Here is a 72,089-nt window from a genome sequence, read left to right as displayed (position 1 = left end):
GGACTGAATACCTCATTACATCATTTCTATTCTCCTCCTTTCAGCTCAAGCTTCCTAATCACATACCAACTTTGATATGACTACCCTGCTGTTTATTCTTTACTTCAGTTTCCTGTCTCTGTTTCCAGACTTCAGACAAATGCTTGCTAGCATTTTACATTAGAATCTATATAGTCAAAACAAGGAATGGTTAGTTACCCTATAGCATCTGGTTCTAGGAAGTATGTGGTCTGTGGCTGCCTTCCTTTCCAATAGTTCTGAGTCCAGTCTGCTTGAATTTCTTGTTGACGAAGGAACTGACAGGTTGTTGAGGCTGCTGCATCTTTTGCCACTGTCTTTGTTGGTTCTGGCTGAGCCTGTGTCAAAAGGCTCTCACAATGGACAAGTGCACTGTTCAGAGAAAATCCAGTCTTGAGTATATGAGGCATTTTCATACCTAAAGTGAAGAACACATTTCAAAAAACACAGCTACAGTAGGGTGAGTAAACATTTTTCTCACTGTTTGTCAAATTTAAGTAATTATTCATTATCCACCAACACACAGCTTTCTTAATCATGATATTTAGTCTTATTTATGTTCTCCAGTGTTAAATGACATGCAAGTATGCTCTGTCAAGAGATGAAGGAGGGATAAAAATGTCTGCACAACATTAGTGGGAAGAAAGTTAAACCTTTAGAAATGAACTCCTCTTCAATTTCTTATGTTTTATGTGAAATACACTTTCAGTTTTGAGTTACTGTGCAGGACAAAATTTGTTTGGGGGAAGCAGAGTGTAGTGTTTTGCTTTTTGGTGTATTTAGTTACATAAAAACCAATATATATACATGCTGCATTTTTCAGAATTTTTGTGTCTATCAAATTAGAGCTAATCTTAATAATGCTTGTTCACATTGTACAAACAGAAATGCTCACACTGTCTTGCAATTTCATCTAAATAGGAATACATAGATTTTTGCTTTCTTTTTGGTTCCTCTTACCTGTATAATACATGGATGTGATTCTGATAATTAAACACTGTTCTTAAAATATTGATGCTTCCTAGTACTAATTGAAACAGCCGAATATTACAAATGTCTTGTTTTTAGAACGTAAAAGGAAAATGCTTCTTTTCGATTTTCTTTGTAGGCAATTAACCAGAGGCTTACCCCAACCCAGAAATTTACACCAAAAGACTTAATTGCTGCAATGAAAGCCCTAAACGTGGAACTTGGATTAATTATTGATTTAACATATACCACACGATACTATGAAGTTAAGGTAACAAAAGTCTAATAAAAATGTAAAATAGTTACTGCAACTTCGGTTTTAAAGTGTATTGCACATTTGCTTACCTTGAATTGGAATAGACAAGCCATCTAGACTAATCTTATGTCTCCAATAGAAAATTAATGTTTTATCACAGAGAAAATAGCTCATTCTCACAGCTAGTTGCATTTATCCATTATGGTAACTCAGTAGCAGATGAAGACTTCAATTCCAGGCACTGCACAAAAAGTGCGGAAGAGTTACACCCTGGGTCCTGAAGATACTCTCATTTATTCATAGGTGGTTCTTTTTACTGATCCTCAGTGGAATCCACTAAGAAGGTGTACATTTTTAAACTACTTTATCAACTTTGAAGTTTTTACCTGTGTGGTTCAAACAACTGTGATTAATCAGCCTCCTGTTGAAAAGCAGAATAAATGGCAGCATTATAACAGAATGCAGATCTTTGAATGCACATGGGCTCTAGGCATTGAGGGAGTGAAGGTGTGATGAATGTACATGATTTTGGGTAGGAGGGACAAATACTGCTAATAATTGTAAAATGGATTAGAATAGAATGCCAAGAATCTGCTCCCTTAGTTAATGTGCAGCCTTCTTAGCAGGGATAAATAAATCTTAGGTAGGAACTGTTCCTTGTCTGAGATGGTCTTTAATGTAGAAATGTTACTGGTAGTTTCTGAGAGTGTATTTCTATACAATTGTGTCAAGATTGTTTTCAGTTTCTATTCATGATTTGAGCAACTGGTTTACATTGTCATTAAGTTAGATACTCCATAAAGTTTCTCATTGTTGCAAGACTTCAGTAATTTTTACCATTTTTTTTTCTTTTGTTGTTAGGATTTACCTAAAAGTGTGCAGTATAAGAAACTTTATACTGTTGGACTTGAAGTCCCTGATAATGCTACTATCCTACAGTTCAAAAAGTGGGTCAGAAAATTCCTTTGGGAAAATGCAGGAAATGGTAAATATCAGCATCCTGTGCTGTAAAAAAAACTCACCACAATTTTATTTCAGTACTAACTGTGTCATTTACTAATTTCAGTACTCAGTAAAATTTATGACACCAAGGATCTCAGGCTTTCTACAGCACTTTCCACTTTATTATCATAATAAGATCCATTATGCAAACTACTACATGTCCTTTTATTCTATCAAAACATGATGTTTTTCAAAAATGAACGGTAACTTAAATGCTCTGGTGTTACATTTGTGTTATGTGTCAAAGTAACTGCAGCAAGGCCTTCCTCTGTCTGACCCAAATGGTTTACCATCAGCTGAGTGTTGTAGCTGCCAGCCCATGATGGGTGTTTTAAATAGCACTGGGTCTCTGATGGCACTGGGCCCTGGTATGTGTGAGCAGCTTCAGTCCATTTGGTCTGATGTAGTGTTATTTTGACTTGAGTCCATTATTGCCCTTAGATCTGAACTGTTCTTGAAAATCTGATTACAGACCCAGTGTCAGTGTTTCGACAGTGTGGCTGTGCTGCTGTTTCAGTGTCTATGCAACAGGACAGTTCTTGCTGAGATTGGATAAGGTGGTTTTTGTGAAAATAAATTAGTGTGTATTTTGCCACAGTGTGTTTGTAGCTTTAAACTCCTCACTTCTTTTGGTAGTTATTCTTTGTAGGCAGATTTTACCTGTTTCTTTATCCAATAGTAGTGGACCATTCTTTCAGGCCTTTTCATGATATTTACTGTGGTTTGTTTGGCATTCTCTTTGAGAAAGTAGAGATATTAACTGCACAAGTGCATACAGTTTTTATTGCAAAGCGTAACCAGGGTCTTGCTGTGGGCGATCAGCTGTTCTGTGAAAAAGTTCTGACCTAAATTTCAGGATGAAACCCTGAATTAGAACTACTGGGAAAATGAAAAAGTATAAGAAAAAGCTTTTGTCACTGCTCAGGAAGTTAGTTTGTACATTGTTCCTTTGCTCTTTTTTGGCTTAAGGAAATTACATGGTTATTGCTAGTTTTCTTTTGGTTTGGACCTAGTGGTTTTTGTGTGACAAAGAATAGTGTGTATCTGAATCTGATCTCGAGAGAATCAGTTCTTAATTTGTTACTGCAGTTACAGCTCATAAGGGCATTTTGGCAGAGCTTACGTAACTTCTGACTTCTGAGAATTTTACTGCTCGTAATATGGCCTCTGTTTTAGTAAAATAGCTCAGGATTCTTTTTACAAATACTTTTTGAGAAGGTGGGGCTTTTATAGTTTGAGTTTTTAGGACATCAACTTGTAATGAACTTATGTGGCAATTTGACTGTCGTGATCTGTGGCAAACACATTTTGTCTCAGTTATGTCATTCAGAAGTTTATCAATGTCCTGTTTCAAAGACCATCTGTCAGTACTGCCTCTGCCAAAACTTTGTTCTGATGATGATGATGATAATTTTTCCTCTAAAATCTAGCCTAAAACTCTTACTCAGTTACACATTTATTCTTACACCAGCTTTGCCCTTTAAGTATTGCTATTCTCTGTCCCTGCTATTATATTCAGTATCTCAGATTTGGTTTTACAGACTAAGACAAGCTTCCTTCTTTTATGACCATCATACTAGCCCTTTTTACATATATTGAATTTGTTTTTCTTTACATTTCAATATGAATATAAATAGTCTGGATGGGGTTTTACCAGTGCCTTGCATGATCATATTAGAGTTTTCCTATTTCTGTTGGGAGTCTCTCATTTGAAACACCCTAGCAATTGTAAGTTATTCTGCTTTTTTGACTTCGACCAATTAGTATAATCTTTTTTTTTAAAGAGAAGATTTCTGTAGAGATTACTGGTCCTTTTTTTATCCATGTATTTTATACTCCTAAGCATTTCATACTTTTAGGTGCATTATGTGTAAGTTAAATTCCTCAGTTCTACATTTTCTTGTTGAAATTTGCTTTCAAACCTATATTTTATTCTTTTTCTCCTGTTACTGCAGTGGCTGAGGCTAGGTGCTTTACCTGCCATCACTTTTTCTTTTTTTCTACATTCTGCAGAGTCAGTCTCAGCTGTCACAGGTTTGGAAGTAGCGACCTAACAGCTGCTAGAGATCCAGCATGGAGAGAACATGTGTCCTGTCTGGATGCATCTCTTGTTTTACAGTAGAATTTGTAAATACCAAGCATTATTTATCATTACTTTGCTAGAAAAGCAGAGATTTTCTTTTGTATTGTGCTAGCTTTCTATTAATTTCACTTTCTGAACTATTAAAGACTCTTTCCTTTTTTGATAGAAAAGCTCATTGGCGTGCACTGTACTAATGGAATTAATAGAACTGGCTACCTTATATGTAGGTAAGGCTGTATGAAAGCAGAAATCATTTTCACAAAAAATAACATCCTTACATTACTCTGTATTCCTGTTGAGACAATAACAGCCATATCTTTCTTCAGGTATCTTATAGACGTTGAAGGCTGGGATCCAGAGGCAGCAATTCAGGGTAGGTATATAGTTTGAACTAATGCACATGTCAGGTTGTACTTCACAATTACTGAAAACTCACAAATACTACAATTCTATTTTAATATCTTTTCAGTAATTTCATGTGCTGGCTTGTATAGAAGATTTTATATCTGACCATTCTATTACAGGCAGGACTTGAGCAATAGCAAATGGACAGCAAAGGAAGAGTATGTTTTAGCTGCTAAATTTTATTTTTTTTTTTAACTTGAAAGAGTTTTCAGTCATAGTTTGCTACCACTACTAGTTTCAGGGATTTTTTTAAAGATGCTGCAATGATGCCAGCTTGCTGAAATATTTAATACCAAGTTAGAATTGTTTCAAATTCAGCATCTTATGGGGAACAGAAACTTGCCTTTCACATTTTCATGGCTCAGTTTGACCCCGTTTCAGTAGACTGTGTGATTTTTTTTCTTCAGCTTTTGGTGATGCCAGAGGTCATCGCATGGATGGCCTTGTGTACCTCACAGATCTCAGGACACAGCCGATGCGAAGGTAAACAAAAGCTTTTAGTCGTATGCTTAGGATCTTCCAGTATGTCTCCTGGCATTTTTAAAAGCTCACTTCCAGTCCTAAGCCAAAATTAATTCCCTCTTCAACCTTTAATATGAAACTATACATAGATGTAAAATACATGTGTACTTGTTTGTGTATTCTCAGATGAGTAACATGAAGTGCAGTGTACTCTGTTCATCTTTTGAATGTATATGGTTCAAAAGATCTTTTTTAATCTGACAACTACTACTGAACATTGTTGTGCTTTTATCATACTGTGACAAATGTATTGAGTCTGTAAGTCTATATTCTCTCAGAAGCTGTAAGGAGCCACTGCAAAGATGTCTTCGAAAGCTCTGTGATCTGCCCGCTGTTGTTGGCACTGTAGAACAAGATACTAAAAAAAAAAAATAGTAGAACAGTTTTAAGAATAAAAAAATACAGGAAAGTGGAACATTGTTCTCAACCCCTTTCTTCATAGTAGTTGTATTTCTGATGTTTAAGAATGTTAGGCTTATCATCTTCTCCTAAGAACAGCCAACCTTTATGTCTTCCTAAGGCATTTGTGCCAATGATGCTTTGTGGCAGTAAATAGATTTTAAAATTAATACCTGAGTAATTTGTTTCTTTTTAGATTAATTGAAGGTACTTTGTTTTACTCCTATCATTGTTTCATAGTCTGTGCAGGATTAAGTTGGACTCATGTCAGATTTTTAAAATAAATTTACAAGATTAGTATTTTCTAAGCTGTCTGTAAGTTTTACTTAACATAAAATTTGTCATTCAGAACTGAAGAATTTTATGGGAGTGGGTTTTTACTCTGTCAGTAGTGTGCTTTAAAAAAGGAAGCTTATAAGAGATTTTTTTTTTTTTCTCTCTTAGTAACCTTGGAATGGATGTATGGGATGCAGATGAGGACATTATCCCACCGCCACATGCAATGGAAGGATCTGTAGAGCGGTTCCCAAATGAAGATTTTCAGGGGTAATAGGCTGAAGAATAGAATTCAAAACAAAACAAAAAACGAAACAACCAAAAAAAAATATATATATATATATAAAAAATAAGTAAATAACAAAAAAAAGAACCAAACAAAGCCACAAGGGAAAATAATTCTTATTGAAAATACCATAGATACCCAAAAGAGATTTTATTAATATAGCCTACTCATGTAAAATGTATTTACAGAATTTGACAAAACAGCAACAAGATAAGGGTAAGAACAGGAATGTATGAAACTGTAAGTAATTAGTTCACTTAGGAAAATTCAGTTTTACTTTGCCTGTCCTTCTTCATTATTCTATAATAATGTGCAGTTAATTTTGAGTCTCTGCTTTTGCCTGTTTAACAAGTATTATAGAATTACAATTGAATGTTTGTTACAGCTTCTGCTTTTACACTGAAGGTTTTATTATCATACATACAGTTTGGACTGTTAGTAATTTTGATATCTTCATATTTGCTATGTTTTTCATGCAAATTCTTGGTTAAAAAGGAATTGTTTTCATTAATGACTTGTAGCATATTTAAGTATGATATTCAATACTTCTTAACAGGTCTGGGAAAAGATTAAGAATTTATGATGACCACTCTCACAATGATTTGCAAGGACAGATGCAGTTGCGAGATTTTGACTTCATTAATAAGGGGCCTGGACAAAGACGAAGAGCGTTTCATGACCATCAAACTCAGGATGAATTACGAGCATCAGTGCAGATGAGAAATTGGGACTACAACAGGGGACCAGAACAAAGACAAAGAGCCTTTACTGATCACCAGATTTATGATGATTATCAAGAAAACACACAGCTGAAGGACCTAGACTTCAGTAACAAGGGGCATGGACAGAGTTTGAGACCTTTTCATGGACACCAGTTTCGTGAAGATTTGCAAGCAGACAGACAGTCTTTCGACTTCAACAGAGGCCGGGAACAAAGGCAGAGATCTTTTCCTGACCATCCATCTCATAATGATTTGCAGGAAGAGAGACAGTCAAAGGATTTTGATTTTGGTGGCAGAGGCTGTGGCCAGAGGCAAAAACTGTTCCATGACCGCCAATCTCAAGATGAATTTCAGACTCAAATGCAGTTAAAAGAATTGGATTCTGCCAGTAGAGGTCCTGGTCAAAGACTAAGATCCTTCCATGACTATGAGTCACATGATGACTTGCAGACACAGATGCAATTGGGAGATTTTGAATTTGTTAAGAGGGGTCGTAGGCAGAGGTTGAGACCTTTTAATGATCACCAGCCTCGCAATGACTTAAAAACAGAGATGCAGCTGAAAGATTATGATAATAAAGGTCCTGGACAAAGGTGCAGACCTTTTCATGACCCTCAGCCTTATGATGGCTTACAGGAACAGACTCAATCAAAAGATTTTGATTATGGTAGTAAAGGGCACGGACAAAGGCCAAGACCTTTTCATGATCATCCAGGTCACAACGACTTGCCACGTGAATGGTGTTCAGACAGGTAAAGCATCCTTGAGCTGTAAGAACAGAATTGGAGAATAAAAGTATAAACCTCAGCAGTTTCAACTTAAATTTCAAATTTTAGGTATTTTTTAAAATACATTATTTTAAAATCAATTAATCATCCTTTTAATATATAAACAATCAGTTCATTAACTTTTCTCGTTTTGACTTAAGGAAGGGTTTGATGTAAACTGGAGTGTTGCCGCTTCTAAAGCCAGGGTTTCCTTAATTAGAAGGTTGTGCTTCTTTAAAATTTGTGTTTCCTTTACCTTTTAATCAGCTTGAAACAAAACTCTTGTCCCACTTTGTTTTGTACATAACTTATACTTAAAAAAAAGTCGTCTGGACAGAAGAGGATATGAAATTGTATTCATGCCCTCAGCCAAACACAGATAAACAGGAATACTAGAAGGAAGTTTGATTTGTCTTTGTTTATTCCATGAGTTAATAATTTGTTAGAAATCTGCTTCAGAACTTGCATTATATTCTCACAAATAAATATATCACTTACTAGTAAACCTGTTGGGTTCTGATGTATTTCAAAATACTTCTAATATTGCAAAATGTATTTCAGATATATTGGACTAGTTAAGTTTGCTTTAATTTGTTCCAGAGGATGTTATTACAGTGAAGCAAATGATTGTGAGGTATTAAATTAATAGTTATTACAGTTTTTATTAAAATTTTAAGTAATCTTTATAGAAGATATATTTCATTTATTATTCATTTATATTTCATAGAAGAAATATTTCATTTTATGTTTATTTTTTTTGAAATCTTACAACTGTTGGAAGTCTTCCTAACATGCAATTCTTTTCATTATTTGCAGAAGTCAGTCCTTTCCTTCCCATGAAAATGTACCAGAACCTCATTTCTCCTCATCTCCTTCACTTCACAGAGATTACGGGTCTGATAATGATGACTTTACCAGAAATTACAGGTAAATATCAGGTATCATGTATCGTTTTCTGACTTATTAGTATTATTCCCCCTGTTTCCCAGCTAAAAAATACATATTAACTGCATAGTGTAAAAATCTGTGTTAATATTTTTGCTTAAAAGCAGTTTAACCCATTGGATCTGAGCACTGAGCAAATAATGTGACTAATTTGTGGTCCATTGATACTGAGTTTTGAGTGTGATTTTTGTGTGAATCCCAGACATAATCATTGACATGACAAGCACAGTTCAAGCTAAGGAGCTACAACATATGAAAATCAAGTATTGGTAAGCAGAAAAGCAAAACACAGATGCTGTATTTAAGTCCTAAGCACTGTGTACAACAAGCTTAGGAGTTTTCTGTGCGAGATGGTCAGACACTGGATTGGGTTGTCCAGAGCCACTGTCTCACATTCTTCAAGAATGGACATAGTCCTTGTACAAACTCATCTAATGAGACTTAGTTTGAGGTGACCCTAGGTACTTCTGGAGATCCTTTCCAATCCAAGTGAATCTATAGTTCAGCAAGGGAGAAGATTTTAAAATTTTAAAGATTGTTTTGAATTGGCTTATATTCCACTTACTTTACCAAGTAAGGAAGGTATTTGAGAGTAAAGAGAATTGAAACATATATATATATATGTTATATATAAATGTATATACATGTTTATATATGTTATATATAAATGTATATACATTTTTAGGTCATTTTATATGTATTTTATAGGAGAGTGAGTCTTCTATTGCAGAAGAATTAATAATTAAAATATTTTCCTAAATATATTATTGTCTGTTGAGACTATGTAATAGACAGCTATTGTTACATACTCTACACAAAAATGAAAACATGAACTTAGGAAAGATATCTGTAGGTAAAGATATCTTCAATAAACAGGTAATCTTCAATAAACAGGTAATTTTAATTGTAAACACCACTTGAAACAAAACTTCCTCTAGTGGAATTACTTACTGTAAAGAGCTGTAATTTTAATCACTAGAATTGGAAAATTAAGAGAAACAAGTTTGCAGTATCCATAGAGAGGATTTTAATTACAGGGGGTAAAAACAAGATTGAGGGTTGGAATTGTTCTTTCAATGTTGAACGCAGTTAATTTCTAGTGGTGGCCATCAACAATAAATCAACCGGTTTATTTCTAGGAATTTCACTGTTCATATTTGTTCTTGCAGTAATCGACTACATTGTCCTGAAGACAATAGAAGAGTGCATCCCTCAGAGGAATTTAATAGAGGAAAAAACAGATTTGCGCCATACTCTTCACGAACAATGCATCCATCTTCATCCATACACCAAGAGGAAAGTTCAATAGACTATGAAAGAAAGCCTTTTCAGGGTGAAACTACAAGAAGCATGGAACAAAGTAAAAGATTACCAGTTGTAACAGTTGATTACAATTACGGTCTGCCACTAGATTGTGGACCTGAAGAGGAAGAGAGATCACATTTTGATTTACCACCAAGAGACCACTACAACTGGAACTGAATAAAAAGGCCAATGTTTGCTCCACTTAGAATTGCTCTTACCCATTTTATTTTGTATGTGGACCAATTTTTTTTTAAGCAAATTAGCTAAATGGAAATTTCAGTAGTAAAGACCAGGTCTCTATTGTAAGATTAGCTTCTACTGATGTTTGGTTCATTAAATTTATTAGGCTGTATTTGTTAAGTGTCATTGGAGACAATGTCTCTGTACACATGGAATTTAAGCAGTCCTTCCTTTTAGTGAAATTGCAACCCTGAAACAAACAACCCCTTAAAACAAGCAACTTTCCAAGTGATTGCATTTGTTTTTTGTTTTACAGTTTGTTAAAATGTATGTGATTTCCATATGCATAATAAAACACTGCACTATCAGGTAGACTAGCATTGAAATAATGGGGAAAATAATTAGAAATTAATGAAGCCAAGTTATGTCCAGTTCATCCTTTAATTTGAAACCAGATGTTTGAATTATTGCTAACAATCACTGCAGCATCACAATTTACTTCTATATTGTCTGTACCTTCCACTGAACTGACCTAGCTGCTTTCTTTTTCATAGCAGAATTTTTCCCACACTGCTAAGAACATGTAAGCAAGTGGAGTTTGAATACTCTAAATATCAAACTTGCTTTTCAGTAATTCAAATATCTCATCCTGATTGTGTATTTTTTTTCCTGATCCCTTAGGTTATCATTGTTTCAGAATAGCCCACTGCAGGTAAATTTCACCAGTTTCTCAGCAACAAATCCTAAGGAAGGTAGGTCATGTATATCACCTTAGCTGTCTTCACTGGCCAAGGGCACTGGTGCCTATGTACTTACACTTCCTTGTTTGTCAGTCACATCTGTCCTACTCCACAGTTCTGTTTTTTACTGGTTTCTTCTTACAGCAGAGCAATATAATCAGAACAGAAGACTTAGTTCAGGTGAGCTCCTTTGAAGAGTCATGTATTGAACAGTCTCCTGAACTGCCTGTGGTTCTCACAAAGGTAGTGCAACAAACAGTAATTTAATTTATGGCAGCAGCTGTGCAGTAGCACCAACAGCTCCTATTGTGGGCAAACAAATCATTCCATAGGATGGAAAACAGTATTACTACAATACTTAGGTAAATTAAAATACCTACATTTTAATGAAGTAATATTTTAAAAGGAATCACAATAAATAAGGATAAAGGTAGACCATTATATTAAAATAAACAATTGAATGCAAGCTATTTAAGTCATACAGTTAAGACACTGCCTTAAAAGCAAAGCTTTAAAGCATCAAGCAAGAGAGCAAGAGGGTGTAGGTATACACTAGAAAACTGGAAAAAAAAAAAAGCATTAGTAGCCAAAACCCAGAACGATTTTTTGGCTTTTACTGGCAGCATAAAACCCAGATTTCTGAATTTGTGGTTCTGTACTAAATAAGAACTAGATTGGAATATCCTGTAACTCCTGGTTTTTTGTAACACATGCAGACAGTTCCCCTAATCAAAGGACTCCATGGATATAAATTCATACTGCAAATGCTTCATTGCCTGTGCAACTGGTAGAACAACTTGGGCTTTGTTAATTGTACAAAGTAAATAGTTTTCTCATTTTCACAGCAGCTTTGTATTTCCCATTAAAGTGTATTAGCCATCAAATCTGATGGTGCGCTTCATTCATGTGGTCTCAGGAATGAAGCTCTTTCTATATAAACTGGTTGTGGAACTGAACACTAAATGTTAAGAAAAGGCATTTGTTCCTTTGCTTGCCTTTTTTTTTTTTATTAAATTGGGCTGTAAGATGAGAATCTTTATCTAGACTTCTTTATTTGAAAGCAAGAAAGATCTGCAACAGGGGCTACTATAGTGCTAGATCCTTTAAAAAAATGAGAAAACCCCACCCTTCCTGGCATTCTCCAAGAATTACAGACTGACACTACAAGCATTTGTTTGAGGATTTTTTTTCTACTATGTATCCAGTATTCATAAAGTAAATAAAGAGCAGCAAACATTTGCCCTTTGTATTTTTGTTTTGGGGTTTGTTATTTGGGATTGCAGTGACCCTGCAGTCACTCCTTTGCTGCTTCAGACTGGAGAGCTGAAAAGCTGGTGCACTGGAAAGCTCAGTAAAGAGGAAACATGGCATAAGAAGTTAGGATCAGCAGCAGCTCTTACCAGCCCTCGTCAGTTCCTGTAGGACCATTTGAGGGTTCAGATGCAAACAATGGCTGTGCAATTCCGGTTATCTGACAAAACAAATGTCACTTTCCTACCCATGTTGAATGTCTCTCTTCAGGGAATATTGTTAGACATGTTTCCTCAAGTGGTTTTGAGAGGACTATATGGAAATAGACATAGGTTGGTTTGTTTGTGTATTTATAATTTAGGATAAAGCTTTCCACCCTATTGTTCCTAATGGAATTAGGCAGTACTAAGCCCACATAATGCATTACAAACTCCAGCTGACATTTATCTCAAATTCCACAGTCAATTCATCACTGTATATTCACATCTGTACTATTTAATTGCTAATTAAATTCACATGGCGGAGAATGAAATTAAATATTTCTTGTTTTTTAAGAGACTATTGTATTACAGTAGCACTCATAAATAAAATGCTACTTCTGTTTATTTCACAGTTGTACAAAAAGATCATAAAATTTTGCTGGTCTCTTTTGTGTATGTTCTCAGCAAACCTAGAACTAGCTGTTGTTGTGTAACAGAGGATAAAAAGCCAGATAGTGTTGGTTTCCCACTGCCCTGAGTGTGAAATTTTGAAGAAAAACACAATAATACAGAAAATCCAGATTGAGCACAAAATTATTTAATTAAGTTGTAATGGTTCTAATATATATAACTGTTGAACTCTCAGAAAACTACTTTTCTGCTGCTATTCTGAAGTAATTTTTTATTGGATTTTTAATCAGATGGTGAAGCCCTCGTGCTAGCTTGCCCTGAGCTATGATCATCCTGAGTTAGGAAATGTTCAGGTGATTCCTGGAAAACACTGGAAGTTCACATGAGCTCTGTGCAGAAGGCTGACTTCCCAAGAATGGCTTGGGAAAAGGAGAGGCCAGCTCCACCAGAAAACCAGAACACAAGGATACAACTAAATTTATATGTAGAAATCTGCAATGTACAGCATATAGTTTTCTTCGTGAAGAACAAAGTTACTTATGAAAGGGCTAGAAAGGTTTGCATCTGACTGGTTTTTCTCTCAGCTGAGGCAAAAGGTAAATGACCTACAAGGAGCCACAAATGTAATTTGGATCCTACGCTGTTAATTTGCCTCTGAAGTAACTCCTACCAAGCTGTAGGCTTTCTCTTTGGATGTGCAAAAATGATCAGTGATATGCTGCTACCCTTCAACTCTCAGGTGCACTACTACAACCAGGGTGCTGGGATCAGTAGTTCAGTCACCTGAGCAGCATCTTCTCAAAGAAGATCAATTCTTTTTTAAACGGTCTTACGTGAAGCATCCAGAAATGCAGGCACCCAAAGGTCATTTGTGGCCTAAGAACTTGCTCAGTGCTGAGAAAAGAAGGAAGGTATTCCCCATATGGGGGTTATGAATCCTTGGCCGCTGTGAAGAACAGTTTATTTAAATGTATGTGCAAACAAAAAAAGCAAATAGCTTCCATGCTGTCACCAACTGCTAGAGCTTGCTTCCTCTCCAGGCTGACTCTTACTTGCTCCAGTTGTCAGCAGACTGTGCCTTACTGGCTCCAGTGGACAGCAATTACCAAATCAGCAGCTCCCTTTCTGCCTCTTGTGGAGAGCCAGAAAAACAGATGAGAAAAAGGAACCAGGTGAGGAAACAATTCTTTGTCCTCCTAAGATGAGAAGGCAATGCAGGAGTTGCGGGGTAAGAACAGGAAAATAAATGTTTTGGAAAAGAAAAATTAAGGAAGAGGAAAAATGAAAATTCAAGTCTCAGGGAGAGTCACCAGTGTGAGGGAAGAAATGTGCAAAAGGTGCATGTGTAACAAGCTGGTGAAAGATTACTGGGTATAAAAAGAGGGCACATGCTGGAGGAGGAGATCCTAGCAACTTCTTATCTGGGTCTTCTAAGCTGTGCCTATGGCTCTGTGTGAGCTGATGTAAATAAGAGTTATCAAGAAAATACAGGAGCACTCAGACCTCTAATCCTACACTAAAGTCATGTGGGATCTTTAAACTAATTAAGGCTTCTCTCTAAGCTTTAAATCTAGTCTATGTGTGGTATAATATCCTGAAGTTATTCCCTGTAGAATCCAATGAGAATTTCAGACAATCAAGTAAGAAACTACTCCACAAACCTATTCCACACTGAAAACAAGCTCTGTTTTTACTGGGTATCAGGAATCCCATCATTTGAGGAATCCAAGAATAACATTCAATTTGTCTGTTACAGGTACATACCTGTCTTATCTCACACTTTCAGGACAGCATCAAAACACATTATAATGTTGCTATTACTGTACCCATCTCACAAAACTTACAGTTATAAATTAGTTAAAGTGTAACAAACAAATCTGAAGTAACTCTCTAAGAAGTACAACAAGCAAGTCAATACAGAGTCATACTCAAGGCAGGAGACATTTCTTCCTTTATGAGGAACACTCAGGACTGAATGTTCCACAAAGGAAGATGAAAGAACCCTCAACATAGATAAACCTGATAAAGTTGTTACAGATGAGGATGTTCCCCATGTAGTTCTTCAAAGGGCCTCTTCTAACATAAACAGAAATAAGTTTTTACTTTCAGAGTTATACTACCAAACAAAGGTCCATAAAGCAAAATTAACTCCTTTAGGAGAAGAAAACAGAATTCAAACTATTGTTAATACCTGTTAATCTCACTCTATCTTTGAGATGAATAAAGTAAATAAAAACAGAAACTGGTATACCCAAACGCTAGAGCCGATTGATCCTTGTCTACACACTTCAGATGAAAAATGGGACCATCATATCCAGGTATCAACATCATGTTGTAGATATTCAATAGCAATTCTGGTAAACAGTAAATGGTAAATTCTGATATTCACACAACATCCTGGAAATCTTTCATAGGCCTAAGTATTTGCAAATTAAAGTAAACAGTTACTTCTTTCTATCACTTAAATATAGGAGTTGATATATATAGAAAGCAAAGGGTACATGCACCAGACTTGTTTTTAAATCTAATTTAAACTCATTAACTGCTGCAGAACTTGTGATGATGGCCACAGATTAGCTTTCCTTTTTATCTTTGAAAAGCAACAGCCTTTGGAAAGAGCTGGACTAGATGTGAAACCTCTGGCCTTGTTTATTCAGCATTATAGTCTGTTTCTGAATCCTTATGTCCCTGATGACAGAGGTGCTTTTCTATTTATGCTCTTTGTATTCAGTTTGTGCACACTGGAATTATAGGCACTTTTTTTTTTTTTTTTTTTTTTAAATGCACAGACTAATGTCCCTCTTGCATTAGGTCATGAAAAAATAAAGAACAATCAGACTACTGAAATTAAATAAAGAAAAAAGCCCTTAAAACCACACAACTTAAGATAATAGGAAAACTTAGTAAAAGGTTTCTAGTTGCTTCTCTCAAGTTATTTTCATTTTCAAGTTATTTTGCATTTTTCCACAAGCCTGTGTAGAAAGACCTGCAGACTTTTAGGAAGAGTTTGACCTCATTATTTCCCTTTCTCTTTGTCTCTGACTGGCTTCTTTGTGTCTGTTACCTTGATCCAAACAAGCCAAATTAAATACTTGACGTGAGCTTTTCTCCCCTTCAGTGTCTGGATATGAAATACTAAATTCATTTTTACATATTTAGGTACAAATTAATTTTTACATATGTATGTGTATCTATGTATAAATGTAGGTATATATGCATTATTCTGTGTATAAATGGAAATCTCTGCTATCCTAAATGTCAGTGAGAGAGCAGGTAAAAAGATGCAATTGTCCATGGAAGTTATTACTGTTAATCCATTAATACTTTAGTACTAAGTTTATTTACTGAATGTAAATTTTCTTTAGTTACTTTCTTGACATAGAAAGTGGTGTAATTCCATTCAGAGAGGTCAAAAGAAGCAGGCTTTTAATGTAAACATAACAGTTTGTTTGAGAAAAAGACCAACTGTATGAAATGGATAGATAATACCATTTCCTAAAAAACATACCACAGGAACTATAAACTGCCCAAACTATAAAATATTTATTTAACTTAGGATAGCATGGATAACTGCTAGACAAAACTAAGAAACTTACAGTTTTTGTACATAAAAGATTTCCAAAGGTTATCAGTAATTTATGTCTTCATGTGTTATAAGATAGGGTGGAAACTAGAGCTGAGGTAGGAAATGGGAAGCTCAGGATCATGGAACTAAATGCTGAAGAAATTAGAATCCATGGCTAACAAAAACAAGGTGGTTGTACAACTTTGTACATACAAGGTTGATCAGCTGTACAGAATAGCTGTTTAAAATGGAGATGGGCAAGAAGCAACACTTCTGAACAAGTCTGTGCCATCTCATGAGATAAAATCCTTGAGAGAAGAAAATCACAAGAAGAGAATCACAAGTATTCCCTCTCTATTTGTCACATAAAGAGCCTCTCATTCAGGAAAATTGCCTCAAATTGACAATGTAAAATATGATGAGAGGTAATGAAATCTAATGGGATAATTACACAGCTCTGGTGATGTTGGGAATCCTTTAGATGTTGGTGATTTTCACTACCTAGTGAAAATATTTTGCAAAATATTGCAATCCTGTTTGATATTGAGAAATTGAAGCCCATCACATGTTTCAGAAATGTTGCGGCTGCACATTGTGGGTGGCAATGCTTTGCCCTGATTAGTCGCAGAATCCAGCTCTTCCTTTTTATCTCTGAGGTGTTTTTAAACTACGAGAGCTATCAGTCAGCATCCAGCCTCCAGCCACCAGCACTTACTGTGAAGAACTTAAAAGGAAGGCCATGAACAAGTTTACTTTTTATTAAGAGGCTTTCGAGAAGGTTGTGCAGCTACTAAAAAAACCTCCTTGGAGTAAAAACAAGACAATTAAAAGCCATGAGAGTTGGCATAGAAACTGGTGAAGCTTAGATGATAAAAAATAAATACACCTTTAAATAAAAATCCAGCAGAATAGCAAGAGACAGTATTAGTTAGCAAGAAACAAGAAATTACTCAAGAAAAAAAAATCCTTCAGCAATCAGAACTCTGATTTTAACAATACTAGTAAAGAGGGGCCTGACCTACAGAGAGAAAATGTCAAATAAAAACAAGGAAGATTAAATAATACTTGAAGAAGAAATAGTTAAATATATTAAAAAAAAATTAGAATTTTAAAGTTTAAATGTTAGGCATAGTCTACAAGATATCTAGTTAGTTTGCAGACCTCAGAACAGAAAGCGTTATTAAGAAATACATTTTGCAAAGAACCTGCAGGGTCTACCTGCATAAGTTCATACTGCATAAATGTATCTCAGAGAAATTTTTCCCCAGATTATTAAAATAATGATAGTGATTAAGATACCAGCAGAGAAGCTGTCTAAGCAAACTACTAAGCAGGGTTAAGCTTCTAAGACTAGCTTGTCTTCAGATAAGATTTCCAAGGGAATTTGGAAATCAAATAACATAGACACTAAAATACGTGCAAGCTATTATGAAAATAATCTTTTCTTATCACACTAGAAGGCAGCAAATGTTATACTTACCACTACAGAGAGGCTGGTGTGATCCTGAGCAATACAAATCTACAAACCTTCAGGACACAAAAAACTAACTGGAAGTTAGTCTTCTAAAAGTCCAGAACATGTAAAAGATTATGTTATGTCAGGTCTAATCAGGAGGGATTCCACCTGAAAAATGGTGCCTCTGTCATCTGCTCTTTGCACAGCTGGAGCACTTGGAGGCTGCACCACATTTTGCCTGGGCTCTGGCAGCCAACAGGGCACGTACCCAAGCTGCTGTCGCTGGGAATCTGCAGCCCAAGCAATAAGAGTTCGCAGGTAACACAGCTGGCAGGAGAAAGAAAGCAAAATAAAACCAGTTGAGATGAATGCAGGAAGTACTGATTAAAACATACAAAAGAGTGAAATTACTGAGTTTTATTTAACTTAGGAGCAGGCTGGAGAGTGTATACTAGCACACAACAGATTTTCAGGGGGGATTCTTTTAACAGAAGAAGAAGGAAGAAAATGTATGGGTACTCCTTGAAAAATAGGTCCAAAAAAATATGCAAACAAAATTGGTGTGACTTACAGAGCCACTGAACAGTTGCATGTACAAAGAAGAATTAATTTTCAGAGGGTGTAGAGAAAGGATTGAGCAGAAGATACAAGTGAATAGTTAAGTAATGATGCGATTTACATAAATGTGACATCAAAATACAAATATATGTGGTGTGATACTTGAATGAATTGTGTTTGAGTCTAGAAAGCCTGCTACAACATATCATTTTTTCTGTCTTTTGCAGATTGTTTTGCTGGAAGTGCAGTTTATCATAATTTCAGCAAGTACTCAGTGCATATGACCCATCACCAATATTTTCCCTGCATTTATTTTTATCAGATAGGAGCTGTTCAAAACAAATTTTACTGCATGTTTGATGTGCCCAACGCCTTGACTGCTATTAAAACTGTTTTTAAGAAACCTAAGAGGAAATAGGATGTTAGAATTGGAAATATCACCTGAGGATCATTTCAGTAATGCCCACAGCAGGACAGGATGGCTGCTGATTCCTGGCTAAACAAACATGGAAATACTATCAGGGATGTTTGCTATACATCCGTGTTAACAGCATCAAACATACAAGAAAAACATCTCCACCCTCAGTGTGTTCCTTGCTGCTCCCTACCTCAATTCCCTGCTTCCCTTCCCATACACACCTAGGTGAAACATATGGGACAGGAGCGGGCATGCCTGGGATCATGGTTAGGGACCCAGGCAGGTGCACCTGAAACATGAGGGCATGGGATGGCAGAAAGGAAGGTGTGAGGAGTTTTTCAAGTACTCTGGTAAGAGGCTCTTGGCCTCCAGCTAAACCCACTGTACTTTTAGTGTGCATTCAGCTACAGAAGGTACATTAAGCTATTTAAAGGTAGTTACTGCATCAGAGCTATGACAGGCAAAAGGCATTACCTGGGTTGTTGAGTGTAGCACTGTGACAAAACCCACTGAAAAACAGGTCTGTGGTTTGCTCTGGCCACACTGTGCTCAGAGGCCTCAGGTTGACTCACACTGCTAGTGTTTCGGGCCACTTTAATGCCAGTTTCCAGTTCCTACAGTGCTCCCACCAAAGGACAGAAGAGACAGGCAGAAAAGTGGCACCGCAGGCGTACTTTATGAAAGGCTGACATATAGGCTGGACCTGCATGGATAAGGACAGATTGAAGCATTATATCCCAGTGACTTTCTAGAACTGTCAAAACACACTGATAATGCAGACAACATTAGAATGTTTGTTTGGAATATGTGCTCATGAGGACAAAATGAGTGAGTCCATACACAAAGAGTTAACTCTCCAGGGAAAGGGAGACCAACCAGAAAGGCTGGAGCAGCAGAAATCCCTCTAGATGGGTTGGGTATGAAACACCCACACCACACTGGGCTTCAGAGAAAAACTTTATTATACAGCGTTATGCAAATTCATGGGCTTATCCAAGTTTATGCCATCACAGGAAAGAAAAATCTATTATTTTGTTTCCAACTTATCACATAAAAGGTTACATACGTCAGCTAACTTTATGTACCAGTCTGGGACCATTAATTCAAATGATTAGTCGAAGGCAAACTTCTTAATTTGAATCTGATGGAAGCTGATAGCGAGCACTTGGGAGGCTGGTGTGCCTACCCGGAACAAGGGGCACTGCCGGGCTGGATTCCAGGGGTCTTTCAGCATCGCCCGGGGCCCGCCGGGCTGGGAGGACAGGCCGCTGTCCCAGCCCGGGCGACGGCAGAGAGTGGAAAAGAACGCGGCCCCTCACGGAGGCGCCGCGACCGCGCTTGACCAAGCCGCCCCACCGCTGCCTAGCGTGACTCGGGATGGTTACAACCCCTGGCGTGTTCCCACCCCCGTGTGCCATAACCCCTCTGCGGTACCACCCCGGTGTGTTACAACCGCCCCTCGCTGCCGGGCTCCAGAGCTACGCCCGCCCGCAAGGACGCCCGGGCCTCCCGACCAGGCCAGGCGACAGCGCGAGGCATGCCGGGAGTTGTAGTCTCACGGGAAGGGGCTTCGCGCCGCAGCACCAGGCATGGCCGATGGGCGGCGGACCTCGGCAAGAGGGGGGGTGATGCGTTTGGTCGGCGAATATCGACCGTCCTCTCCCGCCGTGTTATCGAGGCAGAAGGGCCGCCACCCAATGGACATGGAAGGAAAAGCATTTACTCCGCGTCCTCGTGTCCCTCTTCTCCCCTCGGGGTGTGGGATGGGGACGCTCTCCTTTGAGTTCGCCTCCCCCATCGCCCTGCAGATAGAACGCCCCGGCCGAGGCCAGCACCCCCCCCTCAGCCGGCCCGGCGGGCTCCATGGCCGATCCTGCTCAGTGCGGGCGCTGCGCGCTCCCGCCCTCCTTGCTCTTAGAAGCGCTCCCGCCATTGGCTGCGGCTGGGCGCTCTTGCCAATCAGGAAGCGGCTCTCATGGAGGAAGGGAATAAATACAAGATGGCTGCTCATATAAAACCAGGCATTAGGCTTCGCCCCGGTGATGGGGGAATCGAGGCTTTAACCCGCGCTCCGAGGGTCTTTCGCCACTCCCGCCCACGCCGCCGTCGCCCCGCCTGGGGGAGCGACACTCCGACCGCCGCCGGCCTCTGCCGCGCTCAGCCGCTGCCCGTGGATTGCCGGCGGGGCCGAGGCCGGGTGCGGCGCCCCAGGCCCGAGCAAGGCCCAGCGCCCTCCGCCCGGGCAGCACCCCGGCCCCCCCGTCCCGCCGCGCGGCGTCAGCCAGGCCCGGTTCCGGGCGGCCATGGCCGTCTCCAGGTCGGTGGGAGCTGGGAAGAATGGGGGAAGTAGAGCCGACAGCGGCGACCAGGCGCTCCCGGCTCTCCGTGTGGCCTGGGTGCAGGGGGGGGGGGGGTGCCCGCTTTCCATCTCCTTTTGCTTCGGGAGTCTGCGGAGACCTCACCGCGGTCGCCCCGCTGGGGTCTGGGGGTGGCTGCGTGCTCTGGCGCCTGGGTTTGCTTCTTGGCCTGGGGTGACTCCCGTGCCCCCTCCCTTCCTCAGGCCCAGGGGCTTTGCCTGGGGCGTCTCGGGCTTCCTCCTGAATTCGACACCTTCGTTTTGTTGGCCAGTTTTTTTTTTTAGGATGGTTAAAGTGCTAGGGTACAGGAAATAATGATATTGAGTCCCAAAAACTGGAGAGAAGCCGTTTTTGCGTTTTAGAGTCCTTGGTTGTAAAGTAACCAAAATAAAACAGGCTTTCGTGGAGAAAAGTGATCAGTGTATTCTGGCTCTGCCTCAAAATGTTGGGCAGTATCTGCTTGCACACATGTGCTCTGGGGTGTGCCAGCGTTTAAAGCATTCACAGATACAGAGGTGTGTCTTAACACAGCTGTTTTATAAAAAATGCTGACCACAAATTCCTGTTTGGTTTTTTTTTTTTTTTTTTTTTGGTGTGTGTATGAAATGGGCAGTTTAAGCTTCCTAACAGGATAATTGAAAGGAAACAATAAATCCAAATTAAGCTTGTGATAGATTAGCTCCAAGTCACATGTTGGTAGTATCTCTATTTCCAAAGTGCTATCCCAAAAGTAAATTCTGTTTCTATAGCTGTGTGTGAATAAGATTACAATTCTATCTAGCAAAGTAAAGGTGTGCACGTTTATAATGGAAATCCATTCTTCAACAAAATTCATGGCAGCAATGCACCTTTTAAGACTTTTGGTAGCAGGTGTTTTATTTTAAGCTTTGTAGTTTTTACAAAGTATCCCTTTGTTTTATTCTGCTCTTATTTTTTCTATCAACTTGTTATATGTTTGTTGTGGCTTTTTCTCATCCCCGAAATCTGTTCAGAAGAACATGGAAGTAGTAAGGATTGCTGTAACAAGATTACCGTGTACATTAAAATAAGTCATCATGTAAAGTAGAGGAGTTGTCTAATTACATTATGTCTGGTCAGTCTGCTTAACCAACTTTGCTAATGTACATGTGATATGGGGGCTAACTGGAATATCAAGATAGAGCTTTTCAGCTGTATGCTGAGCCTGTGTTGGCTCTAAAGGCTGGTTTCCATTTCAGTTAGCAGTGTTGCTTTAGTAGAAAGCAGCAGTACAAAGATTTAGTTAACACCTTTTGGGAACTGAAAGGAAAACTAGATGTGGCTCATCCTAAGATTCAGTGTGAAGCATTAAAAGTTGGTGTGTTAGTAATAGTGTTATATATTGCTTCAGACTGTGGTTTTAGTATCCAAATGTTACACAACTGAACACAAGATACAGAACTTCAGTAAAGGTGCTCTAATACTTGTGAGTCAGTACCGAGTTGTTTCAGCTTCACATGTAACTTAGGTAAAAGAGTACACATTTTGTATTCTGTAACATCTTGACTATTTCTGGTGAACACCGATGTTTCTATAACTGTAAGAAGTGATAATGTGTAAATTTGGCTTTTTGCTTTTTTTTAATAGAGCAAAACTTGTCTGTGTGCCTTTGAAGTTAGACAACAGCTCCTGATAAATGGAGTTTCCTTTCTGCTGTTGGACCATAGGAACACTGATACAGTGTCAGTGCTGCTTTTGTAAATAAAGATACCTTTCTTCACCTTTTAGTTCAGAACATTGAACTTCAAAGGTCCTTTCCTTTCAGACATATTACAAATAATACATTGTATATAACCACATAACTATTTTTTGGTCCAGCTTCTGTTCCAATTCCACTTTTCCTCTAGGTAATTAAAATTACTTTTTTTTTCCGGACTACCATAATATTTAATTGTTGAATGCCTCTTACCTATATGAGTTTGGAGAGTGAGGAAGAAGCTGACTCAATCTTTCCCCAAAGCCCACAGTCCTTGTGGAGTGCATACCAAGCATTAATATTAACAATAATTTCATTGGGGTAGTCCTATATAGGAACAATTCTTTTAAAAATAACTTTTTTTGGAAGTGAGGGTTGGAATAGTTTTACATTTTCAAAACAATAAGTTATCAGGTGGTTGTTTTCCTAGGAAAGTTTAGTTTCAGCTCTTTGCCCATTTGAAAACCTTTCTCAAAACCTTAATCTGTTCAGCGAGATCCAAACAAACATAGGGAATGCTTTGAAATACCTCCAAATTAGATTAAAAATTTGCAGCTTTGCTATTAGTAAGGTCATCTTAAAAGTAATTGTAACTACTTGTAACCTATTGACAAAAAAAGACTGATATTTAATTCTGCATTTTGTGTTACATGGATTGAAGACGTGTCTCCTTCTAGAAAACATTTCTTTGTTGATGCTCTAGAAAACAGACATAAAGTAAAACAGTAGATGCCTCATACCAAAAGATGTTGCAGAATATGTGCACTGTATATGTTCATCTGTTTGGTAATTTTATGCTGAGGAGACTAATGAATGCCATCCTCCACAAGTAGGGATGGTGGGTGGGAAGGTGGATATTCCTTCTGTGAATGTGCAGACTAATTTGGTAGGCCTTAGCTTCTGTCACCAGTCTTAGAAGTATAGATGAAGTAGTGTAATGTTTGCATAGCTAATTGAAATCCCAGTGTTTTTGATAGTGGAACTGAGAATGAAAAAAGGAAATTGAGAAGTTTTGCTTCAGCTTCATTCCTACAAAGTGTATGATCCAAGTGAACAATTGCAATGGCTCACTAGCAATCTTTTGAGATACTTCAGAAGGAAAAGTAATACTTCCAAGAGGATGACAACTCATAGATTACTCAGGATGGTAGAGTTTCAGTAGGTAATAAAATGATGATAGCCCTTTAGTATCTAATAAAACTTTTTTCCAGTTTCTTTAATGTGTTCCAAGGCACCTTGTGTTATTCTAACACTAAGGTGTTGATGCCTTTTTCCAGTTTTTGAATGCCTTGGCAGTATGAAGGAGAACCAGCGTGCTTTTAAAATGTAACAAAATTAGGAAGCTGGTAAGGTGCAATAAGAGTAAACAAATTGATTTTAGTTGGTATATCCCTTAAGTTCTCCCTGAAATACCTTAAAGACAAACTCTTCAAGTTATGTTGAAGGAAATTCCGTACAGAAATAAAGAGAGCATAATTTGCTGCTCTTGCAACCCATATTTGATTTGATCTGTGTAAGATACATACTGTTTTCTAGAGTTTTCAGATGTTTTGTGTACTTGAATTTCTATATGATTGATAATATGTAGGTTAGGAACCCAGATTTTATTTTAAAATAAATAATTTCAAAAGGCTGTGAGACTAAAGCTCCTTTGAACTAAGCAGGCCTCATGTATTGCTCTCAGCTTTTGAATTGTAGGGCTGTGACTTCCCAAGAACAAGTGGCTGTACTGGCTGACGTCATTACTTTAGTAACATTTCAAATTGAATACTGCATCACAAATCACTTATGTGCACTACATACCTTTCAGATTTTTTTTTTTTTGTTATCACAGGCTTTTTCTATAAAGAATTCAGCTTTTAGCTTCTGTGGAAGCTATTACTTCATGGCTGCTCTTGCCTAAAAAGTAGGAGTTAACCTGTACAAGTGTGTTCACTACTACTTAAAGGCCTGTGCCCAAGCATTAGAGTAGATGTTCTATACCAATGTTATGAACAATTATGGGAGTTCAGATTCAAAAGGGGGGAAGAATAATGTAACTCTTCTCTTGTTGGTGATGATTAACTTCAAGATCAGAACAGTGGACTGCCTTCTATGCTGCTCCTTGTGGGAGGGCTGATACAGTCATGGGAAGGGGGGGAAGCAGAGCCAGCATGTGTGCTGCTGCACAAATGGGATAGAGCTCTCAGTTTCTCAGACACTTTTTTAATGGACTGAAGTGAAAATTGAAAGCCAGGATTCCTTGCTGATAAGAATGCGAACCTGCTCCAGCAGGTGGAATTTGAATAGTCACCAAGGTGCTCACTTCGTAACTTAAAAATACACATCTTGTTTTAGTCTGTCCTGATGGCTGCTTCAACTCGCAGTTCTTTCTCACAGGTTTTATAATGTACTTGGTCACATTTTGGGGTGCATTGTTAGTTGCAGATACATATATAATAGTTTACAACTAAAACTTGTACAGCATAAAGTTGTAGATTATACATGAAATATACAATCCATATGGAATTAATTATACTAATTTTAGCATTTGGTTGGCTTCCATATGCAGTGTATAATACTGTGACCTGGTGTAGTCATGGAGCTGTTGTTTCATTCCAGACGTTCCTTCAGCTGCTGTGTAAGAAACAAGATTTCTTCCTTGTGCGCAGTCCCACCTTCATAACTGTTTATACACCTTGGAGAAGTAAAATCATAATCCATTCTTTGTGAATCATCACACTTCTGGGTTTTGTTCTGAATTTTGTTGAGTGGTTTGGTTTTTTTTTTCTCTTACTGGCTGATTGATTGTGTATTTGAAAGTTGCTTATTTGATTACTTAACCATTCATGTGAGCGAGTGTTTAGAGCTGACCAAGCTGGGATTTGACCAAACGATGATGAGACAGCAGAGGACTGTCAGCTCAACAAGAAAAGCTCAGACTCCATTAGAACTTAGGTTGAATTTCACCCTTGTCAAATCTAAAGTTTAATTTAGGGATGTTTTCAAGGTGTCTGGGCTATTTCTGTATTAAGAAATAGTGCCTGGGAGGAAGTTTTCTGGATGTTGAAAATATCAACTCCTAAGAGATTCCCTTGCCTTCTGATGGGTGCTAGCTAGTAGCTTTTCAAAGAGCTCTAGGCAGAGCTTGACATGACTCTTCCAGGGACTGTGCCGCTAAGGATTTTTTGTACATTCACACAATTTTAAGGGGTTGGAGGAGATGCTAAGGTAGTTACAAGGTGTTCATACCAGATGGCCTTTACTATTAGAGATTGCTCTCAGGACAATATGATGGGGCAAAGAGATGTAAAGTCCAAACAGATCATTCCATGGGCAGCAGTGATCAGTTCACTGTCCCTTTCAAGATGCCACTCATTGAAAGTGACAAATTGGAAGTTTCATCATCTGAAGTCCCGTGGGGTTCCAGTCCAGTCGGAGCTCTTATATTGGGATCTTTATACAGTGCAGCTGCATGTGCGTTCTTTTGCAAACATTTTGAAGGGACTGTTGCTTACACCTGTATCTTGACATTAATTATTGAACTACTAGCTTTCTAATGCCTCTGTAGCTGAAGGACTTTCAAATCCAGTCATCCTGTTTCCACAGGAGTGCCATAAGGTTCCCTTTAAATAATATGGCAACTATCCCTTCAGATGGAGATCAGCCCTTTGTTTGGGGGCAGCAGCAAAGAACTGCAGATTAGGATGAAGAACAGGTAATTTATTGTAGCATTTGTCTCCTGTGCCTGGGTGAGGATCATGTCTAACTTGGTTTAATGCTGAATGTGCGAAACTGGTGACCAGAAAATGGAATCACTGTGGTACCTGGAGAGTGCCACCACTTAGCTGTGGTGGTTTTTCTGTAGGTGGGGCATCTCAAATTCTACTAGATGCCTGTTCTTAAGCACTTTCACCTGTGCCAGAAACATTTCCAATAGACATTGTGTCAGTGTAAAAGGTGCTTCTTTGAAGAAAAAATTGAGTGTGGTGCTGATCATAAGAACTTTGTTGCTCTCAATTGTGTCTTTGTGATGTACTTCAACAGGGACTAGAAAAATCTTGGATTTCTAAAGTGAGAGGAAGAGATTATTTACCTCTTTGAGGAAGGTTGTGCTTTGTGCTGAGCTCATATGGCATTAGTTCATATCAAAGTCATGTATGGTTGTTCTGTTGATGAGATGTAGTTGACATGGGATTGGAAGATGATAGAAGAATCTAAACCATTGTTTGAGGTAAAAGTGAAGAACTTAGTATTTTTAAGTTCTGATTGCAGCAGTTAAGTGTAGAAGTAGTTTTAGAGATATATTTAATTTTTAGAATGCATTGGTGTTTAAATGTTCATAATAATTTACAATTATTTTTCATAATAATTTATAAATCTTTTTGTTTGTAATCTTTTTCTTCCCTGAAGTATTCCTTGTGTTTCTGTTGTTTGCTTGTGTCTTCTATAGGCTTAGGACAATTCCTTTGACAGAGTTGAAGTATTTAATAAAATAATTAAAAATTTTATCTGCATTGTAGAGCATCTCCCTCTACATTGCTCCACCCTTCTGGGAATGATGTGAGGCATGTGGTGCCCTGTCTTACAGCACTGTCTAGCATGAGAAGCAGAGACCCACATGCCACTAGAAAATTTAGTTCTCTTTGGCTTGAATAGCTTGTTTAGAGGCTGCTAGGTTGTTCTGAAAAATGAAAACCTCGTCAGAACTTAGGAAACTTCTTTTTAAACTGCAGATACTGAAAACTAATTTGTTTGGAATTTTTAGTGGTTTTTTTTTTTCTTTTTCATTCTTAATGAAACTTAGACTGAAAGCTTTAATTTAGAAAACAAACCCACTAGCACTGGTGATCATAGACAACATTTTCAGTGCTACCCTTCCAACTCATGCAGAATTCAGGCTCTGCCATACTCTGCTGCAGCAACACCAACACTTAATTTAAAAACCATAATACCTCCAAAGTGTTAACAGTTTGGGAATTTTACCTCCTCCTGCGGGAGGAAAAGAGAATGATTAGTGTGACCAGGACTACTGTTAGTCAGATGTCGTTGGCTGTGTTTGCTAATCCTGTTTCCATGTATTTTGCTGGAGTTGAAAGCTGAAACCTTCCTGTAGTGATGTCAGACAAGTGAAAGATCTTTTTTTTTTTGTTTGGTTGGTATGCATTTGTGTGTTCGTTAAGCAGACTACAATTTAAAATAACAAATTCCAAACCAAGCACACTAGGTTAAAAAAACCCAAACAAAACAAACTGTATTCCGTAGGTAACGCAGCTTCAGAAGGTTGTGGGTTTTAGGAGTGAAGATGTAGTGTTGTAACTAAGTCTGGAATTCAAGTTGAGCTTTTGAGGGTAGGCTAACTTAGTGGTTTCCTCCTTTTTTTGACACATGAAGAGTTCTAGCTGAGGAAGTGGTCAAAATTGTACATTGTACTTGACTTTGAGATGAAAAAAGATAATTTCATAGTTAAAGGAGTGTGTGGCAAACTTAAATATGGAACATTGAATTTTCACGGAGCTGAAAAATGAAAGGGGTGAGAACAAGCAAGTTGGAACAAACAGTAGTTCTTCTGAAAGCCACTGTGTTTTGTATTGAATAATAGTGACTGCTGCAAATCAGGTTGGGTTATTACTGTCAAAAGTACTGAAGAAAAAATACTGGCAACTAATGAGGTACCTGGTATGTTTCTCGTGACTACTCCACTGTCAGGGATTCAGAAGTGCTGGATATGTAAAGTTTTTTCTCCTTGACTGTCTAATCACTCAAAACTGTTGAACTAGATACATCGGGTTTAATTTTTGTGACTTTAAAACAACTTACTAACTAGTAAATCGTGACAATAAACAAAATGAAAACTCTAGTTTTATCTACAGTAATTGAAATACACCTATTTTAGTAGGAGGAAGAGAATTATTTCTAGGATAGCAAATCGCAGAATTGTGTCTAAAAAATAAAAATTATTTTAAATACTTTGAGCTAGAATTTTTTTAATCTAATACTTCCAGTTATGAGTGTATTTGGGTTTTGGTATTGCCTTGGCCCTGCACTGCAATTCCTATCGTGTTTTGACGTGTTGTAAGATATATTTGGGATTAAGTGCAGTTTAAGCATGCCAAAGAAAATATAAAATCCAGTGATGGTAGAAAGAGGTTTTGGCAATTTTTTTCTTTTCTCTTTAAATTATTTGCATTAATGTCAAAGGCAATTTATGTGAAATGTAACTAGTAGCACCAGGGTAAGGTGTTTGTCCTTTCCTGTGTGTGTTCAAACCAAGGATGTGTATTTATGAAGACAGGTTGTTCAGGATATCTTTGTTCTGCCAGCTTCACTGCTGTGTAAGGTCTGGTTTTGTATTGTTGCAGTTCTTGGAGAAGTATTTTTATAATAAGGCTGGAAGAAACACTTTTGATTGCACTGTGTGAACAGGTTCTAGGTTCTAAGGCCCAATAACTAATGCATAAACTTGGCACTCATAAGAGAGCTCTGATCAACCCACTTATAGTGGAGGGAATAATGAACACTTGTCATTTCATTCATAGATTTGAGTAGCTAGATAGTTAGGTGAATGTATACGTAAAGACAGATTTCGTTTCTCATTCAGTAACTAAACAAGAATGAAATGAATTGTTCTACAAATAGATGATTGGAATCTTTAACTAAATACAGAGTTACTGTGGAAACAGGTCTGCTGGTTAAATTCCCATGTTTCGTGGGAAGGGCAGAAGCATCAGATGATTTCCAAGCTGTAAATATAACAAGAGGTTTGGGTTTATGTATTCCAGGTAATTTAGGGGAAGAGATGTGAAAAGTAAAAATTTGTCATCCTGGGGAAGCAGAATTTGGTGTTATAGATAACAAACTGTGTTGTCAATAGAAGTGATAATGCACACTAGAAGCAGCTGATGCCTCTGTTTTTTCTATCAAATATAATTTGATGATCACTTACAACAGATTTATGTTTCAAGATTGAAAATGTTCTATCACAGAACAAAGACAGGAATGATTGATTTTTTTTCTTGTAACTGTAGATTTTTTAAAATAGCATTTCTTACTGTGTTACCAAATTAAATGTGCTTTTAGAACAACTATGCTTAGTATTAGAAATATAGTACATTATTCCCCCTGGCAACTGACAGTCTTCAGTCAGACATCTCTTTGAGTTATATAAACTGAAAAATGTGGGGGAACATTAATAGAAACGGGCAACTGAGCTATGAATAGCGTAACTTTTTGATTTTTGTCAATCACATTTAGGCTTGATCGTCTCTTTATTTTACTGGACACCGGTACAACACCAGTAACAAGAAAAGCAGCTGCACAGCAACTTGGGGAGGTAGTGAAACTGCATCCTCATGAACTGAATAATCTCTTATCTAAAGTAAGCATGGTTTTTTTTCACCAGTACTTTAATAGTGAGAATAAAACTAGTTTAAAAGTATGCTTCTTTGGGAAGAAGAAAATGCATTGTGGTCTTGTGTTTTTCAAAAGTAAGAGAATAAAGAAAATTAGGGGCTGTTTCTGTTGGCTTCTGAAATAATTACGTAAATGAGGTTTCACTTAGCATTCAATATTGATATACAGCATCTGCTGTATAGTTTAGACCTTCTTCTATAAAGAGAAGCTCTACTGCCTTTTAAAGATTTCTGCTCTTGCCTTTAAAGATTTTTGCTTGTGTGATAAAGCATTAAAAATGTCGGAAGCTGCGTATCTTTAAAAGGGCTGGAAGTTGGGAAGAGTTTTCCATTGGTTTGAGACTTCAATCTGACCAAGTCCAGTAAAACCACCAAAAATAGTCCATATCTGACAGGTGGAGATGGCTCAGTGACCTCAGTTCTGTTCTTATTGAACAGATGCTCTCACCACAATTGATGATGTCAACAGAGTGGCCAAGAAGTCATGAACATGAAACTGCTTTCAGAGAAAGAAATAGTTTTTCCAGATGTGTGACATAGTGATAAACTAGTTTAGAAGAGCATATATTGCTTCAAGTGACCCATGTTGTATCGCTTCTTGGGTTAAATGACTTGAGGGTTTTAAAGTCTGTTAATCAATTTTGAATGCTTCCTTGTAGAAAAAAAGCCAGCAACAAACCAACCAACCAAAAAACTAAAAATGCATCTCAAGCCTTGTTCAGTACCTGGAGGAAATCAAGCTTCAGTTTAACTGATTGGACTAAATATATCTTATAAAGACTTAAGGTCTGGCTCTGGCAAGTGCTCTGCTAAGCAGTAAGCATTATAGAGAAGGCTGCTGGCATTTCTTGGTTTGTTTTAGTGTCCCTTTTTTATTTTGTTTTGAATGTTGTCTTAATCCATAGCATTAAAGTAATTGTGTTTTAATAGAGTGTAACAGCTGATGGATTTTTTTGGAAGTACATTTCAAGCAAATACTTATATTTACGTATTAATCTCTCCTTAAAGGTGTTAGTGTATTTAAGAAGTACGAATTGGGATACTCGTATTGCGGCTGGCCAGGCTGTTGAAGCAATAGTGAAAAATGTACCTGAGTGGAATCCAACTCCAAGATCAAAGCAAGGTGCTCCTTAAACTGATTGTGCTTAACTCATTGTTTATCTGATGCAAACTGTCTGTTATATGAGACTTTTCAAGACATCTGTGTAATTTGGTTTTTTATGAGCATAGACTTTTATTTGCGTGTAAGTTGTGTGGAGCAGGTCATGGGTTCAGTCCCTGTATGGGCCACCCACTTAAGAGCTGCACTTGATGATCCTTCTGGCTCCCTTCCAACTCAGACTATTCTGTGATTCTGTGAATTAGGACTGTAAGTTAACCTCTTTTTGGCTTTAGATCTTCCTCCTCAGTTGTACCTGACCTTTTTCTTCCAGAATTCCTGTGCTTGTCCTTTGAACTCTCATAAAGCTTTTATAAAGAAAAGGCATAACTAGTAAAATGTTTAACCAATCAACTTTGTCATGATGGTTTACATAAACTCTTTCCTTCACTGTTCCCTTAGCCCAAGCACCTTTCTGAGGGAGGTGAAATGGCAGCTTGCTTAAGTCTGTTCTCTTTCTTTTCATCTGAAATCCTCTTGGTAGGGATGTTAGTTTCCTTTATTGTTGAGTGATGGACTAAGTGATTTTGTCCAAACCCATTGGTACTGTCTATGTTCACGACTTTGTGGCACAGGTTCCAGAAATTTACTGACTTTTTTAAAAACTGGCACGAACTCCCTAAAACAGCAACAATGAAACTCACATCTGTTTGAGATGATATTTTATTTGTTTCACTTGGTGCCTCCCAGTTCTGTTGGCTTTGAATTTGACAAGCAACTTCTGCATTTTCCTTGTCCATTGTCTTTATTTTTGTAAACCATTGTATTTTCTCTCCTGCAACAGCTTCTCTTCTTATTCAATAATTGCAATCTCTTCAGTCTTTCCTCACAAGACAGCTGCTTTGTCTTTTAAATAACTTTGTCTTTCTCTGTGCTTTCTCTTACTTGTGTCCTCCTTGAGATGCACAGAACTCCACACAGTCTACCTACATCTCTAGAGTAATGAAATTTACACATAATGACAGAATGATGTGCTAAGTCCTGTCATCAGTGTCCTTCTTGGTGAGACCCAGTATTTTCTTGTCTGCTCTGGCTTCCACTGCTCAGTAAACAGATGAATACAGAAAACTGTCAGAAGTGCCCCCAAGATTTTTATTGAATGCAATGTTCTGTAGGCATGGTTTAGGTTATTCATTTTACACCTTATGTACTTACTTGCCCATTAGTCTGTTCTGGGAGCTCTCCTTGGATTCCTTAGTGCCATTGTGACTTTGGGCTACCCAAAATAATTTAGTGTTACCTGTGTGCTTGGAGAAGAGTGCATTAGTGAATGTCTTTTTCCATTGATTAAAGAATTGGTACCAACACTGAGCCCCAGAAAATTACAGAATTAACTTCTACCTTTCAGTTTGTAAAAGGATGTTGTCCCCAGCTCTGTGCTAACCTGATACTTTTGATTTATTCTTTCATATGAATCCTTGCCAAAAGCTTTTAAATCCATGTATTAAATTCACTGGATGCCCTCTATCCACTTGTTGCAGCTCTTTTAAGGACATTGTTAATCAGGTTATTGAAAGGTGTTTTTTTCCAGAGCAGTTATCTTTCCAAGTGAATCATATTTCTCCATATACCTAATAATTTAGTTATAGAATCATAGAATCGTTTGGATTGGAAAGAACCTTAAAGATGGTCTAGTTTCAACACCTTCTACCAAAGGCAGAGACTCTGCTATTGTATACTCTATCTTCCCAAGGACAGAAGTTCATTTCGCTTGTCTAGTTCAAGGATTAATTCTAGCATGTACATGGAAATTGGGTAACCTGTTAGAGTACAACACCCTTTTAAATGAATTATCCAGTTCTTGCACATCTGCCTATCAGATTGTTAATGAAATTTAAAAGATAATTGTGTGTTTGAGAAAAAGGTACTGTTTGAGAAGAGCTCACAGCTAGGCAACAGCAGCCCTTTCCCACACCTGTTCAGACCACTCTCCAGCTTCCCTGCTTTGGATGCTTGGCTGGTGGGGATGCACATCAGTGTTGGTGTGCTACTTGTGATACTATTTGTGAGCCATATGCAGTTCAAAACTGTAAGCTGTCCCTGTGTGTACAGAGAAGACCTGGTGCTAGGTCAGTGTCCAAGATTTTAAAAAGCTAAATTTATCAAGGGAAAAACTTTTTTTTTTCTATTCAGGTACATTTAGTGACCTATTTCAGTCTGTCTTTGTGAAAATGGAGCCTTTATACTTTGTGAATAAAAATGCTGTGTGTCTGATGATTCTTTGGAGGGGAGATACTATTTCTTGCTTTTCCTTCTGCCAGAATTTTGAACAAAAATTTCATCATGTTGTCCTTAATATTATTTTTATTTCCTACCTAGAACCAGGCTCAGAAAGTCCTAATGAAGATTCACCTTCAACAGATCGGTTGCGTTTTGACAGATTTGATATATGTCGGTTGTTAAAACATGGTGCATCTCTTCTTGGATCTGCTGGTGCAGAATTTGAAGTCCAAGATGATAAATCAGGTATCTATATTTTACTTGCAGACAAGGAGACTTACTGATTTGAAAAAGTTTGTTATGGCAGCATTATGAATCTAGCCACCTGTGGATTCTCAGAATGTTGGGATATAAGGACAGAAAATATTCCCCAACAGAAGTGGTTTGTGTTTTCTTCCTCAATTAACAGTTTTTTAGGGGGAGTGTATTATTTGTTTGGATTTTTGCCATAAGAGTATTAGTATGTGTACAGTGGGGAAGAAGGGGTGGAAACCTGAAAAAGCATCAAAGATTTCTGTAGACTTTTTTAAAAGGTGCAGGCACTATCACTGCTTCTTCACCCAGTGTTCCCACATACAGAAGTAGGATGTGGCTTATTTAAAAGCTTGAAGGTTTCAAGTATAGAAAGATTGCATGAAAAATACTGTGATAAGACTGCCAAAGTTGGGAGATCAAATACCAGTGCCTGTGTGATGTTTTTTTGTTTCAAGTGACTTGTCTAATATTTTTCTGTTATTTTTTAGCTGAGAGTTGGTTTGTCAGTGTAGTGGCACTGAATTGTTTTCATTTAAGCTATTTTTTTGCTATTACTGTACTTCCCTGCTCTTAATTCCAGGCCATCTACCAGTTTCTGCACCAAATTAAGTGATGCTGTTGATAAGAATCTGACCGTGCAGCCCTGATTCCTTCGTTCCTTATGTGTAATGGTTTCTGTGCAGGGTACACAGATCAGTAGCTCAGTGAGGAGCAGAACCTGTGGCTGCTGAAACTTGAGCAATGTCCTGTCTCTTCAGCCTGGTTGCTAATTTATTGCTTACCATCTTTTAAACTAGATTAATAAAGTGGTGTAGAAGTTTCACCTTGTCTAATGAAACCCAGCACTTCAGTTCATAGAAACCTGATACTTATTGCAGTGTCACATGATTTCACACAAAAAACTTCAGGAATTAAAATAAGTAAGAAATACAATATAAAAAAATAAGAAAATGAAACATAATCTTCAGCTGTTGCTTTTTTTACCCCATGGGAAAATGTATGGTCTGCTTTCTCTTCCGTGTTTTATAGCAGCTTCCCTTTTCAAGTAAGTAGAGTAGAATAGATGTAATGTAACTTAAATAATCTTTAGAATTATCAGTCTTTGACAATTATTCTTAAGATGATGGTAGAAAGGAAAAATATTTTATGAAGAATGGAAGTTGCTTGTATTTGCTTGTCAGTTAAATGCAGTTTAAGAAACCTTACTGGTATAGATAATATTAACTTCTAGTTACTGCTCAACCTGGTGTACACCCTAAAATCATGCCAGATGACCCCAAAATTGGTAATTACTTAAAAGTTTGTGCTGATAATGAAAAAGAAACCTACCACAATACCAACAAACCAAAACAACAACAAACCAACTCCTCCTAACTGGTTTCTGTGCATGTAAAGAGTGAAGTCTGACAGCCCTACCAGCTATAAATTTGGGGTTGTTTGGAGAATTTATTCCACTTGGATGCTAAAATCTTATATTTTTTATGTAAATATAGGTGCTCCCAAAGTCTAGGTGTTCTATAGTTAGTATTGAAACTTCACACATTCTTGAGATGGCATCTGTTAATTTCCAAATTAATCTTGCCGGATCACAGTTGAAATGCTTGTGTAGGTACAGTAACAGAAAAGGTCTTCCTGGGTATCAGTGCAATTTGTTTTAGAAGATTGTATTAGCCAAGTTCAATTTAATCCTGTAAATTTTGGCTTTGTTACGTACATTGAGCAAGTCCTCAGTAAAATATCTGGTTGGAAATCTGACACATCTTTTTAAAACCCCTTTTTAAGGTGAAATTGATCCTAAAGAGAGGATAGCACGACAGAGGAAACTGCTGCAAAAGAAACTTGGCTTAGATATGGGTGCTGCAATTGGAATGAATACTGAGGATCTGTTCAATGATGAAGATTTGGACTATTCTCCTTCTTCAGTTTTACTAGTAAACAAACAACCTGTAGGTAAAACCTTGGGCTATTTGACTGCAAGGAATAATACAGTGGGTTTGCTTTATTTGAGCTTCTGTGGTTATAGTATTAATATTTTAAATAAGATGATTGGCATCTAATATACTATGCTTTGGCCTCCTGAATTCTTGCATCGTGTAGTTGCTTGTTAATATTATTTGATGTCAAAGTGCTGCAATGTTTGAAATGGAGAGTTGGGGAAGTTGAGAGCATTGTGGGTTTGAGAATTTTTCAGGACTTCCATCGTAAGAAGAATTGACAATGAATGACTTTTCTTTCAGACTCTTCAGGCTGCTGAGTTAATTGACTCAGAATTTCGAGCTGGTATGAGCAGTAGACAAAAGAATAAAGCCAAAAGAATGGCTAAGCTATTTGCAAAGCAAAGATCCAGAGATGCAGTGGAAGCTAATGAGAAGAGGTATAATAGTGAACTGGTTTCCTTTTATTTCAGTTAAGCTGGGATTGTGATTTGATTTATCTGTTGAGAAACTTCCTACAGTCTTTGCATCTTAAATCTCTTATGTACTAATTGTGCTGATGGTGGAAAGTTTGCGTGCAGTGCTTGTTCCCAGGAGACCTTTGTTGAGGACCCAGCTTCAGAGGCATCTTAACATAATGGGATGCTAGCTGAAATGTGTGGTTTTCCCGTTATTTAGTATGGCTTGAGAATAATGCATGAAAATGGGGGATTTTAAGAAGATGAACAACTGAAAATTTAGGATACAATTTTCTGCTGTGTTCTGTGCTCTTCACTGTAGCTTATAGTGACATATTTTTGTATCTACTGTGTTCATAAACAAAATTCTTGATCTTATTTAGGAATTGCTGGGTTTCTTGGAAAAATGTGAGATGGATTGTGAATTTGGGACAGCATTCTGCTGTCTCCTCGCTGCATTTTTCGTTTTTACATGTAAACTTACCTATCTTGCATGTTTCACAGTGTTAAGCCTCTGTTTTGTATTCTTGCCATACTTCATTATATCTGAAGACTTCAGTTGTAGATGTAATTACTTTCTTTAAAGCATACTTCAAGTTCATGAACATGTACTTGCTCCTTCTCAGCAATGATAGCACTGATGGGGAACCAGAAGAAAAGAGAAGAAAAGTTGCAAATGTTGTCATCAACCAGCCTGCCACAGACTCAAAAACATTGGTAGAAAATGCTCAGGAAGAGGTATGATGTATTGTCCTGCTATTAGCAGGAACGATCATTCAGTTTTTTAGCAGAGTAATTTGAAACAAAATTCCTTCATGTGCCCAAATTCTTTAGTCATTTTAGCGTTCAGGGAAATGGCATGAGGAATGTCATGACTAGCTTAGTTTTATACATAATGAAGCAAGTGAGCTTCTAACTGTGTTTACAGCATTGAGGAAGAAAACACATTTAATCCTTTGCTTGCAGTTTGTGACCCAGATTAGCACGAGTAGGTGGCTACAGGTGTCAGACCTGGGTATTAAACTGGAAAACTGTGCTAAACACTTACATGGTAGGATTACAGCGAGCCACAAATAATTTGATCTAAATGCTTATTTAATCTTTATTTAATCTTTGCTGTACTTTAATTAGGCTTAATTTAGAATTAAGTTCTATCTTTAATACTTGAAGATTAAAACAATTACCTTAGTCTTGGAAAGAAGTGCATTTGTTTCAATAAAATTAAAAGCTAAAAGTCAAGAAATGGTAAACCAGAATATAAATAGTGCATAGAAGTTCATTTAAGAAGATTCTATCTAGATAAGTCTATATCCTACAAAAATAGTTTTCCAGACATAGTTCAGTAATTAAATTTTTATTTGCATGAAAATTATTGGAAAACTAATTGAAATATTAATGATAACTACTGGCTAAATAGCTGCTGGTTGCTTGCTGTTTTTCAGTTGCTCTGTGTATGTGATGATACGAACTTACTAATGGTAGTAAAAATTCCTTTCCACAGCCATGTCAGTTTCCTTGTGGGAAATTTTGGGATAGTGGATATGCTTTGGTTTTCAAAAAGTGGAATGTTTGGAAAAGGGTGCTGTTTATTGCTGGATCTGTTGATCCATTTCGTTAGTCTAGTGTGTTTTCAAACTGAAACTTGTCTATTATGTTGTTTAAAGGCAAAGTTCATAAATTTAAAGGATCACTGGGTAGAATAAGAAACTTTCTTAATTTTCGTCTTTAGCATGGTTTCTAAAGGAAAGGTGAATTCCAGGACATCAACATTAATTGTCATAGAGAAGAGGTTACACTGTTAACAGAAACTTCATAAATTTCTTAAGGGATCTAGTGCTAATCAGTGAAGTTTCTGAGCTGGGGAAGAGGATTGTTTTTTTGGTTCTGTCCAGTAATGAAGGAAAGTACTTAAGCTTTTGGAGTTTTTTGTATGCCATTTAAGAATGGAGAGACAACAGTATAAGTAGTGTTCATGAGTCCTTTCCTTTTTAATCTCATACTTAATTTTTTGTGGATTTAGGCAAACGAGTGGCCTCTGGAAAGCTTTTGTGAAGAGGTGTGCAATGATCTCTTTAACCCTTCTTGGGAGGTAAGATGTGCACTATTTAAGGTGGAACTACAGGTTTCTTAAAAAGGGCTTAAACAGAAATGCAAACATTGTCTATGTAGAACTTAAGAGAATTTTACCAGATATCAAAACTTAAATCGTTTGTGCATACAGATTACATAGCCAAGACAAATTTGCTTTTAGCAAACTTGAATGTTACTTAAGACTCATTTAAAGGGGAATGGAAAACAGATGTGTAATGTATACTTGCAGAGAGTGGGAAAGATAAGAAAAACAGTCATTATATAAGTGAGAGTTATGGGAAATTCAAGCAAAATAACATCACATCAATCTATGGTCAAAAAAGATGGAGCAATTAAAACAAACTTGGATTCATCAAGACTTTGAGGACTATTATGTGAATCTGTTGCTAGCAACAGTGGCATGTTTGTCTAATGCTAAACTACTAGAAAAGGAAAGGGAATCAATCCTTTAGTAACTACAAAAGCTATGTGTTTTGTTGCTTAGACCACTTATCTTCAAGATTCAAAATGATTCTGCTCACCTTTTTATTCAGTCCTTACAAAATTTTTCACAAACTTTGGTAGAAATTTCAGGTAAAAATAGGAAGTAGCTGATAAAGGTCTAACTTCCTTGTGCAGAAGGTAGAAACAAATGTTGTCAACTAACTTAATTTTCTTAAGTTTATCTTTTGAAGGGTTAAATATTAACAGCAACTCTAATATCCTTATGCGTGTCTGTAGCACAGTCTTGGTGATGTCAGTATGAGCAGAGCCAACTTGCTCTCAAGCTTGGAAACAGAGATAGATCATATGCAACCAGCACAATTATTTTTGTCCCAGAAAAGGAATGATTATATTTGTGTAGCACATCACCGCATCTGAGCTAAAAAGCTTCACCTTATTTTAATTCAGGCTGTTTGCAGTTGAAGGCCAGGTCCACTTTTTTTCTGGTATGTAGACATTCTCACAGCTTTCTTAATACGTTTGATTTAAGGCAGATACATCTTAATAAGGGAAGTAGATCAATACAGAATCATTATTACAGTATGTTCTGTGTGAAAAACAGGTTAACCTGCCTCAAAATGGGTGTTTCAAGTGGCTCTCTGGCAGCATCTTGCAATGTCTAGAGGTCACTTGGGTGACTAGTGAGTGCTTGTCATGCTTACATCAACTGAAGTCAGGGAGGATGAATCCTACTACTGGTATTTCTTTTATACATTTGTGTCTTGCTGGTTTGTGTTTGCAGAAGCTGAGACATTAACTAGCAAAATCTCCTTCTTTTGACTTGTAAAACCTACCTAGCTCATGAGCCATCTTGGGCCAAATAAATTGTTAGTGTATGAACAATTAGGAATTTAAGACTAGACTCTCTGGCTGGTTTTTATTGGCTTGCTTATAGCTTTAACCAGCAGCCACTGAGCTGTACATAGGGGGGGACACATATGTTTGCATTTCATAAAAGATACTCTGATGAAGGGAGGAGCTACCAAGCACCCAGTTCTAGTTGTTACTGCTGTGAAATGAACTGCAACAATTTTCTGCTAGCAACAAACATGTATATGAACTGTTCTTAAAAAAGAGTTACTTCACTTCTAACTTATGTAAAGGCCTCTCAATAAGAACCTGGTTCAAAACTCTGCTTTTGCAACTGTGCGTATCTGTTGAGTGAGCTTTCCTTGAGAAGCTGATTACTAGTCCAGTTAGATATCAAAAGTATCAGAAACAGATGTGTTTTTAACACACCTTTCTACTGGTCTTTTGTTATTTCCAGAACACTTCCTATTGTGTTCAACTGTTCATGTTTGGTGAGAACATGCAAGTGCCTATAATTTGCTTTCCCATATCACTTGTTCACTTATTTCTAAAATCCAGTCAAGCAAGGCAGATTTGTAAGTTATGCTGAACAGTAATTCCCAGAAATTTGTTTGGCAGACTCCAGAATACTCAGTGAGGATCCAAACCCTGTTTAAGAAATACAGACAGTTATAGAAAAATACTAAACATGAATTGCTTGAAACTCTAATATTGATTTGCTTTAACTTATAAACTTAATAAAAACAGTAATTTTGTCAAACTTCTCTTTGTCAAGTAGTACCATATAGCATAGTGAGGTAAAAGTAAATGTATGTTGGCTGCATTGCTGCAAATATCATAATGTGTTAGAAAATAGAAGCCATTCCTAATTGCTTCTGTTCATAAGCTGGAAAATACTTGGGAAAAAGGAGGTTGATTTTTTGGACAGGTGAATATTTTAATATGTGATTTGATCTAATAATTCCCACAAGTCTAAGTAGTGCTAATTCTGCAGCTCTTGAAACATCTCTGTTAAGAAAACAGTATTATTTCAATTTTCCAACATGGGTTTTGTTTCCTGTTCCCTAGTATTTTAAAACTGGCTTTTTATTTCACTTTCTTAGGTTCGACATGGTGCAGGTACTGGACTGAGAGAGATACTTAAAGCTCATGGTAAAAGTGGTGGTAAAATGGGAGATAGCTCTTTAGAGGAGGTAAGTTTCCAGTTATGTAGGCTTCATATTTTGCTTAAATGAAGTTTAGAAAAAGACTTCTTAAAATACTTTGCAACGGGTGTGTAATGTGGGGGAATATAAAGACTTTTCTGCTCAGAATCATCTGGATGACATCACTGTATGCAGCTGGCAAGACATTGTTTTTAAAAGACCTATGCAGAACCCAATACTACTGTATAATTAGCCATTAATATGTTGGTTGTGTATGAAGTTATTAAACACTAGCTTCCATATTAGAATATACTATTTTCAAGTCCTGGAAAGGCTGTGCTGAAACACAATTGACAAGTTGATTATGTAACTCTTGTAGTGTCTCAGACCATCAAACTCTACTTGCTTAAATAGTAAGAGGACTCTATCAACCTGCTCTCTTTATTATGAGAAAAGGAATTAAAATAAGTTTTTTTTAAAAGGATAATGATTTTTAATAAATATCCCGACAGTAATAGCTTGTTTACTAATAGTGAATTTTATTCAGATTCCTACTAACTCCCCTGCTGTAGAAGCAGCTGGAAGAGCTTGTGGCTTAATCAGTGTACTTCTGTATGCTTCGTAAATAAGGAAGGCAAAACCTCTCTGTTCTTGCTTCCCTGTAGAGTAGTATTTGTTCCATGGAGATGGCTGGTTAATAGCACAGTCTGCAATGATAAAATATTTTAAACCATTTAACTATTTGTGGAAAGTGTGTGTACTCCAGCTAGCTTCAAAGCCTGCTGTGTATGCCTTATGTGGGGTATAATTCTTTGGCATGTATGGGAATATGAAATCCAGAATATGCTTTAAGTTTTGTTCATTAAAAAGGTAGTTCTCAAGGGAAGTGGTGACCTAGTAGGCACGTAGTGGTGATGCCTAAGCAGTTGTTTTTATAGGGCTTTTGCTCTGAGATAGAAGATTACAGAGTTACTGCTCTCTAGCAGAGGCCAGAGCTTCAAGATGAGCTTTGATAAATCTGGAGGAGATGGAACTGAAAAGAAAGTTCCTTTCTCTGAGTCTCCCACAGGGAGGTACTGCTTTAGAGTTTGTTTACTTGTAAATATGCTTCCAGCATATTAATTAACTTGCCTAGGATGTGTTGCTGTTTGTCAGTATAGATTATCTGAATGACTTTATTTTGTGTGCTTTGTAGGAGTAAATTGTCTACCTTACAAGATGCTGTCAAGCTATTGTGTTTTAGCTCCAGCGGGCAATGAAGCATCACACAGCTTCTTTCTCACTCCCCACTCTGGTGGTATGGGGAGGCTTAGGGGACCATCAGGAAAGAAGTAAAATTCAGGGGTTGAGAAAACAACAGTTTCATAATGGAAACAAAGTAAAATATTATAATAATAGTACTAATCGTAGTAACAGTAATAATAGTAATGAAAAGGAGAGGAAGAATTAAAACCCAAGAAAACCAAGTGCTGCACAATATAATTGCTTACCATCCTCTGATCAATGAATGCCAAGCCTGGCCCAAAACACCAGTCAGCCCCTTCTGGATACCTCCCCCAGTTTATATACTGGGCATGGGTGGAGTGTCCCTTTGTCACATATCCCAGCAATGCTTCCTCTGCTTTTTGTGTACCTCCGTGGTGGCAGAGCATGAGACATTCAGAAGTCTTTGACTTAGGGTCAGCATGATGTAGCAGCAACCAAAACATCTGTGACTATACCAGCTACTGAGGAAAAAAACTAACTCTGTCCCAGCTGAAAGCAGGACACTAGCCTTTTGATAAAGGTACTGTGTTTTTAGAGGAGAAAACACCCAGGTTATGATGTTTATAATGATCCAAGTGAGTTGAATTAGTGCTGACTACTTGGCCTGGACTATCTCTGCAAGAGAGCTGTATTGAATCAATGTGAACATTTGTTGTCTTGTCTTTTACAGATTTTAGCTAAAGTAAGCATATTAGAAATGCCTTATGAATAAATGTACTTAAGGTGTTTAACTTCTCTCTTCTTACAGATGATTCAGCAGCATCAGGAATGGCTAGAAGACTTGGTTATTAGACTTCTTTGTGTGTTTGCACTAGACAGATTTGGAGACTTTGTTTCAGATGAAGTAAGTTTAAGCTATCTTGGCAGGAGCAGGAAGATCAGCAGGCTTCTGCAGGAGATAACACTGCAGCAGCCTGGCTGTGCTTTGCGTAGTGCTGCTGCATGTCCCTGTTATAACTGCTCACAGATGCTTCTTAAAAATAACTGATGCATAAACTTCACCCTTGTTTGTATAACAGCTTGGTAATCTGACTCTTGTTAAGTGAAAATTTCATACAGAGGTATCTGTTTTATCGTTTACTTTTTCCTAGGTAGTGGCACCAGTACGTGAGACTTGTGCTCAGACTTTGGGAGTAGTATTGAAACACATGAATGAAACTGGTGTTCATAAAACTGTGGATGTTCTCCTGAAGCTGCTTACACAGGAACAGTGGGAAGTGAGACATGGTGGTCTCCTAGGAATAAAGTATGCTTTGGCAGTACGTCAGGTAATAACCCTCATGACAAATTGTAGAGAACTTTGGATCAAAAATCTATGCTTAAAGTTGAGGATGTGGCTGAGCATTAGATAGGTGTGATAGAGCAAGCTTGCTTGCACTGCAGTCCTGTGGGTTGAGATGGGTGACTGCACTTCTATATCCATGCTGCAGGTATATGGTGCAAGCTGTGCTTGCAGAAAACATAAATGGAAGATATGCCTGCCTGGTCTCGTATGTGAGGTAACAGAGCAGAGTGTTACAAGAAGTTTAGGCTATCTGTGGTGGTATTCTGCAGACACTGAGCTTTGTTTACACCAAAACTGAGCTGTCTTACAATTCATTAGATTGATAACCTATGTTTAATTTCATGAATGGTAACTTAAAATATTTAGATTGCAATCTTGCACCTGTATCATCCCTTTGTAAAAATCAGGTTCATTTACACACACAAGAGTACATCTTAGTTGATTGTATCTTTATAAGCTTTTTTCGGTTTAAAAATGCTTTTGATCTTTTTGGCAGGACATGATCGACACTTTATTGCCTAAAGTGCTGCCTGCAATAATTGAAGGTCTGCAAGATCTGGATGATGATGTCCGAGCTGTTGCTGCAGCATCTTTAGTACCAGTAGTGGAAAGCCTGGTCCAACTTCAATCTCAGAAGGTGACTGAACTGTTTTAAGTTCACTTTTGGTCTAAGCAAAGAAAATAATACTTAGAGGTTTAGTAGTTTTTAAAAAAAATTATAAACCTTCTCTGCTTATTTGTATAGGTGCCTTTTATTCTTAATACCTTGTGGGATGCACTCCTGGAGTTGGATGACTTGACAGCTTCCACAAACAGTATCATGATCCTTCTTTCATCCCTTCTGACTTACCCTCAGGTCCGCAAATGCAGGTAACTTTTCAATTAGTATTGCTTTGCTATTACAAGTCTGAGTGTCCACTTATTGTCAAATTGGAATCATTAGTTTCTTTCAAATCATGTACCAAGGAGATGATTAATTAAACTCAGTATTTTGTTTCTACTCTAGTTTTTTAATAAAGTGAAGGTTGTGACAGTGTTTCTCTATTCACTGTGTTAGTGAAATGTAGCAAAGGAGTTAAGAAGTGTACTAGACATGGTTTATATGTGACCTTTTCCCCCCACCCCGTCTCTCTCCTTTCATCTTGGGTGTTTTAGTAAAGGGTATTTGCTCCACTCACATGGTGGTCCTGCCCACAAACATCTTGTTTGTTAACAAGGAACAGACAAACTCCAAATGAGACCAAACTGTGTATATTACACATGTACTATGTACATTTATGAACCTGTAGAAATTTGCTATTGTAATAGTTCTAAAATAAGCGCCAAACATAAATTCACATCAATGGTACAACTAGTAATTTTGTGACTGCTTCACAACACTGCCTAGTTGCTATCTCTTTGGGACTCTGACAAATTAAAGGAACTGCATCTTAGTATGTCAAATTTTTCATAATATACATGGTAAACTCAGAGTATCTGCTCTTAAGGTAGATGCTGTACACATTTGATTTTTCTCATCCTGTATGATTGGCACTACTGGAGCTGGTGGTTTCCCAAATCCAAAAAAAAAAAAGAAATTTTGTTACTAATGCAGTCTTTAAATTCAACACATACTACTTGCATCAGCTGATATGCCAGTTGAATCAGTTGATATGCCAGTTCATGTAAAAAAGATGCAAGCTTGTTTTTAATTAATTGTAAAGTTATAACTGCCTAATAGCAACTTCAGAACAGAAACGGCCCCTCCTTTTTTCTGAACAGTTGAACAAAGCCTAAAGTATAATCTGGGAAAAAAACATGGTAAAAATATGTGCTTAAATTGACTAGTTCACTATACCAGTTAAAAATACCCAAACCAGTATTTTCCTGAAAAAAGATACAAACTCAAACTATTTTAAATGTATAAGCTGTAGTAACTTGATCTTTCACTTAAAATCACCAAGTACATGCAATACTTTGCTTTCTTAAAGCTTTCTTTTGGATAAAATGAGAATAAACAAAATTAACGTAGCTCTGTGTGTGTGTGTTTTTATCCCTGACGCTGCCTCTACATTTCCCTTTCTTGTAGTATTCAGCAATCCCTGACAGTTTTGGTCCCACGAGTGTGGCCATTCTTGCATCACACAATATCTTCTGTGCGAAAAGCAGCACTGGAAACATTATTCACACTGTTGTCTACCCAAGACCAGGTAAGAATTAGAGGTATTAGTGTATTACTGTGATACATATTGGAATATGCTTGGTCATATGATATCCTTGTTTCAGAGTTCTTCAACCTGGCTGACTCCAATTCTGCAAGACATGTTGAGGCACATATTTCAGTTTTGTATCTTAGAAAGCAACCAAGAAATTCTGGGTCTTATTCACAAGGTATTTGCATGACTTACCACCTAGATATAGTGCTTGTATATCTTCTTTCAAATCCTGTCTACGTTTCTGCAGATAAAGAGTAGTGTGCTCATGTTAAATACTTGCAGTTTCCCCATGTGTGCTTTACTGTCAAATGTAGAGTAAATGAGTGTTCCTGCAGTTTCTCAGCATGTGTATAATCTTATGTAGACCACTTACAAATTTCTCATGATTTCTGCTGTGGTTCTTTCCCAAGGTGTGGCTGGAACTGTTAAACAAGGCATCTGTACAGTATGTTGTTGCAGCTGCTTGTCCATGGATGGGAGCCTGGCTCTGCTTAATGATGCAGCCATCTCATTTGCCCATTGACTTAAACATGTTGCTAGAAGTAAAAACCAGGTCCAAAGTAAGTGAAATATGGCCTCCCTGACTGTTCTGAGGAAAGTAGGAAATTGCTTAGCTGTATATAAAACACATTCTAAGGGCGTTAGAGGGGAGTGGTGGTGCCTTTCTACAGTTCTAAATGTAAACTCTTACAGGCCTCAAGTCTGTAGAGCAAAAGGGTGCTTGTCAGGTTATCCAAGAATTAAGTTCTGCTGCGTAGCATTCTCTGCGTGGATACTTTATAAAGTCTATTTATGTGACTCTAAAGCCATCTGTTTGCAGTACTGAGTTAAATCCAAAAGCTTTGTGTTATTTCTGAAAACATGATGAGAGGTTTCCTTTTTCCTCTGTGTTTGTCAGCTGTATGTCAAATATTAACCTTAATGTTATAGTGAAGGAATGTAGCATACATTTAATTGGACTACAGAATGCTGTTAGTGGAGAGATTATTTACAAAGTATTGACTACTTTAAGAAATCTGTTACCCAGGAAGTGTTCTGTCTTAGTCCAACTTTTTCATGGTATGGTGATTTGTATTGTTATGGAATACGAATTAATCTTTTCATTACAAACACACTTTCAACCTTTCCTTTATTCCATAGGAAAAAGCAGGGGCTAAACTGCGTCAAGGTCAAATCCAGAATAAGGAAGTGATTCAGGAATACATTGCTGGGGCAGACAGCATTGCAGAAGATCCAGCAACCAGGGATTACGTTGTCATGCGTGCTCGGATGATGGCAGCAAAGTCAGTTTACTGGAAATATGAAAAAAATACTTAAAATAAATGTATTTTTTTTATATAGTATATAGTGGTTTTGCCAAAATATAATTCATGTTTTTGCATCTTCATTTTGAATCATTGATTGCAGAATAATTATAATGTTGAAATGACTGGTTTTTTGTTTTGTCAGGTTGCTGGGAGCACTTTGTTGCTGCATTTGTGACCCAGGTGTAAATACTGTTACTCAAGAAATAAAGCCAGCTGAATCATTAGCTCAGCTACTGCTCTTCCACTTGAATTCTAAATCTGCCTTGCAGAGGATTAGTGTTGCGTTAGTAATCTGTGAGTGGGCTGCCTTGCAAAAGGTAGGATGTTTCTGCAGCAAAAATAAATTTTACTTACTATCTCAATCCACTGATTATTGTGTGATACTTAGCTCAAAATAAGATTTCAGTAGGTAAGCTAAAATGGTGTGTATGCATTTAATACCAAAATCTTGATTGTTAGACAGTGGAGGAATACAGGACTCAGTAGATAAATGCCAGCTGTCAAAACTATGAATCAGTAAATATGCTCACATTTTTTCTACAAACAAATCTATTCTCAGGGTGCCTTTTATCTAAGGTCAGTGATTCCTTTGAAGATGACTGTCTTTTCTCTACTCACTATCATTTCTAGTGGCAGACTTTTTGTTCCTAATCCTTTATCTTTAATATTCTGGGTTATGAATGTTAATAGTCCCTCTGGAAACTGGATTTTTGTAGTAAGATTGAGCTGCCCAAGAATGAAAAAAAGAAATGGTGATTATTAAGAAAAGAAAATTGTGTTTTTCTGTTACAGGAGTGTACAACTGTGGCTATTTGTGTTCAACCTCGTTTACTTGGGGTCCTTTCTGAACATCTCTATTACGATGAAATTGCCGTTCCTTTTACACGAATGCAAAACGAATGTAAACAACTCATCTCATTGCTAGCTGATGCACACATTGACATTGGAAACAGAGTAAACTGCAGTGTATTTACCATAGATCAAGCTAATGAGCTGGTAAGTAGAGGCATGCCTGCCTCTCCTCCAAATCTGCTTGTCTTGAAATGCACCTTCAGCATAATTATTACATAGACAGTAACTTGCAGAAATAATGTGGTGACCTTTGCATATCTCATGAAAAAGAGTGTGCAAAGAGTCCTGCTGTTTCCCCTGAGGTGTGTTTACAGTCTGACAAAAATCAAGTGCAATGCAAGGTATGTAATGTGAGAATAAAACTGAGTTCTGATCCCAGGTGTGGATTCACTATTGAAATCTTCTCACAAGAAAAAAAAAGCAGGCTTCAAAACCATTGTCAGAAGACTTGTAAATAGACTGTGTAAATTCTAGACCTTCTTCCCCTTTGCACCCTGACCTTTTAATCTGCTTTTAATCTTTTTCCAGTGAAAGATTTAAGCAACAATAGTCAACTGGTTTTGAGTGGGGAAGGATATGGAAAATTCTGCAGCTACTTTGTTGTGCTTTTTTTCTTAGATTTTTATCTCAGTCTCTTTCCTCAAAAGAAAGTCTGCTGAGAAACAACTTGTTCATGCACAGGCACCTTACACATCGTTTTTGGATTCTTGTTATTCATGTTCTGCTTTGCTAATCTGTCACATGCTACATATTTTCTAGAATATCTGGGTAGAACTGACAGATATGGGACAATCTAAATTTGCGGGAGTACATAAACTGCTCTTGTAGCTTTGGGAATCTAGACTTTAAGTGTCTATGATATATCTGATTTTTATTGATTGGTAGTTCAGGATTCCCAGAAACTACATTTTGGAGAATTTCCTGTTATTTACTGGGAAAATGGAGATGGTGATAAGTGACTCATGTTGTGCCATGAGGATATCCCGTTTTATAGTAAATTAAACAGATGTGTAATTCTTTATTTCCTTTTTCTTAGGTTACTTCTGTTTTCAATGAGGTGACATCATCCTTTTCTTTGAATCCTAAAGTTCTGCAACAGTTGGACAGTAAAAGGCAGCAAGTCCAAATGACTGTTACAGAAACAAATCAAGAATGGCAAGTGTTGCATCTGCGAGTCCATACCTTTGCTGCATGTGCAGTTGTGAACTTGCAGCAACTTCCAGAAAAACTAAATCCTGTTATAAAACCCTTAATGGAAGCTATCAAAAAAGAAGAGAATACGCTCGTACAAAACTATGTGGCTTCGTGCATAGCAAAGTTACTTCAGCAGTGTACAACAAGGTCTCCTTGTCCCAATTCAAAGATCATAAAAAATCTCTGCAACTCCCTGTGTGTGGATCCACATCTTACCCCACTGGCAGCATGTCCTGCACAGCCTCAGAGTAGCCATGAAAACTCAAAAGGTATGACATCCAAGACTGCCAGGATTTTTAATATGTCTGTGTTTATTTCTGAACTGTTGAAATGGTATTTATTAATAATGATTTCATTTAGGTATTTTAAACTGTGTGCAACTAATGTCTGTTGATTTATATCTGTATATCTATAAAATACTTCCATTCCAATTTTCAGGTATTGACTCTTGTTTGGTTATAACCTAGTTATGATCACATTTCACTTATTCACTTATTAGCTTCACATGTTATTGAATAAAAATGGAAATTAAAGTAGCCTGTCAAAAATGTGTGACTTGTGTTACATTCCGTAGGCTAATCATAAGATAAAAAGATTAGGACAGTGTTCAAAATTAATAACATAATCCTATGCATGCAATGGTCATGGATCCTTTAAATGGTCCATTATTGAAAATGCATGGATTGAATGAGCAACCCAGATTAATTAAATTAAGATATTAATACTCTCAAAGATTCTGACCTGCTTTAAGTTTTGACTATTGTATGTTCTACTCCTTCTTAATGAATGTGTCCTCCTTTATCTCAGAGTAGAATAACATTCATATCTGAAAATGAAGGTCTTTAGTATAAATAGACACATCAACAAATTCAAAGATACTGATGGCATCTTTTATTGTATCATGACAGAAGTATTGAACTGTGTTAAAGGACACAGAATATAAATTGACTGAAACTTTAGAGCATAATGTGCTTTTTATTAAATGAAATTGTGCAAATGTTTTGTTTGATTGATGTGTTACCTGTGCTTCTTGCTGAATTACAATTTCTGGCAGTTTACGGATTTAACTTTTCCTTCTAAGTCTAATGTGTTCCTAGCACAGCAATTCTTCTCTGTACTCAAGTGCCATAGTCCTCAAGGGTGGAACACATTATGAGTTTTTTAAAGCGCAATCAGCAGATGACTTGTAGGTAGCTCTCACATCCTCCTATGTGTTAAACTGCAGTTTAAATTGTTGTCAGCTGTTCTCCCTTTTCTTTTAGGGCCCAACTCTGATAAAGATGGGATGCAGCACACAGTTACTAAACACAGGGGAATAATTACATTGTACAGACATCAGAAAGCTGCTTTTGCCATCACAAGTCGGCGAGGTCCTACTCCAAAAGCTCCAAAAGCCCCTATTGCAGATCTTCCTACAGGCAGCAGTGGAAGCATTCCTACAGAACTTGATGAGGTACATTTCAAAAGCTTGAATTTGCAACTTCACATCCACCCCTCCTTTCCATTACTTTGAATTCACTGGATATATACACTGATACTAGTGTAGTAGGGATGGCAGGGGTTTTGCATCACAAAACAGAAGGTTTTGTGATGCAAGCAGCATGTGTTTATTTTAAATGTTTGTAATCAAGAATATGAATAACTCCTGAAATGTTATGTTTACTATAGAATATGAATATTAATATAAGTTCACGCATGGATTTCCACAAAGTGTGGAACAAACACAAGAGGACACCAACTGTGTCCTGCCTATGTTAGTGTTGGTCCATCTCAATTGCTGCTGGATGCCTCTGAAGCATTAAAACCAGCAACTGAAATAAAAAAATAAATAACAAATCAAATATTGTGAGTTTTCTAGTATAGTACTGTTCTTGGTGTCACTGTATTGGCAATATCCGAGGTTCTGGAACCACTTGGAAACATCCTGTTGGAATGGACCAGTATCAGCAAAGGCCAAATCTCAAATTTATAGGCTTGAAATAATTGGCTATAAAAGATTTTTGGTTTTTTTACATGTATAAGGAATGAAGTAATTAACTAGGGAAAAAACCTATCGGTGAATGTGTTGTAGATGGGTATAAACGCAATCAAAATTGAATGCCTATGAAATGAGGTCACCCTTGACAATAATTGTTATTAAATGTACTTAGCCCCACTACTTTGTCGAATTGTTTAATTCTAGGCTCAGAAACCTTATGTTGTACAGAGAAGAGGAGCTGAATTTGCCTTATCTACTATAGCTAAACATTTTGGTGCTGAAATGGCAACAGGATTGCCACATCTCTGGGATGCTATGGTTGGTTCGTTAAGGAACAACATTCACATAAATAATTTTGGTAATTACACTTCTGATTTAAACTGGGAGGGGTGGCAGGCTGGAGCCAGTGTGTCAGTCTTAAACTGAACACCTTTTCTGTTTTTACCAGACCGAAAATCCTTACTGGAAAAAGGAGATGCTCCTGCTCAGGAGCTGGTGAATTCTTTGCAGGTTTTTGAAACAACAGCAGCTTCGATGGATACTCAGCTACATCCTCTGGTAATTAGCTTTTGCATGAAACACTTCAGTCTCTTTATCACTAGTGGTTTAAATTGTTATTTTTCTTTTTTAGATATTTTTCTAGTTTGTTCAAATGGTGTTTTAGTCACTCATTAGCCTGCCTGTTCTCCCGATCCTCTGTCCTAGTCTTGACATACTGAAGGCATAGCCTTCAGCAGTCAAGATGTACCGTTTAAAAGCTGGTTTTCCCTGTATTCTGTAGGATGTTGAATTCTGTCATCTGTGCAGGTCGTAGAATAAACCACAAAAGTAAACAGCTACCTAAAAGTTTAGCCTTGGCCTACCGTTTTTTGAGTGAGATCCCAAACAAGATTGTTTCCAACATTTGAGTTTTGTTAGTATTTATGCTGTTGTGTTACATTGGAATCAGCATCTCTGCATTATTCTAATTCTGTATTTCCTAAACCTGGAGAACAGACAGGTAATATGGTGCCTTCTGTTTGTTATGAAAGTAAAGATAAAAATGTGGTTATGCAGCACTGTGTGGCTGACTGAAAAGATTTGACTTAAAATGCACAAACTGACATGCAGTTTGTGTGGCCAGAGTGGGGGCAAAGTGGTAGTACTAAAGTCAGTTTATTGCCTGGATACTCTGTACTAGGTTGAAGGTTGTAAGAAAGGCTGCTTGTGCAGGGAATACAAAAATTATGAAGACCTCAGTTTACTCCCAAGTAGACTATATTTGATCATTTAAAAATGGTCTGTTTCTCTGAACTGTCTGTTTCTACTCAGGAGAGAATCCTGGAGTTGGGATAGTTATGAGAAAGTATCACTGAAGGTTAAAAAAATGTTAAGGAAGCAACAGAACAAGAAAGTCATCCTTATGCCTGCATCTAACACAATTTTCAGTAGTAGCCTATCTGCAGTACTCTGTTTCAGAGTAAGTATAGTAGCTCTGGAAGACAGACAGAGAAGGGCAACAGGATGACAAAAATACGTGACAAGGCTCGCATGCAACGAATAAGTAGGCCAGAACTCTGGAAAGGGTGGGTATAATGAAGGGCTATAGAATTCTGAGCAGATGGAGAAGAATCATGGGAAATTTTTTTTACCTATTTTAATAAAATACTGAAGTTATTTCGAGTGCATTTAGCATATGCCATGGAAAGACTTTTTTTATATATATACACACATAAATGTGGTATGTAGTTATTGTGTAGATTGGTTTTGATGGTGCTAATACTGTATGCAGTTTAAAAAAAAATTGTAGAAAGTCACAGAGGCTGAACTTGGTTCACCAAAGCAAGCAGTTAGGGACCTTGGCACTAGGAAAAGCCTGACCGTCTGTTCAGGTATCAATACAGAAGCATAACTGCACTGGTTAAAAAGAAGACACATACATACACCAAAGACACAAGTGTATACCCTGCTGGGGAGGTGCAGATTTCCTTCTGGGTGTCCTCCTTGTCACACAGAATTACTGAGATTCCCAACATGAGTAGTAATTAATCTGCCTAAACACAAAGGGAATGAGTCTAGGACAAATATGCTAACTAGAAGGAATTCTTAAATCTATGTATCTATATTTAAGAAAAAATTTATTTTTTTTTACTCTCTTTTCAGTGTGAAACACTTTCTTGCTAACTGAGGGCTTCAGTGATTTTGATTGAAATGCTAAATATTTTGTTACTCTGAATTTTATCTGTATTGGGGAGTAAAATGTGTTCAAAGTTCAAATTGCCTTTTTCTTCTGAAATAATTTTTTAGTTGTAAGCAATTATATCTTGCAAAGGAGCCATTTTAAGCATTCGTAAATGACTTTGAAATACTCTATAGTTCAAAAAAAATCACTGATTTGTTTATAATTCATATTAACCTTTACTCCCCACACCTTTTTCTTTTATTCAGTTAATACAGCATTTGCCTCATCTTTACATGTGCCTTCAACATCCCAGCACTGCTGTGAGACACATGGCTTCCCGTTGTGTGGGTGTTATGAGCAAAATAGCAACCATGGAAACAATGAATATCTTTCTGGAGAAAGTTTTACCATGGCTGGGAGCAATAGATGACAACACCAAACAAGAAGGTGCAATTGAAGCACTTGCGTGTATCCTTGCTTGCATATTCAAAAATGCAGAAACTTCTTTGCTCTTGTTTCATTTGAATGAACAAAAACAGTTGCCTGAAAAAAAATGTGAGGAAAAGCAAAATAAAATATTAAGCTATTTTTTCTCCTGTGGAAGGAAACAGAAGAAACCTTTATTTCCATTGCCCTTATTTTATTTACCAAGTGATGTTTTGGTGGAGGTAATTCAGTTTCTCAAACCATGCACTTTGCTGCCAGAGGTAATTGGGTAGATCAGATTTCCCTGCTTCTACATTGCTTTGTTACTAGAAATCTCATTCACCTGAGTGTAACAATTAATAACTTACTGAATATGAAATCTCCTGGGTGTATATTTGTTAGACAAACCTGGACTGTTGAAAAGTATTTCCTTAACAACCACTCCAGGTGTAATGGAGCAGCTGGATGTTGGTATTGTTCCATACATTGTTCTTCTAGTGGTTCCAGTTCTGGGTAGAATGAGTGATCAGACAAACAGTGTGCGTTTTATGGCTACTCAGTGCTTTGCCACACTGATTAGACTGATGCCTCTTGAGGTAAGCTCAAGCTGTACGTATATGGAATATGTGAACTGTCCTGTATTTGCTCTTTCACCAGCTACAAAGTCCAGGCTTCTGGCTTATTAAATGCTGAACGAGTAACTGGTTTTATAGGTGTTGAGTCCATGTCAGATAATAGAAGATGTGTCCTTTTTAAGTAAAATAAGCAAAATTAGACCCTGTGTTAGCAATTTTCTAATTCAATGTTAAAATAAAATTTCTCTTTATAAGAAGTTCACTTCAGCTGTATACACAAAATTAATGGTAGATTTATTAATTTTGTTTTTAATACTGCTTAGTTTGGGTTGAAAAGTTTTAGTTCTGTGTGCACTCTCCTTAGGTATGTGTGTTGCTGGGTATGTTGTCAAGAGAAATGCACAAAAGCAATACTGGTTTAAAAGAAAAATAAAAAATAACAGCAATAGAAATAGTGTGGGGATAAGTAGGGTCACTTATTACTAGTTCTTAAAATCAAAAAGCACCACCCTACATATTTAGGCAAAATATTGTGTATTATGATGCAGTAGTGCTTAATCAGTACAGATCTGCTTCAGTCTTTCACTCCTGCTACCTCTTGCATACCTCAGGCAACTTCTGATGTTGTGCACCAAGGACTACAATGCTTCTGAGTAACTTAATGTGACCACCAGATGGTAATAAAAGACAGTCTAGAATTTCCACAGCAATAATGAAAAAAGTTGTCAGCTTAATGGGTTTTTTATTATTTCACTTTTTAATATAGTATAATAGAACTTTAGATCTGATAACTAGCAGTCTGCCTTAACTGGAGCACTTACTTTGTGTGCTTACACTGAGATGTTGAACAAGTTGAAAGTGAGCAAAGAACTTAATTGCTAGCATGTTCATTGCAGTGCCATTTGCACCAGGGCCCTTCTTCTGACACATCTTAAACAGTCCTGTGGAATACACATAGCTTGGGGCAGGGGCGTATTAAAGCTATTTTAATAAAATTTAGTGAGAATCTCTTAAAAACATACTGTACTTGTTTTATTAATTGCATGCATATCCATGATCACTTCATATTTCTTTTCCACAGTTACGGAAAAAGTGCCTTAAAATTTCCCTTTCTGGTTAAGAAAGTTCAGTGCCAGATAATGAACTATAGTAAATATGTAAGCATAGAGTGAAGCAGATTATTAATGAGAGAAAATGCTTGTATTGTCATGGAACAGTATTTTATTTAACAATTAATAAATTGCATTAAGTGAGTTGGGGCAACTTAACTATGCTGTTTCCTGCATCTTTATGCTCAAATCGATTATTCCTGCAACCATAAAAATGAGAGTATGACTGAGAGAAGGATTGTATGATAAATGGTTTAACTTGATCAAACTTGTATTGATAAGCAATCCTGCCACAAGTTGACAACATACTTGAACCAAATCACCTGGTGTAGTGTTCATACTGCAGATAAGTTCTAAAAGGAAGAGTAGGTAGAGCATTGAACAAGGAAGCTGCTGTCTCTGTGTATGTATGTACTTAAATACCATATGGGGCACTGCTAACATTCCCCTTCCATACTAACCACATACATGGTGGAATTATTTGATAGAGGGTTCTTTTAGCCAGGAGCCCTCGGTAAGTGATTAGTAAGTTGGGTTTTTAAGTAAAGCTGACTGAAGATGGAGGAGGCCCAGAAAAATGGGAAGACAGATACGATGGTGGGAAAATAGGAGTGCCTCTGCTGCTATTGTATGTTATTTGCAAGCAAGAATGAGCATATTTGGCCCCCAGATGCCTTCTATGAGCTTCTGGCCTGGTGTGGAGAGTACGTAGGAAGTAAAGCTCTGCTGTTAGAAACCTGGAGGGGTTCGGGTGGTTTTTTTCTCCTATCAGCTTCCAGCTGCTTGAAATCATCCTATGGATTTCAGTATCACTTTAGATCTAATTCTACTAAGTAGGAGAAAAATCCATCAAACTTTGGATGGTAGCTGGTGGCTCAAGAGGAGAGGGTGTCATAGGCTTCTCTAGCCAGCCAGATGAACTCTCTGCTTAGAGGTAGAATAGCTCAGCATTTGTAGAATCTTAGCAGCATGACCAGGGTTTTCCATCTTTCTTGTAATTTCTATCAGTCTTTTCAATGTGTTCCTTCGGGGTGGGATTTCTCTTGCACCTTACAATCCTGCATGTGTTGACCTGCAAGTAATCAAACAAGTAGAGCTAAATATAGTATTTACATCCTAAGTTTAGATTCATGCAGTTGATAAGATTGCAGATCTTTACTCTGTTTAAAATGTCTGAGTGAGTATGAGGTTTAATTTCTTCTCCTCTGTGTGGCAGTTAAGTCCTGTAGCCCTTACATGACTTGCTTTAAAAATGTTAACCCTAGGCTGGTATACCAGACCCACCAAACATGTCTGAAGAATTAATCAGGATGAAGGCTAAAGAACGTCACTTTCTGGAACAGTTACTGGATGGAAAAAAACTGGAAAACTATGAAATTCCAGTGCCAATCAAAGCAGAGCTCAGAAAGTACCAGCAGGTAACACTTATACTTTTAAAATAAAAGTTCCAGTCTGATATAATTTCATGGAATAGTAGGAGTTGTTCAGGTACTGGCATTTTTCTTGTGGATTTTTTGAGTGTTTTGGTTTCAGTTGCGCAGTGTCTATCTTGGACCCTGGATAAGGAAGAACAAATGAAGTAATACATGCTTCTTATACTGTTCTAATGGTATTTCTCCCCCTTTCTGGATTTTGCCGTTTTATTTTTTTTTCCTGGGAATGGCCAGTGGGCTTTTCCTTGCTAACACTGACTGTGGCAGCCCACCACTGCAAAGCCAGGCCTGACTGTACCATTTGGGTGTTTGTTTTTCCCTTTATTCCTCCCACTTTTAATGGATGGGCTGTAGTGGATTTCCATTTGTGGTGGGAAACCAGCTCCTAGTTTGGCAGTGCTGGGTCATTGAACATATGGATGTTTGAACTGAAGCTCAACTAGCAAAAAGCCAGTTTTTTCCTTCAGGCACTCTCCTTCTTTTCTGATTTCAGGATGGAGTGAACTGGCTTGCATTTCTCAATAAATACAAACTTCATGGAATTCTTTGTGATGACATGGGCTTAGGAAAAACTTTACAATCCATTTGCATTCTTGCAGGTGATCATTGCCTCAGGTAAGTTTAAACAAATAACATTCTGTCTTAGATTTTAGTGATAGGTCTTATGTGTGGTAATGAATCTGGACATAGTCCTGGGCAACTTCCACCAGAGGTGGCTTTACTTGGATAGGGGGCTTGGACCAGGTGGTCACCCCAGGTCCCTTCCCACCTCAACTCTTCTGTGAAAAACAATTTTTTTAAAACTCTTATTTTATACTCTTAAGGGCTCAGGAATATGCAAGAACAAAACTGGTGGACAGTGTTCCTCTTCCCTCCTTGGTGGTGTGTCCTCCTACACTCACGGGACACTGGGTGGATGAAGTGGGCAAATTTTGCTCGAAAGAGTATCTTAATCCATTGCACTATACAGGACCTCCTACTGAGAGAGCAAGGTAACCCATCTTGCATTTACTGGTTTAGAGTAAAATATCACACATGGAATTACTAAATTTACTTTACTACTGCTACTGAAGCATAGTCTGTGGGCATGGGAACACTTGTGATGGTATCTTTGAAGGCTGAATTAATAACATGTAAGGAACACTTCAATTAACTTCTCATTTTTTTCTTAAGATTGCAACACCAGGTGAAAAGACACAATCTCATAGTGGCTTCATATGATGTTGTAAGAAATGACATTGACTTCTTCAGGTAAGAATTGGCTTGTTTTCTGAGGTTTTTAATAGCTTAGAATTTTAAATGCTACTTCAGTCTGTACTCTTCTTTTTTTAGAAATATTAAGTTTAATTACTGCATTCTTGATGAAGGCCATGTAATAAAAAATGGAAAAACAAAGCTGTCAAAAGCAGTAAAGCAGCTGACTGCTAATTACAGGATAATTCTTTCTGGGACACCAATCCAGGTAACTGATTTTCTATTTTGGATGAACAGTAGAAAACATACTAGATCTATCTTGCACTCATTTTTATTGTACCTTTTAACAATCATCTTGTTCAAACTACACATTGTAAAACAGCTTTTCACTTCTAAATGCTCAAAATGACATATTTTCCCTTTTCTGATATACCTGTGTATGGGGGAATGAATGCAGGTTTTTTGGTATTAGTTGAGTTCAAAAGTTAGCAGCAAGACTTTCTACCACTTCCTCTTTAAATGTCAAGCAGAAAAGATACCATTTCCCTATGCCTCAAGTAAAATTAGCAGGAAACTCAATTCTGAGATCTCCAGATTTTGAGCTTTGTCCTAATGACTTGACTATGCATTGTATGTCTCACCCAGGACTAAGACCACTGGTGTGTCCTGGGTTTTTTTAACCAGAAGAACTCTGGGTGTGGCTTAAGGCACTGGACAAGTGCCTCCATTTATGCATTCAAGTGCATGCAGAGATATTTCTATAACTCAGATGGATGAAAGAGCCACCAAGCTCCAGGAGCTTGGGACTGGGTTGTAGTGTGAGGTTTTAAATATGGGGTTTTATTTAAATACAGGGTTTTAAATATGTATGGAAATTTTTTCTGATACCTTGCAACAACTTACTACTTCTGAAAATAATTTATCAAATGTTTCTTTTATGTTCAGAACAACGTCTTAGAGTTGTGGTCACTGTTTGACTTCCTAATGCCTGGATTCTTGGGCACTGAACGCCAATTTGCAGCTCGTTATGGAAAACCAATCCTGGCAAGCAGAGATGCCCGAAGCTCCAGTCGAGAACAAGAGGCTGGTAAAGACCAAATGTTTAATCTTGGGGATTTTGTTTTAGGCTTTTAAATGAGAACTGCTAAACGAAAAGTGTGGTTAGTTGTAACATAGAGATTGAGGGGGAACTGAATGTTTTGACAAACATGTTTTTCTTCTAAAACACTGGTGCTGTTGCCCTCACTAGGGGTACTCGCAATGGAAGCTCTGCACCGCCAAGTCCTGCCATTCCTGCTAAGGAGAATGAAAGAGGATGTGCTGCAAGATCTTCCACCCAAAATTATTCAAGATTATTATTGTATTCTCAGTCCTCTACAGGTATGCTTAAAAAGAGGCTGGAATTTTATTTTTCAGCACAATTAAGACCACAAAGGCATGAATTCTGTATTTCTGTATCAGTCTGATATCAGCTCTGACATTCTCTGGATGTACTAAAAGAATTTTGTAATATGTGTTTAAAACACTGATTCCAGTCCTGTAGTAATAGAGTATTTCTTGAGCTTAATTTTGGGCGTTGTTCAGGAACAACGTGTAGGCATCTGCAGACTGTTTTTCAATAACACTTTTCAAGTTGAAAGAAAATAAATGGCAAGAGGTTCTGTTGTTAATGTTTCTTGTGTTACATATGAAATAGCTTTCTTGATGTATGATAACTCAGGATTTTAACTTGAAACTAAACTCTGAATAGGACTGTCTATCTTCTGTCAGGAAAAAACACACTCTCTTGTCTGGCCTACAGGTTCAGCTTTATGAAGATTTTGCCAAGTCTCGTGCCAAATGTGATATTGATGAAACAGTTTCTTCAATTTCACTGAATGAAGAAACTGAAAAACCAAAGCTTAAATCTACAGGTCATGTATTTCAGGTACAGAATTTTTCAGTAATTTTTATTACCTACTACATACATGCATACAATATAGCTGTATTTGTAGGTTTAGTAAAAAATGAAAATCAAAATAGTAAACTTAGACTTGTGGTCATATGATCTAAGTAGAGCATTTATGGCTGGAATGTGATGTATAGCTATTACATTTAAGTTACGGGTTTGTGTCTTGTGAAGCATCACACTGCCTTGTATTTCTAATGTGATCTGCTCAGTTGGTGTTTAGCTATTTTGTGGATCTTGTAAAAACTGAGTACTGTGAGAGCAAAACCTCAGAATGAGGGAAGTAATTCTGATTGCATCAGCTGTTACATTTCAACACTAAAATTCTAAAACATGAGCAAAATGTTTCCTTAAGGGTAGAACTGAATTTATGAAGGGTCATGATCTTATAGAATTGCAGATTAACTCTTGGTTAATTGGAAACAATTATTCTCAAACTGCTCCCAAACCCATTTCCTCTATTGCAGACTCAGATGAAAGTGTGGGAAATGGTAGTCCTTGCATTTTTCCTGAAAGAAGGGACCAAGATCACAATGAGTGTAATAGTGTTCGGATACAATTTGAAATGCAGGTTTTAAATGTGCAACTTTGATGAAAATACACCATAAAGTCCAGATTGTAGAATGAGGCCTAGTGACCCCTGTACTTTCAATCAGTTCTGTTAATCATTTTTCTCTAACTGTGTTACTGTTAATTATTTTTTTGAACTTCATAAATAATTGAAGGCACTGCAGTACTTACGGAAGCTCTGCAACCATCCAGCTTTAGTGCTCACAGCCCAACATCCAGAATACAAGAGAATTACAGAGCAACTTGCAGCTCAGAATTCATCCCTTCGAGATATCCAACATGCACCTAAGCTGTCTGCTTTAAAACAAGTAAGTGGACATGTATTGTGCCTTAAATTCCCCAAATATCTCTACTGCTGTTACAGTTTAGTGTGTTTTATTTAAGGTTTAATCAACATGGAAACTCCTCTTAATAAAATTAAGTAGCAAATGAAAAATAATGCAAGGGAGTTTCAGGGATATGCTCTGTGTTCCCTGATAATTCAAGAGGGAGGGGGAAACAAGCTTCATGGTGATAGTATATATATGTATATGTGTGTATATATATGATACAACTTTTTGGCATATGAAAAACCTTGCTTCTAATTTATTCTTGTACCTCTTGCTGCAGAATTTTTTTTTCATTTTTATTACACAGGAGACTACTTCCCTGATAAAATTAGATTGCATTGCATAGCTTTACTTACAATAGAATTTAAGTGAAGAAAATGTTTTTCTTTTAATTTTTTAATGACTTAAGTTTTTCATAGTTTGACAGGGAAGTGAAACTTTGCCTTCTTGTAATTTAAGTGACTGTCAATTAGATACTTTCTTCTGCACTTGATTGTTTCTCTCATTTCAACTTTTGATAATCAATGAATGTCAATGTTTACATGAGATCTACAGTAATTTTAATGACACACTTTAATGTTCTTTTACTTAAAGCTGCTGCTAGACTGTGGTTTGGGGAACGGTGGATCTTCAGAAAGTGGTACAGAAGCTGTTGTGGCCCAGCACAGAGTGCTTATCTTCTGTCAGCTGAAGAGTATGCTGGATATAGTGGAGCACGACCTTCTCAGACCTCAGTTACCTTCAGTTACTTACTTGCGCCTCGATGGCAGCATTCCTGCTGGGCAGAGACATTCCATTGTTTCCCGGTATGCATTATCCCCTTGTAACCAGTATGAAGCCAACTTTAATGAACTGTATTATTTATATGGTGCAAAACTGGATTTTTCGTCTGCCTCAAAGTAAATGAGCTTCATAAGTTACTTATTTAAATGAAACTTACCATTCTTAACTTCTTCTTGTATGCAGGTTTAATAATGACCCATCTATAGATGTTCTTTTGCTCACCACTCATGTGGGTGGGCTGGGACTTAACTTGACAGGGGCTGACACAGTTGTATTTGTGGAACATGACTGGAACCCGATGAGAGACCTGCAAGCCATGGATCGGGCACATCGCATTGGGCAGGTGAAAACCTCTTCATTTCACATAAAGGGTGGTTTTTATCTTCCTGAACTTGCTTGAGAGAGTTTGTAATGTATAACCAAGTGACATCTGTAGGTTCCTACCAAGCTTCCATTCATACTTAATTCTTGAAAACATACCAGCTCTTGCCACTTTATTTTGCCCCTAACTTGTAAGTCTTCTCTTCTGTACTTCCTGAGCTGCTGGGGGGAGGCCAGAGAAGAATCGCCCTTTTGTGGAGGAAGAGATGACTGAGGACAGAGACAAGGAACTGAAGGGACAGCCCACAGGGTTATCCTTCTCTGGTGCTTGGACAGGGCAAGAATGACTGCTGGTGGTCTTCCCTTAGAGCTGTAAAACCACTGAGTTCTGCCAGAGTACAGAAACAACTCAAGATGCCTCTGCTGTATAGTGGCATAGTCTTGTGGTTTCCATCTAATGTCTGTCAGACTGAGTACAATTACTGAAGGGTAACTCCAAGGCAAACTGCTTCCAGATTGTCCATGATAAACACTAAAAGGTTATGCTTTCCTGAATACCTAAGATGATACTTTCTAGCTAAGTGTGTTTTTTTTTTCTTTCAGAAACGTGTTGTTAATGTATATCGCCTGATAACCAGGGGAACTCTGGAAGAGAAGATCATGGGTCTTCAGAAGTTCAAAATGAATATTGCAAATACAGTGATCAGTCAAGAAAATGCAAGCCTACAGAGCATGGGAACAGAGCAGCTTCTTGATCTGTTCACTCTTGACAAGGTAAAGAAACATTTTTACAAATACCTACCAAAAATAGAGTCAGCTTAGGGAAAAGCTTTGCTTTGAAGTGTAAAATTTAATCACACAAATGCTTAAGTTGGACTGATGAATAGTAGACGTGTCTCTGAACAACAGGACGAAGTGATATTTCCCCAGAAAAATTATCAGATTTGAAGAATTTGTTAGGTTCTTGAAAACATTATTCTGTATGTTAACAGGAATTTTTTTGTTTTGTGAAGGATGGAAAAACTGAAAAAGCAGATACCTCTACCTCTTCTGGGAAAGCATCAATGAAATCAGTACTCGAAAACCTTGGAGAACTATGGGATCAAGAGCAGTATGACACTGAATACAGTCTTGAAAACTTTATGCATTCATTGAAGTAACCATCACATATTTGTAATACAACTGCTGCTAGTTCACGTGTTTTTCTGCTGATATTCAGCAAACTTTAAAGCATATAGAGTGAACCTTTAGCTTAATGTGTAAATAGACTTACTGAAAGAGGAATCTTCGAAAGACTGGCACAAAGTAGTGTCAGCTGTTTCACTGGGAAGTTATTCTGTCTTAAACGTTTGCACTGTATAAAAACTTTAATATGTAAACATTGTGAGGTGGTTTGAATTTTACTTGTTCTGAACAGCTGCAAATTCTTACTTGGTAGAAGAATTAAAACAAAGCAAGTTTTTACATTTGTTAACAAGTGTTACTTGTGTTTGCAGTTTAGTCCACCATTATTTCTTTCTGTATCTATAATAGTTTTTGTACAGTTGTTTCAGTGAGTACTTCAGGTTGTTCAGTGTACATTTTTCTTTTAAACACAACTTGCTTTTATGGTGTAGTAAAAAAGCAATTTTCAACTTAAGCTTTCATTCAGATCATTTCAGGACTTTTTATCACCAGAGGCAAAGCCCAGAAGCCTTGAAAGTATTGAATAATGGAATAGCACTAGGCCTGTGCACCCACCTTTGTATATTGACTATAAATATATCACGCTCTTCAGTCTTTTGACACCATCTTGTGAGAACAGCTGACTTGAACTTTTTAAAGTAATGAGCTCTATTAAATACAGGTAATGGCCTATTTGAGGTCATGTTTGCATCCTGTTAGCAGGGGTGTACTTTTTTAATTTATCTATAAGGCTAGAGTATAGCCACTTTGAGAGATGCATGTATTCCATATGTTTCAATCCTATATATTTTTTGTAACTAAAAGAAGAAATTAAATATACAGACAGACGTTTTCCAGAAGTAGATTTTACACTGTCTAGGATTCTAAAATCCGTGCTAAAAGTGACTGTGTACTAAACTGATGCATGATTTAAAGCTTCTTAAAGGAATAGGGAGGACTTTTTTTCTTTAGGAGAAAATATACATAGAAATACCTACATTCAGTTTGAGGTAATTGAATAGTTAAAATTGTGTAACAAAGATAGTAAAAGACTTTAATAGCAGTGAGTGAGAATAATATGGCTGTATGTTATGCAGCTTTTTATAAAAAAGGGAGGCAGTAGTAAAAGTGTGTTTCTAGATGTGCATATGTACCAGTATATGCACTTTTTATAAATATTAAATTATAGATAACTTACAGCAGTTGTCTGAATACATAGAATATATGTATAAATATAAAACCTAAGGTTTGTAGCTTGCTGTGTGCTTAGGCATCAGAGCTTAAAAACCACCAGAGACCTCAACTATTGTAAAATAAGATTGTTTTAAAACTATATAAATCAAGACAGTTCTACAGCATTGGAGACAAATTAATGTCACATTTCAGTAGTTATGAACTGCCAGATTGTAACTAAATTAGCATTCCATGAAAATAAAAAAAAAAAACCTGGGAATATATAAGTTGTATGTTGAGTTTGTCCATGTATAGTTTTGTTTCTGTAGGGAAAACTTATCTGGCTGCATAAAAAACCCAAATGCTTTTGGAAATTACAGCTGGATTATAAGTATTATATTGGTTAATTTCTACCTTCAGACTACTTCTGTTGTGCTTTCAGGTGAGGATCTAAGCAGGGGCTTGGTGATGTTTGCAGAGAAGTTACAATGCTGGAATAATGCATACTTGAAGATAACTTGGTGCAGTAATTTGGTGACAGTGCCTAGAAATAACAGGATATTTGAATAAAGAAACTTCTTTAGTGGTAAAAATCGCATATGTTTTTCTTCAAGAGTTTTATTAGGTGCAGTGATAAACTGTTTGGGTCCTGTTGGGAAAGAAATAGACAGCATAGTACTGTTTTAAGCCAGTTATTTATCACATTGAGGTTGCTATGCAACCATAATAATTTTAGCGATGGCTCTCTTGGATATCACATCAACAAGACTCCTGCACCTGAAAAACAGGGGAAGGCAGAACCTAGAATAATTATTTCAAAATTATTATATGTACTGACTGATCTTAAGTGTTCTGTGAATTAATGTTTTGAAATGTAATCCAACAGGAGCACTGCACCAACTATATAAAAAAATGGGGTTTTGTTACCTTAATATTTAACGAAGAGCCTCTGGTGTGCTTTTCAAACTAGCAGAGCATTTGCCAAGATATAGCTTGTTTATGCAGTGTCCTCAGTGCACAAACTGGACTCACTTACAGCAAGACTCCAGCAGGGAAGAGCTCTTAGAATGCCTCTAACTGCCATTTGATCTCTTTAATGGGTGTTCAGCTGGACCAGACCAGGATCTGGGTTGGAATAGGAAAGTTTATTTATTTCTAGGCTAAAATGAAAACTTCAAATATGTCAGATTCTGAGCACCAACCATTTTGTTCTCCAGCTCTGCCCCTAGTACAGGTTGTTACTTGCTAATGAGGATACAGCCTAAGTCCTGACTGACTGCAGCTGGAGTTGCTGGAGGCCCAAAGAAACATGAACTGTTTCTCTACTCTACTGTTTTCTACTCTGCTTTGAGTAGAGCTGTGCATAAGCTCAGAATACTTCAGAAGCGACCCTAAAGATCATCCAGTTCCAAAGCCCTTGCATGGGCAGGGACACCTTCCCCTATACCAGATTTCTCCAAGATCTGTTCAACCTGGCCTTGAACACTTCCAGGGATGGGGAATCCATAACTTCTCTGGACAACCTGCTGCACTGCCTCATACTCAAGGCTTGATGCATTGTGTGTAATTTTCACTGAATTAAACTAGTCTCCCTCATCATTTAATAGCATCAAAAAACCACTAATAGTCACCAAAGCCAGACCTCCAAATTAATGTAGTTCCTGATTCAGAACCTCTGACTTGACCATATTCTGGGCAGGAAGGAATGACTTTGAAACACTGTACACATAATGCTGCTTTTCAACCAAACTTAAGGACTGCTTAAAATTCTATTAAAACTAAATGGAGAACTACTGTCTGCAAACATGCACCAGGTCTGCATAAACACACCTTCTGCAGTGTCTGTTTTACTTAGTTTAACTAAGAATTCAATTTAACAAGACTGTCTTTTCTCTATGCATGTTATCTTTGGAATTCACTTAGGCAGGAAGCTGCTTGCTTTCTGCAAATTTACTTGTAACTATTGCAGGTTTTTAGGTTGGTTTTTTTATTCTTCTCCCTAGTGCTTTTGAAGTTTTTTCCAAGCTTGCTGAAAGCAAAATTACACTGCATATCCAAGGTATGCACATAGTGATTTAGTTTAACTCAAATTAGTTCAAGTTGAGTCTTTTGCTTTAGTCCATTATCTTTAAAAATCTTATATTTTACCTTAAGATTACCAGATTTAAAGACAAATGCTTACATTTACCATTAGTGGTATCCCAAACTTTCCTACTGTCTCATGGTTCTTCTGCAGGTTGTAAGGCAAATAGCACACATTTCTAATTAAGCCTTAATTCAAGCAGAAGTAGGGCAACTTCTAAGCCATATTAGAAACTCTGGGAAACTTCTAAGATGAAAACATACTCACATACCAAAGCTTTTATTAACTTGCTTACAAACGGTGAATAATATAGTGTTAAATCTAGCTTGGTGTGCATGTTAATAGAGCTTTGGCATAGGGCAAGCTTTAAAGCTTTTAAGGATCACAGCACTAACTGACTTGTGCGAAGTTATATGTAAGCAAAAGCTTGGAACATGGAGTTCTTCCTTTAAATGAGGCAGAGAGATGCTTTGGAGTAAAAATTACTTGTAAAATCATATTTAAGTGAATTACTTTCAAGGACAGTTCTCTGAATATAAGGATTTTTTAGATATGATAATCCATCTAAATTCTTTCAGTGGTCTGTTAAAAGACATGACCTCTGAATTTGTGTTAGAAACCATTTCAGTTGTCTCCTTATTTTAATAGCTTCACTAGTTCTCCAGTATTCTCTACAGCAGGTTTGGAAGTACCTGTTCAGTTACACTGTCTGTTTTTAAGGCCAACTCCCTCTTCAGGAATCAGGATTTAGCTGATACTCTGGCAGCCAGACCAGACTCAGGAATTCTGCCCAGCAAGCAAAAGCTTCCTTTGGTTGTGAGACTGATGGCACTACCCTCTCCAGTACAGGAATGCTACTCCCCTCCTGGGAGCACCATACAGCATCAGGGTAACAGAGCTCTAACTTCACACTGACAGTCGTGTGGTCTTGGATGTCACACCTGCCGTGTGTGTGCACAGGCAGAGTATGAACCCTGAGGTGAGCTCTGTTGGAGCAAACATGATGCTCATGCTGCCAAGTCCTCTCCATTCATAAGCCTTATGCAGTAACAACAGAACTTTAATTTTCTTCTAACAGGTACCTTTAACACAAAGAGTAGAAGGTCTGTGCCAAACTCTGTATCTTTTTTCCTTGGGCAACAGCTAAATACACTATGCATATACTGTGCATATGCTGTAGTAGATAGGCAAGAAGACAATAGAGAAAGTTGTCCTTTGCCAAGGTTAAGACATTTTTATTAACTTCTTGTAGACACTGGGATCCAAACTTGCAACTTTACATCTGAAGTTGTACCCACCAGCCTTGCATCTGCACAAACCAGCACACGTGGGTTTAGGAAATTTGCTAGGCTATCCTTCCTTAAGGCTATCAAACCTTTAAGAAGTCCTATGTTCAAGATTTCTTCTTTTTTCTTAGCTCAGTCATATGGATAGCTAGCTTGGAGTTGGATGTCTGAAAATTTATGAAGTAATTAATAATCACGAATTCTTACAGATGATGATGACTTTCAGTATTTTCTTTTAAAGTAAAATTCAGTCCAGGATTTGCTAAGTTGTTTGAGGAATTCCACATACAAAAGGAAAACGATTACTGCTCAATTTCCCTTTTCAGATGAGGGAAGGAAGTTGAGCCAGAGAGCAGAAAATTCAAACCCATAAATTCAGCCTCAGGTGCAAAAGCTGCAGGAATGGGGAGAAAGGAAGGATACACTGCATCCTGCCAAATGGCTGTTCCAGGGACACAGCAAAGCAAACTACTCTGCAGTTCAGTGAGAAGCTCAGAAATAGCTGAGCTATTGGAACATGCTGGCCATGTCTCCAATACACTCCAGTTCCAGGGGCCTTTGCAGGGCTCTGCTGTGCTCTCCATGCCAAGGCTGTGCCTGCCAGAGATTTCCCATATGTCAGGGTAATTACATTTCAGTTTATGCAGGCTGGGTGCTTAGATACTCCATTGAGAAAATGGGAATACTGCTCAGTGTAGCAGCCCAAGTGGATCATGTGGTTAACTTGTGTGCCTTTTGCTGCTATTTCAATGTTAGCTCTCTCTGAGTAAATACTGTGCTCTCCAGATACACATTTATGTATTCTGACCCTGTTTCTCATGACTCATACTGCACTTACAGAGATTTAATTATCAATCACAGCCCAGCATCTGAGAAATAAAGCCTTCAAGTAGAAATCTGTAATGGCAAGCCAAAGGAAGAGCTAACGCAGATGTTAAAATCTGCTTTTGCAAGAGCAGAGCTTGAAAAAAGTCGTTGGAATTTGTCATGATCACTGCTGTAGCCAGAGAGGGAAGACATTAAAAATGCATCAACACATTCCAATTCCTGACTTTCTTCTGAATCAGAGCTGCCTCACTTAACAGCAAAACTGACTTTTGACTTTGTATTACCAAAACAAGTGTGCCTTTAGGAAAATGCTGCACTGTATTCTGATCTATTTCTCCATGCTGCCCTTGCCTGCACCCAGTCCAATTATAAAACACTTCTGGGACACTCGCAACTGTTCATTCTTGGCCTTTATTTTGCAAGTATCATCACAAACCACAACAATCTTGTCAACTAAACTTTAGGTACTCAGGTGCTATTTCATGTTCATTTGGACATCTCTATAAATACAGGCAAAGTTTACTTCTGGGCATAAAGTCAAAATGCAGCCCATGCTCCTATTCAAGAGAATCTGTTTTCAGGAGATGGCAGAGGAAGGAATCATGCAGAATAACAAAACCAGCAGTAAGTGCCAGCCCACCAGTGTCTGTCTTCATTTATGACTAATTTGAAGTTCACCCACTTAGGCATCATATCAGTTAAATTATCAGTTCATTTGCAAGCAGGAAAGGATGATGTGGCAGAATCCAAAGTTGGTACTTCTGCTTTCTTTGCTGCCCTGGTGAGAGCTGCAAGATGTGATCAGCATTTCAGGCTTCTCACGGCCAGCACAGTCAGCAGTAGTTAATTATTGTTTATAAAATGCAGAACTCTGTGTTCTCACAGTTAGAAGTTGCATCACTCTTTGGCTGTGCCTATTATTTATCAGCTGAAGAGCAAGGCAGCAAACAAATCAAGGAGAATGAAAAACACCAAAACCCATGACAGTTTACATGGGCTGTGTAGGGGCAGGGAAAGAACGGAGGAGGAAGGACATGGGACACACTCACCGTCAGCCTATTTTCCCTGGCTCTGTTTGGTTTATTTCTCCCAGTTTCCTACTGTGCAGTATTTTTGCCTCCAATATAGACGTGGTCACAGCTGGCAAAGCCACCGCAGTACTGCTGTGGAAGAGATTAGAATGCCTTACCCCTGGGAGCCTGGTGTGTGCTGCTTCATCCCCTTCCCACTTACGCAGGAAAAGCAGCTCTGACCACCACCACAGGAGCCTGCTGTGCAAATCCGAAGGAGAAAACAAACGAGCCAGACTCAAAGTTCAGCTGAGTTTCAGTGGCATATGGCTACGAACACCCCACAGCTTCTTGCACCTGCGCAGAAACCTAGAGAGAAACCACAACTCTTCCTCACAAGCTAAGGCCCAACAGCAGCCAGCACTGCCTGCACAGTCACGAAACCATGGAATATCCTGAATTGAAAGGGACCCACATGGAGTCCAACTCCTGGCCCTGCACAGGACTGCCCTAAGAGCCCCACCATGCTCCTGAAAGCATTGTCCAAACAGCTCTTGAACTCTGTCAGGCTTGGTGCTGCGACCACTTCGCTAGGGAGCCTGTTCCAGTGCCCAACCACCCCCCGGGCAAAGAACCTTGTCCTAATAGCCAACCTAACCCTTCCCTGCCTTCATGCCCTCGCTATCCCTCACTCTCCAAATGGCGTAACAGAAGAAAGGGCCTCAGAAGCACGAGGCTCTCCCTGCTCCTCGGGCTCTGCCATCGGGGGAAGGGGATGCAGGGACGGCCCCTCGGTGCCTGTGGGGCCGCGCTGGCTGCCGCGGCTGGCGCCGTGTGGGATCCGCGCAGCTCCCGCCCTCAGAGGTCCCACTGATCGCCGCTGCCCAGTGCGAGCCGGCCTCAAATTCCATCTTCCCATTTCATCCCTCTCCCGGGTCTGCCTTGTGAACCCCAGAAACCAACCCTCGCCTCAGACCCCAGAGCACGGCTGGCAGGGCTGGGGGTTGTGCAGGCCCCGGCAAGGTGGGGTCCGGGGAGGTGCCTTTGCAGAGCGGCTTCACCTGCGGTATTTTGGATTCCTGCCAGGTGAGGATCAGCCCGGATTTGGGGCCGAGTTGTACACCTCGCGGATTTTTCTAGTTATCCAGCCAAGGTCTCTAAAGGCAAGGAGGACTCCTCTCCGTTTCGGTAGTCTGCTGCTGATCTGTCACAGAGATCATCTCTCGCATCCGTGGCAGAGATGTATTCAAGGCACTAAATGGCTTCTGCAATTATTAGATGCCTTTATCAGCTTTGCTTTGGCACTTAATCAGCCGCAAAAGCTATTTATTGCCTCATAAACTCCTCTGCAGCAAATATTATCCTTTAATTAATCCCTGAAAATTACAAAGGCTGATGAGGTAACCCCTTTTTCACACCACCCAGTTAAACTGAGGAGAATTTGTTGCTGTTTTCCCCTTTCATTTTGTTTTTAGACGTTTGTCAGCTGTCTCAGAGAGCTTGTTAGGACAGGTAGTAGCAATTTAGCAGCGTGTTCCAGGTAACAAATAGCAGCCAAATCACTGAACTGTGAGGATTATTCACAGCTGAGAAAGTTAGGAGATGAGTAAAAGTTAAACCTTAATTTAACTCACATTAAAATAGGAAAGGCAATCTGAACAGCATGTGGCTGCAGAGTTAAAGGATGTTACAGACTCATTAAAAGATTGGACTGGTTGCTAATTAGGATTTTTTGAAGCTAAGGACACAATGGCAGAAGATCTCTTGCATACTGAGAGACTTCAGATGCATTCATGCTTTGTATATCATTAACTTTTGTATATCAGCACTCAGAGGAATTCAAAGTTACTGAAAAGCATTAACATCTGTCTGTGTCTGCAACAACTCAATACCTTAAGATTTCCACTAGAATAGAGTTTTGTAATCTGGATACAAGTTTTCTTTACACCACAGACATAAAATTTTGGTATTGCCACTAAGCCCAACCCATACCCTCACCAAATTGAGACATTGGTTTTAAAATAAAGCAGTTCACAAAATAACAAAAAATGTTAGGCATCACTATTTCAAACTTTTATCTGACCTTATAAGAACTAGAATTATAGCTGGAAATTCAATGCTCTTATGTAAGTGTGTAGATTCTACTTTACAGTGGGGTGGAGAGGAGCAAGAAACATTCTCCTAAATATTTGGGAGTTGGCAATGCTGAGTCCTATCTCTTTGCTTCTCATGGATGACTGATAATTGTTGTGGAATTACCATTGGCTGCTCAGAAACATGATTTCAAGAGAGAAGGTGTTTTATCCAGGTCAGTTGCTGGGTTGCAAAAAGGTTTTGGGACCATGTAATCAGCCAGTTCTCTGCAGAAGTGCAGAAAATGTTTCATGAACTGTAAACTGTATATTAGGAAGTACCTAGTGATGCAGGTAGTTAAGGTAGAATAAATTTGGTAGGGGACTTGAAGTATAGGAAGGGAGGTTGCTCTAAAAATTATTGCAACAAATTTCCCCATCAGCATTTCCAAAGCAAATTCTGAAAGGGAAAAAAGAAAATATCTTGTGTTTGAGAAATGGGAAAAGAGAAAGAGAAAACTGGAAAAAAATTTTGTCTTCCATGTCTCTTAAACCTCTTTATTTTTCCTCATCATCGAAAGAAAAAGCACAACCTAAACCCACAAAAACCTCAACCTTGTTCTAATCCTAGCTCACAGCTGCTAGGGAATTTACATCTCCTGTGGCAGGTGTTAATCATGGTGAGACTAAAGAACAGTTCCACTTCAGTGAGTCTAACTGTGTGTTAGTAGGTGGTAACATAGTCAGGACTCAAATTATAAGAGATTATGTTTTCAGAGATGTGTTGAAAACCCTA

The 72,089-nt window shown here is 37.8% G+C and overlaps 2 protein-coding genes across 11 annotated transcripts in view; both read left to right on the top strand.

The window, feature by feature from the left end:
- The window catches only part of LOC131580209 (uncharacterized), a 21,572-nt gene extending 8,832 nt beyond the window's left edge, over positions 1-12,740 (top strand). For 3 of the 10 annotated variants that reach the window (XM_058841173.1, XM_058841172.1, XM_058841171.1), the window contains 7 exons: positions 4,495-4,555; positions 4,655-4,701; positions 5,141-5,216; positions 6,099-6,200; positions 6,773-7,690; positions 8,522-8,632; positions 9,820-12,739. In XM_058841173.1, the coding sequence (XP_058697156.1) occupies positions 4,495-4,555; positions 4,655-4,701; positions 5,141-5,216; positions 6,099-6,200; positions 6,773-7,690; positions 8,522-8,632; positions 9,820-10,132 (1,628 nt within the window). In that variant the 3' untranslated portion in view covers positions 10,133-12,739. Of the gene's footprint in view, positions 1-293; positions 479-1,126; positions 1,259-2,104; positions 2,229-4,494; positions 4,556-4,638; positions 4,702-5,140; positions 5,217-6,098; positions 6,201-6,772; positions 7,691-8,521; positions 8,633-9,819 lie in introns of all 10 variants that reach the window. The other 7 variants (XM_058841165.1, XM_058841164.1, XM_058841168.1 and 4 more) reach the window with 6 other exon arrangements.
- An 8,018-nt stretch (positions 12,741-20,758) lies between these two features.
- BTAF1 (B-TFIID TATA-box binding protein associated factor 1) lies at positions 20,759-63,143 on the top strand. The gene is made up of 38 exons (XM_058841151.1): positions 20,759-21,051; positions 30,039-30,162; positions 31,205-31,319; positions 33,675-33,821; positions 35,613-35,776; positions 36,068-36,204; positions 36,849-36,960; positions 38,243-38,311; positions 40,710-40,799; positions 42,766-42,861; positions 43,109-43,285; positions 43,799-43,939; positions 44,048-44,172; positions 45,371-45,491; positions 45,568-45,672; positions 45,908-46,057; positions 46,638-46,780; positions 46,947-47,121; positions 47,597-47,800; positions 48,693-49,119; positions 50,113-50,303; positions 51,033-51,186; positions 51,277-51,386; positions 53,256-53,457; positions 53,863-54,011; positions 56,365-56,517; positions 57,026-57,147; positions 57,357-57,524; positions 57,706-57,783; positions 57,865-57,994; positions 58,672-58,813; positions 58,976-59,106; positions 59,528-59,653; positions 60,400-60,552; positions 61,168-61,379; positions 61,540-61,699; positions 62,281-62,451; positions 62,691-63,143. Exons 1-38 carry the CDS (start codon positions 21,038-21,040, stop codon positions 62,835-62,837), a joined length of 5,535 nt encoding a protein of 1,844 aa, XP_058697134.1. The 5' UTR covers positions 20,759-21,037; the 3' UTR covers positions 62,838-63,143.
- The last annotated feature ends 8,946 nt before the right edge of the window (positions 63,144-72,089 follow it).

This window comes from Poecile atricapillus, chromosome 6, assembly GCF_030490865.1.
Source record: "Poecile atricapillus isolate bPoeAtr1 chromosome 6, bPoeAtr1.hap1, whole genome shotgun sequence".
NCBI classification, from domain to species: Eukaryota; Metazoa; Chordata; class Aves; order Passeriformes; family Paridae; genus Poecile; species Poecile atricapillus.
Note: the sequence above shows the minus strand (reverse complement) of the source record. Positions and strands in the feature narration are given on the sequence as shown.

Coding starts and splice junctions, on each gene's coding strand:
- BTAF1 (XM_058841151.1), top strand. Junction 43,940..44,047: donor TCCAACTTCAATCTCAGAAG/GTGACTGAACTG, acceptor TTATTTGTATAG/GTGCCTTTTATTCTTAATAC. Junction 46,781..46,946: donor GCTCGGATGATGGCAGCAAA/GTCAGTTTACTG, acceptor TTGTTTTGTCAG/GTTGCTGGGAGCACTTTGTT.